The following is a 71,598-nucleotide window of genomic DNA, read 5'->3' as shown; positions in this document are numbered from 1 at the left end:
GATCTAGGGAATGTTTAGGTAGTTTATCTTCTACTGTAATAACCACACACAGACTACACCAAGATGTGACCACCCAACTATTATCCTGCTGGACATGTCTCTGAAGCCTGATGGTGTAGTACAGCCATGTCATTCTCAAAGCAAAAGAACCACCCAATGCTCATGTATACACAGCACAGACTTCTTTATTTATTGAAGAAACTATATACAAGCAGAGCAGGAACTTTTGTTCTTCTTCCCCCACCTAATAGCAAAGACTTCAACCTGAGACAGATCTTTACAGGGTGATTTATGAATGCCAGATTATGGCAAAAGTGGGATATTAAGGAGGCTAAATAGCTTTAGACCCTAGGTAAATGTAAAAAAAATAATAATAATAATAATAATGAAATAAAACAATTGCACCATATATATTTGTCCAATTCAGTAATTAATATAAATATTGTTTTCATTTTGTTGCATGCATTGCAAGAGTCATGGCCGCACCAAATATGTGTGATATGGGACAATCACTTTCTTCACTTCTTCCATTTCTTACAGTCTCCAGTTAGAGGACAAAGAAGTAAAAGTGAGATCAGCAATACAACATGTCATGAAATGTGACCTCGAGAAAGAAAATATGACCGAGCCGATAGTTTTACCTCCGGCCGATTGTATCATCAGTACTTGGCTCATAGAGTTTATCAGCAAGGACCAAGATGACTACATCAGATATCTCAGGAAGTTCTCAGGATTACTGAAACCTGGAGGACACTTCATATTACTTGGGTGTTTGGGTATGACATATTACATGATTGGGAAAGACAAGTTCCATGTGTTTAGCTATGATGAGTAGAGATGAGCGAACAGTGTTCTATCGAACTCATGTTCGATCGGATATTAGGCTGTTCGGCATGTTCGAATCGAATCGAACACCGCGTGGTAAAGTGCGCCATTACTCGATTCCCCTCCCACCTTCCCTGGCGCCTTTTTTGCTCCAATAACAGCGCAGGGTAGGTGGGACAGGAACTACGACACCGGTGACGTTGAGAAAAGTAGGCAAAACCCATTGGCTGCCGAAAACATGTGACCTCTAATTTAAAAGAACAGCGCCGCCCAGGTTCGCGTCATTCTGAGCTTGCAATTCACCGAGGACGGAGGTTTCCGTCCAGCTAGCTAGGGCTTAGATTCTGGGTAGGCAGGGACAGGCTAGGATAGGAAGGAGAAGACAACCAACAGCTCTTGTAAGAGCTAAATTCCAGGGAGAAGCTTGTCAGTGTAACGTGGCACTGACGGGCTCAATCGCCGCAACCCAGCTTTCCCAGGATCCTGAATGGAATACACTGTCAGTGTATTCCCGTATACCCGATATATACCCCCGATACCCGTTCCAACGGTGTGCCCCCCCACCTTCACCCCAGAAATACCCTGCAAGTCCCCTAGCAATAGAATTGGGGCTATATACACCCACTATTTTTGCTACTGCCATATAGTGCCATTGTCTGACTGGGAATTCAAAGAATATATTGGGGTTACGTGCACCCACAATTTTTACTACTAGTATACAGTGCCAGTTTCTGACTGGGAATTCAAAGAATATATTGGGGTTACGTGCACCCACAATTTTCACTACTGGTATACAGTGCCAGTTTCTGACTGGGAATTCAAAGAATATATTGGGGTTATAAATACCCTCATTTCTTGCTACTGCCATATAGTGCCAGTTTCTGACTGGTAATTCAAAGAATATATTGGGGTTACGTGCACCCACAATTTTTACTACTGGTATACAGTGCCATTGTCTGACTGGGAATTCAAAGAATATATTGGGGTTATACATACCCTCATTTCTTGCTACTGCCATATAGTGCCAGTTTCTGACTGGGAATTCAAAGAATATATTGGGGTTACGTGCACCCACAATTTTTACTACTGGTATACAGTGCCAGTTTCTGACTGGGAATTCAAAGAATATATTGGGGTTACGTGCACCCACAATTTTTACTACTGGTATACAGTGCCAGTTTCTGACTGGGAATTCAAAGAATATATTGGGGTTATAAATACCCTCATTTCTTGCTACTGCCATATAGTGCCAGTTTCTGACTGGGAATTCAAAGAATATATTGGGGTTACGTGCACCCACAATTTTTACTACTGGTATACAGTGCCAGTTTCTGACTGGTAATTCAAAGAATATATTGGGGTTACATGCACCCACATTTTTTACTACTGGTATACAGTGCCATTGTCTGACTGGGAATTCAAAGAATATATTGGGGTTATAAATACCCTCATTTCTTGCTACTGCCATATAGTGCCAGTTTCTGACTGGTAATTCAAAGAATATATTGGGGTTATAAATACCCTCATTTCTTGCTACTGGTATATAGTGCCATTGTCTGACTGGGAATTCAAAGAATATATTGGGGTTACGTGCACCCACAATTTTTGCTACTGGTATATAGTGCCAATTTCTAACTGGGAATTCAAAATGCGCAAGGCTCCCGGAAAGGGACATGGACGAGGCCGTGGGCGAGGTCGGGGGAATGGTTCTGGGGAGCAAGGTAGCAGTGAAGCCACAGGGCGTCCCGTGCCTACTCCTGTGGGGCAGCAAGCATTGCGCCACTCCACAGTGCCAGGGTTGCTTGCCACATTAACTAAACTGCAGGGTACAAACCTTAGTAGGCCCGAGAACCAGGAACAGGTCTTGCAATGGCTGTCAGAGAACGCTTACAGCACATTGTCCAGCAGCCAGTCAGACTCTGCCTCCTCTCCTCCTATTACCCAACAGTCTTGTCCTCCTTCCTCCCAAAATTCCCAAGCTTCACAGAACAATAACCCCAACTGTTCCTGCTCCCCAGAGCTGTTCTCCGCTCCTTTCATTGTCCCTCAACCTGCCTCTCCACGTCACGATTCCACGAACCTAACAGAGGAGCATCTGTGTCCAGATGCTCAAACACTAGAGTCTCCTCCATCTCCGTTCGATTTGGTGGTGGATGACCAGCAACCCACCCTCATCGACGATGATGTGACGCAGTTGCCGTCAGGGCATCCAGTTGACCGGCGCATTGTGCGGGAGGAGGAGATGAGACAGGAGTTGGAAGAGGAAGTGGTGGATGATGAGGACACTGACCCGACCTGGACAGGGGGGATGTCAAGCGGGGAAAGTAGTGTGGATGTTGAGGCAAGTGCAGCACCAAAAAGGGTAGCTAGAGGCAGAGGCAGAGGTCAGCAGCTTAGGCGAAGCCAGGCCACACCCGGAATCTCCCAAGATGTTCCAGTTCGTACCCAGCCCCGAAAAACTCCCACCTCGAGGGCACGTTTCTCGAAGGTGTGGAGTTTTTTCAAGGAATGCGCCGAGGACAGATATAGTGTTGTCTGCACAATTTGCCTCTCGAAATTGATTAGGGGCTCTGAGAAGAGCAACCTGTCCACCACTTCAATGCGCCGTCATTTGGAATCCAAGCACTGGAATCAGTGGCAGGCAGCAACGGCAGGACAAAGGCCGCCTGCCGTTCACGCCACTGCCACTGCCTCTGCCACTGCCTCTGCCTCTGCCACTGCCACTGCTGACTGTGCTGGCGATGCACTCCAGAGGACGAGCCAGGACACTACTTCATCTGCCTCCGCCACTTTGTTGACTTCTCCCTCATCCTCCCCTGTTCCTGTCTTATCTCCTTCTCCTGCACCATCAAAGGCACCATCAGGCGCTTCTTTACAACAACCCACCATCTCTCAGACATTGGAGCGGCGGCAGAAATACACTGCTAACCACCCACACACGCAAGCCTTGAACGCCAACATCGCTAAACTGCTGGCACAGGAGATGTTGGCGTTCCGGCTTGTTGAAACTCCCGCCTTCCTGGACCTGATGGCAACTGCGGCACCTCGCTATGCCGTCCCTAGCCGTCACTACTTCTCCCGGTGTGCCGTCCCCGCCTTGCACCAGCACGTGTCACTCAACATCAGGCGGGCCCTTAGTTCCGCGCTTTGCACAAAGGTCCACTTGACCACCGACGCGTGGACAAGTGCATGCGGACAGGGACGCTACATTTCACTGACGGCACACTGGGTGAATGTAGTTGAGGCTGGGACTGCTTCCCAAACTGGCCCGGTGTACCTCGTCTCCCCGCCTAACATTCCTGGCAGGGACACGAGAAGAACACCCCCCTCCTCCTCCTCCTCTACCGCCTCCTCCTCCGCCACCGCCTCCTCCTCCGCCACCGCCTCCTCCTCCGCTGTTAGATTGACCCCAGCTACGAGTTGGAAACGTTGCAGCACTGGCGTTGGTAGACGTCAGCAGGCTGTGCTGAAGCTGATCAGCTTGGGGGACAGACAGCACACTGCCTCCGAGGTGAGGGATGCCCTCCTCGATGAGACGGCAATATGGTTTGAGCCGCTGCACCTGGGCCCAGGCATGGTCGTTTGTGATAACGGCCGGAACCTGGTAGCAGCTCTGGAGCTTGCCGGACTCCAACATGTTCCATGCCTGGCCCACGTCTTCAACCTAGTGGTGCAACGTTTCCTAAAGAGCTACCCCAATGTTCCAGAGCTACTGGTGAAAGTGCGGCGCATGTGCGCCCACTTTCGCAAGTCGACAGTAGCCGCTGCTAGCTTAAAATCTCTCCAGCAACGCCTGCATGTGCCACAACACCGGCTTTTGTGCGACGTCCCCACACGCTGGAACTCAACGTTTCAGATGTTGAATAGAGTGGTTGAGCAGCAGAGACCTTTGATGGAATACCAGCTACAAAACCCTAGGGTGCCACAAAGTCAGCTGCCTCAGTTTCTCATCCATGAGTGGCCACGGATGAGAGACCTTTGTGACATCCTACGGGTGTTTGAGGAGTCCACAAGGAGGGTGAGCTCTGAGGATGCGATGGTGAGCCTTACAATCCCGCTCTTGTGTGTTCTAAGAGAATCCCTGATTGACATCAGGGATAACTCAGATCACACAGAGGAGTTAGGGATAGCATCCGATCCGTCACAGCTGGAGAGTAGGTCCACACATCTGTCCGCTTCACTGCGTTTAATGGAGGAGGAGGAGGAGGAGGAGGAAGAAGAGTTGTCCGATGATGTGATGGTGATACAGGAGGCTTCCGGGCAACTTCGAATCGTCCCATTGTTGCAGCGCGGATGGGTAGACATGGAGGATGAGGAGGAAATGGAGATTGAACTTTCCGGTGGGGCCAGAGGAGTCATGCCAACTAACACTGTGGCAGACATGGCTGAGTTCATGTTGGGGTGCTTTACAACCGACAAGCGTATTGTCAAAATCATGGAGGACAACCAGTACTGGATCTTTGCTATCCTTGACCCCCGGTATAAAAACAACATCTCGTCTTTTATTCCGGTAGAGGGGAGGGCCAATCGCATCAATGCTTGCCACAGGCAATTGGTGCAGAATATGATGGAGATGTTTCCAGCGTGTGACGTTGGCGGCAGGGAGGACAGTTCCTCCAGTAGGCGACCAAGTTCTCACCGGTCCACACAAACGAGGGGCACACTGTCTAAGGTCTGGGACACCTTGATGGCACCCCCTCGCCAAAGTGCCGCCACAGAGGGTCCTAGTGTCACCAGGCGTGAGAAGTATAGGCGCATGTTGCGGGAATACCTTTCCGACCACAGCCCTGTCCTCTCCGACCCCTCTGCGCCCTACACGTATTGGGTGTCGAAGTTGGACCTGTGGCTTGAACTTGCCCTATATGCCTTGGAGGTGCTGTCCTGTCCTGCCGCCAGCGTCCTATCTGAGAGGGTGTTCAGTGCAGCCGGTGGCATCATCACTGACAAGCGCACCCGTCTGTCAGCTGAGAGTGCCGACCGGCTCACTTTGATAAAAATGAACCACCACTGGATAGAGCCTTCATTTTTGTGCCCACCTGTGTAAAGCACCCCAACATGAAACTCCATGTCTGTACTCAACCACTCCAATTCCTCCGCATCCTCATACTCATCCACCATAAGCGTTGCACAATTCTGCTAATACTAGGCTCCCTCCAACATGATTTCCCCCAACTCTGCTGGTTAGAGGCTCCCTCCACCCTGCTTTCCCACAACTCTGCTGGTTAGAGGCTCCCTCCACCATGAATTTGCCCAAACTGGGCTGGTTAGAGGCTCCCTCCACCATGAATTGGTCCAAACTGGGGTTTTTAGAGGCTCCCTCCACCATGAATTTGCCAAAACTGGGCTGTTTAGAGGCTCCCTCCACCATGAATTGGTCCAAATTGGGGTTTTTAGAGGCTCCCTCCACCATGAATTTGCCCAAACTGGGCTGGTTAGAGGCTCCCTCCACCATGAATTGGTCCAAACTGGGCTGGTTAGAGGCTCCCTCCACCATGAATTGGTCCAAATTGGGGTTTTTAGAGGCTCCCTCCACCATGAATTGGTCCAAACTGGGCTGTTTAGAGGCTCCCTCCACCATGAATTGGTCCAAACTGGGGTTTTTAGAGGCTCCCTCCACCATGAATTGGTCCAAACTGGGCTGGTTAGAGGCTCCCTCCACCATGAATTTGCCCAAACTGAGCTGTTTAGAGGCTCCCTCCACCATGAATTGGTCCAAACTGGGTTTTTTAGAGGCTCCCTCCACCATGAATTGGTCCAAACTGGGGTTTTTAGAGGCTCCCTCCACCATGAATTGGTCCAAACTGGGTTTTTTAGAGGCTCCCTCCACCATGAATTGGTCCAAACTGGGGTTTTTAGAGGCTCCCTCCACCATGAATTGGTCCAAACTGGGGTTTTTAGAGGCTCCCTCCACCATGAATTTGCCCAAACTGGGCTGTTTAGAGGCTCCCTCCACCATGAATTGGTCCAAACTGGGTTTTTTAGAGGCTCCCTCCACCATGAATTGGTCCAAACTGGGGTTTTTAGAGGCTCCCTCCACCATGAATTGGTCCAAACTGGGCTGGTTAGAGGCTCCCTCCACCATGAATTGGTCCAAACTGGGCTGGTTAGAGGCTCCCTCCACCATGAATTGGTCCAAATTGGGGTTTTTAGAGGCTCCCTCCACCATGAATTGGTCCAAACTGGGCTGTTTAGAGGCTCCCTCCACCATGAATTGGTCCAAACTGGGGTTTTTAGAGGCTCCCTCCACCATGAATTGGTCCAAACTGGGGTTTTTAGAGGCTCCCTCCACCATGAATTGGTCCAAACTGGGGTTTTTAGAGGCTCCCTCCACCATGAATTGGTCCAAACTGGGGTTTTTAGAGGCTCCCTCCACCATGAATTTGCCCAAACTGGGCTGTTTAGAGGCTCCCTCCACCATGAATTGGTCCAAACTGGGTTTTTTAGAGGCTCCCTCCACCATGAATTGGTCCAAACTGGGGTTTTTAGAGGCTCCCTCCACCATGAATTGGTCCAAACTGGGGTTTTTAGAGGCTCCCTCCACCATGAATTGGTCCAAACTGGGGTTTTTAGAGGCTCCCTCCACCATGAATTGGTCCAAACTGGGGTTTTTAGAGGCTCCCTCCACCATGAATTTGCCCAAACTGGGCTGTTTAGAGGCTCCCTCCAGCATGAATTGGTCCAAACTGGGCTGGTTAGAGGCTCCCTCCACCATGAATTGGTCCAAACTGGGCTGGTTAGAGGCTCCCTCCACCATGAATTGGTCCAAATTGGGGTTTTTAGAGGCTCCCTCCACCATGAATTGGTCCAAACTGGGCTGTTTAGAGGCTCCCTCCACCATGAATTGGTCCAAACTGGGGTTTTTAGAGGCTCCCTCCACCATGAATTGGTCCAAACTGGGGTTTTTAGAGGCTCCCTCCACCATGAATTGGTCCAAACTGGGGTTTTTAGAGGCTCCCTCCACCATGAATTGGTCCAAACTGGGGTTTTTAGAGGCTCCCTCCACCATGAATTTGCCCAAACTGGGCTGTTTAGAGGCTCCCTCCACCATGAATTGGTCCAAACTGGGTTTTTTAGAGGCTCCCTCCACCATGAATTGGTCCAAACTGGGGTTTTTAGAGGCTCCCTCCACCATGAATTGGTCCAAACTGGGGTTTTTAGAGGCTCCCTCCACCATGAATTTGCCCAAACTGGGCTGTTTAGAGGCTCCCTCCAGCATGAATTGGTCCAAACTGGGGTTTTTAGAGGCTCCCTCCACCATGAATTGGTCCAAACTGGGGTTTTTAGAGGCTCCCTCCACCATGAATTGGTCCAAACTGGGGTTTTTAGAGGCTCCCTCCACCATGAATTGGTCCAAACTGGGGTTTTTAGAGGCTCCCTCCACCATGAATTTGCCCAAACTGGGCTGTTTAGAGGCTCCCTCCAGCATGAATTGGTCCAAACTGGGCTGGTTAGAGGCTCCCTCCACCATGAATTGGTCCAAACTGGGCTGGTTAGAGGCTCCCTCCACCATGAATTGGTCCAAATTGGGGTTTTTAGAGGCTCCCTCCACCATGAATTGGTCCAAACTGGGCTGTTTAGAGGCTCCCTCCACCATGAATTGGTCCAAACTGGGGTTTTTAGAGGCTCCCTCCACCATGAATTGGTCCAAACTGGGGTTTTTAGAGGCTCCCTCCACCATGAATTGGTCCAAACTGGGGTTTTTAGAGGCTCCCTCCACCATGAATTGGTCCAAACTGGGGTTTTTAGAGGCTCCCTCCACCATGAATTTGCCCAAACTGGGCTGTTTAGAGGCTCCCTCCACCATGAATTGGTCCAAACTGGGTTTTTTAGAGGCTCCCTCCACCATGAATTGGTCCAAACTGGGGTTTTTAGAGGCTCCCTCCACCATGAATTGGTCCAAACTGGGGTTTTTAGAGGCTCCCTCCACCATGAATTTGCCCAAACTGGGCTGTTTAGAGGCTCCCTCCAGCATGAATTGGTCCAAACTGGGCTGGTTAGAGGCTCCCTCCACCATGAATTGGTCCAAACTGGGCTGGTTAGAGGCTCCCTCCACCATGAATTGGTCCAAATTGGGGTTTTTAGAGGCTCCCTCCACCATGAATTGGTCCAAACTGGGCTGTTTAGAGGCTCCCTCCACCATGAATTGGTCCAAACTGGGGTTTTTAGAGGCTCCCTCCACCATGAATTGGTCCAAACTGGGGTTTTTAGAGGCTCCCTCCACCATGAATTGGTCCAAACTGGGGTTTTTAGAGGCTCCCTCCACCATGAATTGGTCCAAACTGGGGTTTTTAGAGGCTCCCTCCACCATGAATTTGCCCAAACTGGGCTGTTTAGAGGCTCCCTCCACCATGAATTGGTCCAAACTGGGTTTTTTAGAGGCTCCCTCCACCATGAATTGGTCCAAACTGGGGTTTTTAGAGGCTCCCTCCACCATGAATTGGTCCAAACTGGGGTTTTTAGAGGCTCCCTCCACCATGAATTTGCCCAAACTGGGCTGTTTAGAGGCTCCCTCCAGCATGAATTGGTCCAAACTGGGGTTTTTAGAGGCTCCCTCCACCATGAATTGGTCCAAACTGGGGTTTTTAGAGGCTCCCTCCACCATGAATTTGCCCAAACTGGGCTGTTTAGAGGCTCCCTCCACCATGAATTGGTCCAAACTGGGTTTTTTAGAGGCTCCCTCCACCATGAATTGGTCCAAACTGGGGTTTTTAGAGGCTCCCTCCACCATGAATTTGCCCAAACTGGGCTGTTTAGAGGCTCCCTCCACCATGAATTGGTCCAAACTGGGTTTTTTAGAGGCTCCCTCCACCATGAATTGGTCCAAACTGGGGTTTTTAGAGGCTCCCTCCACCATGAATTGGTCCAAACTGGGGTTTTTAGAGGCTCCCTCCACCATGAATTTGCCCAAACTGGGCTTTTTAGAGGCTCCCTCCACCATGAATTGGTCCAAATTGGGGTTTTTAGAGGCTCCCTCCACCATGAATTGGTCCAAACTGGGGTTTTTAGAGGCTCCCTCCACCATGAATTTGCCCAAACTGGGCTGTTTAGAGGCTCCCTCCAGCATGAATTGGTCCAAACTGGGGTTTTTAGAGGCTCCCTCCAGCATGAATTGGTCCAAACTGGGGTTTTTAGAGGCTCCCTCCACCATGAATTGGTCCAAACTGGGTTTTTTAGAGGCTCCCTCCACCATGAATTGGTCCAAACTGGGGTTTTTAGAGGCTCCCTCCACCATGAATTGGTCCAAACTGGGGTTTTTAGAGGCTCCCTCCACCATGAATTTGCCCAAACTGGGCTGTTTAGAGGCTCCCTCCACCATGAATTGGTCCAAATTGGGGTTTTTAGAGGCTCCCTCCACCATGAATTGGTCCAAACTGGGCTGGTCAGAGGCTCCCTCCACCATGAATTGGTCCAAACTGGGCTGGTTAGAGGCTCCCTCCACCATGAATTGGTCCAAATTGGGGTTTTTAGAGGCTCCCTCCACCATGAATTGGTCCAAACTGGGCTGTTTAGAGGCTCCCTCCACCATGAATTGGTCCAAACTGGGGTTTTTAGAGGCTCCCTCCACCATGAATTGGTCCAAACTGGGGTTTTTAGAGGCTCCCTCCACCATGAATTGGTCCAAACTGGGGTTTTTAGAGGCTCCCTCCACCATGAATTTGCCCAAACTGGGCTGTTTAGAGGCTCCCTCCACCATGAATTGGTCCAAATTGGGGTTTTTAGAGGCTCCCTCCACCATGAATTTGCCCAAACTGGGCTGGTTAGAGGCTCCCTCCACCATGAATTGGTCCAAACTGGGCTGGTTAGAGGCTCCCTCCACCATGAATTGGTCCAAACTGGGGTTTTTAGAGGCTCCCTCCACCATGAATTTGCCCAAACTCTGCTGGTTAGAGGCTCAATCCACCCTGATTTTCAAAACAAATGTTGGTGCCAACCTCAACTTACTACAAGGGCCAAATTCACTGCTGGTGACAAGCTCTCCTCACTGCAAGTGCCAAATACACATGTTTCAAGGTGTTTTCCTACTGTCAGAGAGGTGGTATTGAGTGTGTAAAGTGTGTAGTTGTTAGGCTGTGATGTTGGGGTAATAGAGGGTCTTTGGTGTGTTAGATGCCCCCAGACATGCTTCCCCTGCTGTCCCAGTGTCATTCCAGAGGTGTTGGCATCATTTCCTGGGGTGTCATAGTGGACTTGGTGACCCTCCAGACACGGATTTGGGTTTCCCCCTTAACGAGTATCTGTTCCCCATAGACTATAATGGGGTTCGAAACCCGTTCGAACACACGAACATTGAGCGGCTGTTCGATTCGAATTTCGAACCTCGAACATTTTAGTGTTCGCTCATCTCTAATGATGAGGAGTTTGCCAGGAAATCTCTAGAAGGAGCAGGTTTTATAATACATGAATGTAAGATCCATAAGAGAACAGCTACGAGCGACCTTACTGACTATAAGGGTTTCATATTCATTCTGGCTCATAAGGAGAAGGAGCTCTAGGTAGAAATGTAGTGAAGAAACCAGACTATTGTAGGATTATACTTAAGCCTTCCATTGTGGGAATACTTCAAGAGGATTAAGCAATGCATATCTCCAAAGGTTGTGCATTGCAAGAGTCTTTTTTTTAAAGATATCCCTGCATGGAAAGAACAGATAAATATTCTTTGCTAAATGCTAAAAAAAGATGCAAAAACATAGTCCATAGACATAGTAGAAAATAGGGACCTAAAGCTTGGTTCACATCTACACACACATCCACATACATAAGCGTTTACCTTAGGAAACCCGTGAATCCCATAGACTTAAATGGGGTCCGTTTGGTTTCTGCCCGAAAAGGGCGAAATATGCGAAGAGGAAAGTGCTGCTTGCAATGCTTTTCTCTCCACATTTTTCATGCAGAGGCGAACGCAATGCCCATATGGAGACCAGGCACGGATCTGGATCAAGCCTCTAGATTTTATAAGAAAGACATTATATTGGATGTAATAATTAAACCAAACCATCCTTTATATTAATTTTTACCATCAACAATTTACATTCAATTTGTAAATTTACAATCTTAAATCAATAGATTCCAGAATGTGTATTTTCTTAGTGCCTTGCTTTTAAAATGTTCAAACTATACAATGCTATTAACCTTCTAGTGAATGTCCAACCTTGTAAATCTTTTATATAAGTCCAAATTTCTTGAAGTTATAATACTTTATCTATCTTTATAGCTATTAGACTCTCCTTTCCTTATACGGAGCTTTACATCATCTGCTTAGACATTGAATTAAACAATATAATTCTGTCTGACTGCAGGCACCACTAGGGGGAGCTAATAAGTATAATGGAATACAATGAGTTGTATACAAACTCCTAGTGGTGACTGTATGAAGTTAGAATGTTTGTATTTTTCATGTATGGATAAAGTGCAGGTTTATAGTTCTAAAACAGAAGAATTAAGTTTCAACTTCAATAACTTGGGGCATTGGTGAGGATGATTTTTCAGATTTCATTTGTAGCGGGACAAAAGCAGTGTGGCAGGGGATTTTATGGGAACGGTTTTAACAATGAAAACTCCCCCTTATGTATGCCATTGTTATTTCACCATGAATCTCTTTTTAGGCAATTGGTTATATTTTTGTCGCCACTTTGTATTTCCATTGTGTCAGTGTTGTAATAAAGGTGCACGTATCACATTGAACTGTGTTCTTTCCTTATACTTTACCTGCCGGCCCCTTGGCATAAGAGATATTAATCATCATTTATAACCTATAGATTTCTCTTGTATCTGATACGCAAAACTAATATAAACAGACAAAAAGATTGGGAAGTCTCAGCATGAAATTGTTGCTTATGGTTGAACCTCACAGATTACTGTATTATGGCTCCATTTGGCACCTCGGTGAGTCTCTACAGTAATACACAAAGGCTTTAAGGTTCCAGTCTCTGCACCCATACGGCCTCTGTGCACTGCTGTGCAAGTTTGGTGCAGAAGGGATTGAGTTTAGGATCATTTGTCTCTGGTTAATATGTATATATCTATTTCCTCCTCCTGATCTCTAATGAAAACATGAAAAATGATAGAAAGAAAATCCAGCACTCATACTGAATGTGAAAAAAACTCCAATATATATTAGTCTAAAATAGATGGCATTTCAATCAAAACATGACCTTCATCAGATATCAGACCAAATAGAAGTGAGTTACAGGGAGAAAAGCATCAGGATTACGGTTGAGCGATCGTGTTTGGAAAAGATCGGATTCCAATCAGCAATCAAAAAAATTTCACGATCGCGATCGGAATTCTGAACACGATCTTTTTAGGTGGGATCGAGATCGGTACTATTTCCCACAATGCTTTGCTTAGCCTTCAAACTGAGTATACGCTCTTCTCATTGTGAGGGGAGTGTATACTCAGTGTGAAGGCTCCTCTGTGGTTCTATAGGAATGAATGGAAGCAGCCGGCACACAGCGTTAACTCCCTGCTCGCCGGCTGCCTCCATTCATTCTAATGGGAGACTAAACTAACATCTCTAGTAGCTACTTACCACTAGAGATGGCTGCTTCGGTGCCCGGTGTTCTCTTTCTTCACCTCACTGCTGCTCCACGCTGCTCTTCTCGCCTCGCTGATGCTGCCTCCTCCTAGGTTAGTTTTTAAAGCGCTAGGAAGGCGGGGCTTGTGGCTTAGGAGAGTGTGGGCGGGTACAGGGCGAGGAGACGTGATCACCCACACTCTGATAATCTGGGAGGCAGGGGGCAGCAAGGCAAGACGAGCAGCATGGAGCGGCAGCGAGGCGAAGAAGAACACCAGGCACTGGACCAGCCATCTCTGCAGGTAAGTGGACACCAGGGGGGACTAAGTAGCCAGAGGATTAAAAAAAAATCCTCTGGCTACAGAGCGTGGATTCTAACAATTAAAGCGTTCAATTGTTAGACTCCATGCTGTATAGTGAATAGGATTGCTTTTAAAATCCGATCTCCGATTAATTAAAAAATCCCATTGACTTGCATTGTGATCGGAATTGGGATCGAGATCGGGTTCGAATGAAAAATGATTGGAAATCGGATTTTAAAATCGATCCTGAAAAGTCAAGATCAACTCAACCCTAGTGATCAGAGGATAGATGCATTTTTTCACATTAAGTATGAGTGCCGGATTTTCTTTACATGTAATATGTTATTGGGTTGAGCCCATCTCCATGCACCTACGTTTCTACTTCCGCCAGTGCCGATACATTAATATCAACATGAAAAATAAAACTTTTGATCCTTTGATTAATTCTTCAATTAACGCAAATAATGAAGTATGAGGGAAACTAATCCTGACTTATGAAGAAGGTACATTCGCCAGCTTTACTTCTGGAGCTTACTTAAAGGGAGTCTGTCAGCAGGAAAATCAATATCAAAACAATGACAGTACCTTGTAGAGCGAAGATACTTTCCGAAGATGTCATTTTTTATTCTGCATTTCAGCTCCATCTTCATGAAAATCAGTGTTTTATTCTTATTAAAATTAGCTGGAAAGGGCTTTCGTGCTGTGTCTTCTCCTGCATGGACGCTCCAAATAATCGCCAATGTGCTGTCATTAGTTTATAGTAATTTTCCTGCTGACACTCTCCTTTAACAATTCCAATTACGGGGTAAGGATAAAATGAATATAAAACCTACAATAATCCTTGAAAAATGTGATTTTTTTTTTTTTAGGCACAACAGGTAAGTTTGGCCCCCAAATGTTCAAAAATGTCAGTTTCCTTTCTATTACTGTACAATGATACAGATTAATATCAATTAAAGAATAAGCAAAAACACAAAACACATAAGAGGGGATGTGCAGTACAATACAGACAGCCCTAGTAAGTAACACAACTGGGACAGAAAACAGTATATAATATCAGATAATATCAGTTATAATGTATCTGAATGTAAAATATTCACAAGAATCATAAGAATGTAATTGTGTAAATACACTATTATACCAGGGGTGGGCAATTAGTTTTCCCATGGGGCCACATGAGAAATTGTAACGGTTCTAGAGGACCATGCGCACAGCGAGAAATTTAGCTCCACCCACTTATCCGCTGACTCCGCCCATTAGCAATCATTTTTCCATGTGCCCCACAAAGTAAAATCCTCCTACAGTCACCCTAACATTATACAGCCCCACATTATAATGTTTCCCTCCAAATGTCCCAGAGTATTAAGTCCCTCTCCTGGTGCCCCAGTATAAACCAGCAGAAACTAGAGGGGACATTAAACTAGGGCAGCTGGAGGGGGACATTAAACTGGGGCAACTAGAGGCAGACATGTCCCCCTCCAGCTACCCCCCATGGTTTAATATCCTCCTCCAGCTGCCCCAGTTTAATGTCCCCCTCCATGTGCATTCAGTTTACCTGCCCCCCTACAACTTCCCTTGGTTCCCCCCTCTTGCTCACACATGCTGTCTCCTCTCTCTTTATCATCTAGCAGCCCCCATTGCCAGCAGCTTGCATCAAGCACACAGTTCCGTGTGGCTCCGCCCAGGGTCGGACTGGGGTGTCTAGGGCCCACCAGTGGAATTGTTTCTAGGGGCCCACCACCAGGACCCTGCAGATCAGCGATACCGAGACAGGGCAGCTAAAGGTAATACCATCTCGGGAACCATGCTGCTCATCTGCCATACAATGTGCAACAACATACTACCTAATTATTTCTACTGTGCCTGAATCAGGCGAACTGCCATAAACATCTCAAAAATTGTGAAAAAATGTTGTACTTTATTAAATTTAACACATTAAAAATACACAATAATAAATGTACAGGGGATAGTACAAACCATATAATACATGGAGGTTAAGTTGTAATACTGCATCAAAGGCTGTAGGTATAACTCATGTTACATATATATATATATATATATCAGATGTCATGGTATATCTGTGCGTCTGAACAGCACTTCATTAGTTTAAACCTGGTTTACATAGAGTATATACACATAAATAGAATTAAGGTCGTGCAGGGTTACATTTACCTATAAGTAGACCTCCATGTACATGAACGCGCGTTATAGATAATAGAGTCCGATATTAGTGGACCATTACCGCTAGTAGTGGTTGCAGCCAATTCTCCCCCTTTGCGGTCCTCTAAATAAAAGTTACCCCCAGGATTGATGCCAAAATGTTATCAATTTCTCAATCCAAATCAAGGTCAATGTCTGGGTCCTCAGTCCAATCCACTGCATCAATCCAACACAATGAGAGTGATGGTTGTGGAACCACCGTTTTAGGGGATAAGAATTTTAAAGGGGCTAACACTCTGCTGATGCAAGGCTTTACTCACCCAAAGGGCCAAAATCTCTGCAGGTAGAGGCTGAAGTCACCTGAAGGGCCTCAATCTCTGCTGGGAGCTCAGCTTAAGGGCCTGGAACTTAATTTGGAAGGGCTCATGTTAAGGGCCAGAAAAGTGAATTTTGGAAGGTCTTACCACATCACACACACACACACACACACACACACACATCCACAATGACAGGTCAGGGGGGGACTGATGGATTTCCCATTGTCTATTCCATCTGTGATTGTCATGGGCAACGTGATTTAAAGGGGTGGTTGATAATGTTTTTTTTAGCTTAAATTTGGGTTTGTGTCCATCCATTTGGGGAGTAAAGAAGGTTTCCAGGTATTTTCCCACTTTGATAGAGGTTTTTTTGAATGTGGAAAGTGTGTAGTTGTTAGGCTGTGATGTTGGGGTAATACATGGACTTTGATGTGTTAGATGCCCCCAGACATGCTTCCCCTGCTGTCCCAGTTGTATTCCAGAGGTGTTGGCATCATTTCCTGGGGTGTCATAGTGGACTTGGTGACCCTCCTGAGTCAAATGGTGGGATCCCCTGAAACAAAGCATTTTTCCCCATAGACTATAATGGGGTTCGATATTCATATGAATAGTCGAATATTGAGATGCTATTCAAAATGAATAATGAATATCGAATATTTTACTGTTTGCTCATCTCTATTGTTCATGTCTGGTGACTGGGCTGGCCAGTCCTGGAGCACCTTCATCTTCTTTGCCTTGAGGAACTTTAATGTAGAGATGGATGTATGACATGAGCACCATCCTGCGGCAAAATTTGACCCCTTTTATGATTGGGAATGTAAGAGGAAGCTAATACTTCTTGATATTTTAGGCTATTGATATTGCCTTCCACCTTGCGCCATGATCTTACACCCAGAAAACAGTTAAGTTTGGTGGTGGAATCTTGGATCCATACGGGCTCCAGTAGGTCTCCTGCAGTATTTGCGATGGCTGTGGTGTAATTCAACTGAAGATTCATCTGAGAAATCCACCTTCTGCCACTCTTCCATCGTCCATCCGTTTAGCAGGCTGTGGGCCTTTCATTGCCTTTTGTTTAGCGCTGGCTTCTGGGCAATAATTCGACCATGGAGGACATTTTGAGGTAGAATCTTACAAACTGTTCTAGATGACACAGGGATTTGAGGTGACCAGGCCTGTTGGAGCTCTGCTGCAGTGGAAGAGAGGCTAGTTTGGATTTTCTAACCAACAAACGTTCCTCCTGAGCCATTGTCTTGCGGGGTTTGCCGGACCTGGGCTTGTCAAAAACATCTCCAGTCTGTTCAAATCTTTTTTTTTTTTAATTCTTTGTACTTGACACTGAGACACATTAAAGGTACTGGCCACCTCTAGAGTGGATCTGGTCTTCAGCTTCTTAATAATCAAGGCTTTGGTCGCAGGGTTGATTTCTGGCATGTTGTCAGAGGTGAAGTTGCAGTTCAAGTGAAGGTTTGGGGTGCTGGAGTTCTTCTTATACACACCCACTAATTAACCGATCAATTAGTGAGCACCGGCAAGGCTGTACACTAGGATTGGGGGCATCACATGACAAGGCGATAAAACTTTTCTTTTGCCAAAACCTGACCTTTCTGTGTTCATTAAATGATCAATATTTTGCCATTGAAGCCAATTTATTTTCTTAATAAAAAACACATTTGTGAGGGTTTCAGCTTTCATAGGAGACATTTCTTAAACCAATAGATGACTTTAAAGTCAGGTTATAAGCTTTTGATTCCACAACATGGATAAGCGACACAACTTTTGTCAGGGACTGTACAAGGTTTCACAAAAAGGAGACAAAATTTATATTAAAGCGTATTATAGAAATTATTAATGGCAGCAATACAACTAGGAAATCAAAAGTTGTTCAATCTCCATCACTCACAACCAGAGATGAGCGAATAATATCTGAAACTCTAGTTTCGAATCCCTCGCTAACCTGGGAATGAATGGAAGCAGCTAGAGTTTCGAATACTATTTGCTCATCTCCACTCACAACATAAATATATTATGGAAACATAAGAGATTAACAAGAAAAATAATAGCTTAAGTAAAGATCATTTCTTCTCCATGTGGTTTTCTCTCCCCATGACTGGCTCATGAATATAATAACACATGATGTGATAAGTAAATGTAACTATCCTACTAATGTACAGAGATCCCAAGTACTTCTATACAGACCTTGTGCACCAGTCTAGAAAGAATCCCATCATCTGCACCATAAGACTACACGATGGATCCCTGTACATATAAGCGCTATCATAAACATGACCAGGATTCCAGACAATATCTAGACCATTATTTTTCTGATAAATCTCAGATGGTCTTTGGAGAGGACGCCTTGATATTTCCCATTAAAAGCCTTACAAATGCTTTTGCAGCAGGTATTTGGCATGTCTGTGCACTATTTGCACTGTCTGTGGATAATTTATTTAACCCTAAGCCTTCTATGATTCATAAATTCTTTGTTTTTATGTTGACTTATCCCTATGAGGGCTTATATCTTGCATATCTTATAGGAAATACCAAGTTGATATTGGTTTTATTATGATTTGCCACTTTTGCCACAACCAACACAGTTGTCTTGACTGCTATTGATCACAGCATCTGGGAAGGGAGGGGAAGTGGCAGGGGTCATGACATTTTCTGACTCCTTTAGATACTACCAGGTCCCAGCTGGAACCCGAATCCATTTAGCATGCACAGCTCCGGTGCTCTGTGTCAGCAATAACTATATGCTAAGTGGAACTTAATAGTAGAGCTCAGAAAGTTAATAAATTGTGAATGGCTGCATAAAAATTGTGCAAACTTAATTTTTTGAGCTATAGAAGATCAGAAGAAGCAACCAAACTGTACAGGTATTTATTTATTTATTTTTCCCTATCGCGTTCATCGTAATGGGGGCTTATTTGCATGTGGAAATACGTGACATGGTTTGTTTGTTTGTTGTTTTTTTTTTTTTGGGGGGGGGGTTGTTTACATGATATGTTTTTATATGCTACTGTGTTTTTTAAAAAACTTTTTATTGTTTTTTTTATTGTTTGTTTTTATGTTTTTCTGCAGGCCATATTAAAGGAGACATCTTACTTGACATCAGCCATGGTTCCCTGGTTCATCATCTGTATTCAGCCTGTGAGTTTTTCAAACACATGATAGTACTGAAGATCAAAGACAGATGTATCCTGGAGCTGAAAAGATGGACGGACAAACGTACCGGAGCCTTTCATTGGGGACATGCCGCAAAACATCATGCAGACATAGAAGGAAAAAGGTGAAGTATTTGTACAACTATTAAGGAGAATCCATTGTCATTGTATAACCACACACACAGACTACACCAAGCTGTGAACACCCAACTCATGCCAAGTGTTCTATCCTGCTGGATGTACTCTGTGCAGAATGGTAGTGTCATGGTCAAAGAACAAACTCATGTTCATATATACCATAACTAGAGATGGGCAAATATGTTCGAAACAAACCATTTTCGACCCGAGTATTCCAAATTGTTTGGTTTTCAATAAAATGTCTAGATGAAACTAAAATGACTCCCCCAGGCAGGCACCTGCTCTTTATTTAGCAGTGCTGTGGGTGAGGGGGAGGTAAATACTATTGATTAATAGAGATGAGTGAGTAGTACTCGATCGAGTAGGTATTGGATTGAATACTACAGTATTCGAAATACTCGTACTCGATCGAGTACCACTCGCTATTCGAATGGAAAAGTTCGATGCAGAACCAGCATTGATTGGCCGAATGCTATACAGTCGGCCAATCAACGCTGGTTCTTCTCCTACCATTAGAAGTCTTCTCTTTGCAGCGTCCCCACGGCGTCTTCCGGCTCTTTATTCACTCTGCCAGGCATCGGGCCTGGGCAGAGCCGACTGCACATGTCCGCTTGTAGTGCGGGCACGCGCAGTCGGCTCTGCCCAGTCCCAATGCCTGGCAGAGTGAATTCAGAGTCGGAAGACGCTGCGGTAGAGATGAGCGAACACTAAAATGTTCGAGGTTCGAAATTCGATTCGAACAGCCGCTCACTGTTCGAGTGTTCGAATGGGTTTTGAACCCCATTATAGTCTATGGGGAACATATACTCGTTAAGGGGGAAACCCAAATCCGTGTCTGGAGGGTCACCAAGTCCACTATGACACCCCAGGAAATGATACCAACACCCTGGAATGACACTGGGACAGCAGGGGAAGCATGTCTGGGGGCATAAAAGTCACTTTATTTCATGGAAATCCCTGTCAGTTTGCGATTTTCGCAAGCTAACTTTTCCCCATAGAAATGCATTGGCCAGTGCTGATTGGCCAGAGTACGGAACTCAACCAATCAGCGCTGGCTCTGCTGGAGGAGGCGGAGTCTAAGATCGCTCCACACCAGTCTCCATTCAGGTCCGACCTTAGACTCCGCCTCCTCCGGCAGAGCCAGCGCTGATTGGCCGAAGGCTGGCCAATGCATTCCTATGCGAATGCAGAGACTTAGCAGTGCTGAGCCAGTTCTGCTCAACTACACATCTGATGCACACTCGGCACTGCTACATCAGATGTAGCAATCTGATGTAGCAGAGCCGAGGGTGCACTAGAACCCCTGTGCAAACTCAGTTCACGCTAATAGAATGCATTGGCCAGCGCTGATTGGCCAATGCATTCTATTAGCCCGATGAAGTAGAGCTAAATGTGTGTGCTAAGCACACACATTCAGCTCTACTTCATCGGGCTAATAGAATGCATTGGCCAGTGCTGATTGAAGCAGAGCTGAATCTGTGTGCTTAGCTCAACTACTCCACCGGCGTAGTTGAGCTAAACACACACATTCAGCACTGCTTCATCACGCCAATAGAATGCACTGGCCAGCGCTGATTGGCCAGAGTACGGAATTCGGCCAATCAGCGCTGGCTCTGCTGGAGGAGGCGGAGTCTAAGATTGCTCCACACCAGTCTCCATTCTGGTCCGACCTTAGACTCCGCCTCCTCCAGCCGAGCCAGCGCTGATTGGCCGAATTCCGTACTCTGGCCAATCAGCACTGGCTAATGCATTGTATTGGCGTGATGAAGCAGTGCTGAATGTGTGTGTTTAGCTCAACTACACCGGTGGAGTAGTTGAGCTAAGCACACAGATTCAGCTCTGCTTCAATCAGCGCTGGCCAATGCATTCTATTAGCTTGATGAAGCAGAGTGTGCACAAGGGTTCAAGCGCACCCTCAGCTCTGATGTAGCAGAGCCGAGGCTGCACAAGGGTTCAAGCGCACCCTCGGCTCTGATGTAGCAGAGCCGAGGGTGTGCTTGAACCCTTGTGCAGCCTCGGCTCTGCTACAACAGAGCCGAGGGTGCGCTTGAACCCTTGTGCACACTCTGCTTCATCAAGTTAATAGAATGCATTGGCCAGCGCTGATTGAAGCAGAGCTGAATGTGTGTGCTTAGCTCAACTACTCCACCGGTGTAGTTGAGCTAAACACACACATTCAGTACTGCTTCATCACGTCAATACAATGCATTAGCCAGTGCTGATTGGCCAGAGTACGGAATTCGGCCAATCAGCGCTGGCTCGGCTGGAGGAGGCGGAGTCTAAGGTCGGACCAGAATGGAGACTGGTGTGGAGCAATCTTAGACTCCGCCTCCTCCAGCAGAGCCAGCGCTGATTGGCCGAATTCCGTACTCTGGCCAATCAGCGCTGGCCAGTGCATTCTATTGGCGTGATGAAGCAGTGCTGAATGTGTGTGTTTAGCTCAACTACGCCGGTGGAGTAGTTGAGCTAAGCACACAGATTCAGCTCTGCTTCAATCAGCACTGGCCAATGCATTCTATTGGCGTGATGAAGCAGTGCTGAATGTGTGTGTTTAGCTCAACTACTCCACCGGCGTATACCACCCAGTTCTGAGTTGGTATTGTTGTCTCACCATTCATTTTGCCATATACATTTTCACTTTGACTTGGTTGCGTTTGCTTTAGAGAGCTAGAAATAAAATACTGTACATAGTCCTAGGAGCTCTGACAGTGTTCGACATTATGTTTTATAGAAAGGTTCCTAGGAGCCCTAAGAGTATTCTACACTATGTTTTATAGATAGGTTCCTAGGAGCCCTAAGAGTATTCTACACTATGTATTATAGATAGGTCCCTAGGAGCCCTAAGAGTATTCTACACTATGTTTTATAGATAGGTTCCTAGGAGCCCTAAGAGTATTCTACACTATGTTTTAAAGATAGGTCCCTAGGAGCCCTAAGAGTGTTCTACACTATGTATTATAGATGGGTTCCTAGGAGCCCTAAGAGTATTCTACACTATGTTTTATAGATAGGTTCCTAGGAGCCCTAAGAGTATTCTACACTATGTATTATAGATAGGTTCCTAGGAGTCCTAAGAGTATTCTACACTATGTTTTATAGATAGGTTCCTAGGAGCCCTAAGAGTGTTCTACACTATGTATTATAGATGGGTTCCTAGGAGCCCTAAGAGTATTCTACACTATGTTTTATAGATAGGTTCCTAGGAGCCCTAAGAGTATTCTACACTATGTATTATAGATAGGTCCCTAGGAGCCCTAAGAGTATTCTACACTATGTTTTATAGAGAGGTTCCTAGGAGTCCTAAGAGTATTCTACACTATGTTTTATAGAGAGGTTCCTAGGAGCCATAAGAGTATTCTACACTATGTTTTATAGATAGGTTCCTAGGAGCCCATATTTGATATGTTTGGTTCCCTGTACTGATTTATTTATTACAATGAGATCTAGTATTCTTTTCAGGTTGAATTGAGCTTTTATTTTATCCTATTGATGATGACTGAGGAACAATCACTTTCTTCCCTTTCCCAATTTCTTACAGTCACCAGTTAGAAGACAAAGAAGTGAAAGTGAGATCAGCAATGCAACATGTTGTGAAATGTGACCTCGAGAAAGAAAACATGACAAAGCCGATAGTTTTACCTCCGGCCGATTGTATCATCAGTACTTTGCTACTCGAGGCTATCAGCAAAGACCAAGATGACTACATCAGATATCTCAGGAAGTTCTCAAGATTGCTAAAACCTGGAGGACACTTCATGTTACTTGGGTGTTTAGGAGAGACATATTACACAGTTGGGAGAGACAAGTTCCATGCTTTCAGCTATAGTGATGATTTTGTCAGGAAAGCTCTAGAAGGAGAAGGTTTCATAATAGATCATTGTAAGCTTCAGAAGAGAACAGCTGTGAGTGACCTTACTGACTATAAGGCTGTCATATTCATTGCAGCTCACAATAAGAAGTAGATCTAGGTAGAAATGTCGTGTATGAATTAGACTCTAGGCAGATTATATTCAAGGCTTCCATTGTACGTATATAGTATATAGAATATAGTAATAGTAGCACAGACAACTTTGCTCTTATAAAAAATGCATTGGAATGAACATAAACTTAAGTCTGCATGTCTGTAATTTGTATGTAAATCCTTAATGGAATAAAGTAAACCAGGGCTTCCTGTATGATGATATTTAGCAACAATTTATATAGAATTGTCTTCATTTTCTTAATAGGATATTAGTTGTAAAAACTGTTTCATACTATAGTACTGTATTGTATCGATATTTTGCATTCAGAATTTTTCAAATGATACAATACTACTCCTTTATAGTGAATATCCCCGCTTGTCAATTTAAGAAAGTCCAACATTTTTGAGTTATGATTTCTTAATTTATATTTATATCCATTAGGCCTTCCGTTTCTTATACAGAGGTGTAAATAATCTGCATAGACATTAAAATTAAATAGTGAAATCCCGTCTTGGCCATTGTGAAGCCTGGAACATTTTTTGCTCTGTCGCTTTGTCCTGTTTTGCATTGCACCACCTCACTTTGTAATGCTTTAAATAATGCTTAAATTCCATTGAGGGGGCGCTGCAGGAAAATTCTGCTATCTGAGGACACTATGTGATTGTGTTATTGCCAAGGGAACCTTCTAACAAGTCAGAAGTGTCCAAAGTAATGGACACCTTTAATTTATTTTATAGATTACATATATAAAAACTAGCAGGAGGACCCGGCTTCGCACAGGTATATTACATTTTTTGTTTGTGTAGTGGCCCTGAATTGCCCTTGTTTATTTTGTATGTCATTTGTGTGTGTGTCCATAAGTGTCATGTGATCATGTGTATCTAATTTTGGATATCAGTGAAAATCCTGTGATTGGTTGTTATGGAGACCTGGAGTAAAGCTGTGTGTATGTGACCTTGTGTAACAGTGTCATCCACAGTGCTCTGCCCCTTTAAAGTTGACTTACAGCAGTGAAAAAAATGGCTGGGTTGCTATGGAAATGTGGAGTAAAACTCTCATGTGTGGTAATGTGTGGTGAGACACCTATATAATCCTCCGGCGTCTAGTACTATGTGCAGATGTGCGTATCTAATAATCTGGTGTGTAGTGCTGAGGCGCATATCTAATCCTCCAATGTGTGGTATTGTGTGCACAGGAACATATATAATCCTCCGGCGTGTGGTAAAGTGTGCGTAGGCGCGTATTTAATCCTCCAGTGTCGTACTGTGTACAGACGCGCATATCTAATCCTCCAGTGTGCGGTACTGTGTGTGCAGGCGCATCTCTAATACTCTGGCGTGTAGTACTGTGTACATGTATCTAATCAGAAACTGTCCAATTCTTATGGGTTCACTACACAAACAAAAAAATCTAATATTCTCATGCTAGCATTAAATTCATTTTAAGCAATTGTTTATTGTGATATGACACATTACCTTTAAATAATGTTATGTTGTTCATCTGCAAAAAGTGTGATTCTCTTTCTGACAAAAACTACATCCCTGTATACTAATTCTGATCTTATACTGACACAGTATTGCAGTATATGGGCACTATATGGCAGAATGGGCATTGTCTTGCTTTATAGATAGATCGTCATTATTCACGATTCCCCTATAAATACACAATGTATGGCCAGATGAATTATTTTAGTAGTAAATATTGAACACTGGTAGAGGTGACATCATGTTATAATCTGGTCCCTTATGATTTCTATGTCAATAAGAACTAAGAATGTTTTTGTGTGTAGAAGTCATTTAGAACCCATGACTGTACATGAGAATAAGAGGCATCAACCACCGACAGCAAAGTCTACTAATAATATACTGTGATACAAAGATACAGAACAAGCTGCAGTTATTAAACCACTTAAAGGGGTTATCGGGTCACAGAAAATTACCCCCTAACCACAGGGGCTATAAGGAACTGTTTAGGGGTCATAAAAGTCCTGCCCCAGAATTTATACCAGAATTGTGTTCATTGACCTGTATCCTGTGCAGTCCTAGCGGATACAACAGCTGAAGACTGAGCTCCTGAGGCTTGTGGACACCATGGAGCTTAATGATAATTGCATTATCAAGAAAATGGTCACTACCGTGTTTTCCCGAAAATAAGACAGTGTCTTATATTAAATTGTCACTCTAAATATAGGACCTGTCTTATTTCGGGGGGTGTCTTATTACAACCGGCAGTCATGCCAGCACTTCCTTAGTGGAGCGTCAGCATGACTGCCGGTTGTAGGTAGTGTAGTGTAGGGGAGGGGGGAAGGTATCATACTTACCTTTCCCTTCTTCCTAGCAGCACTGGTGCTGCTGTTCGTCCCGGAAGTGGTGGGCGTGGCTTATCAGAGCTTTCGTGGGCGGGGCTTAGCGAGCTCCACTTCACTGACACAGTAGCCATGCTCTGTGCTCCGTGTGCACAGGAAAGCCGGCTGCTGCCTCTTCTGTATGGCAGCTGCTGTCTCTGCCTCTGGGATGAGCTGGGAGAGCTCATCCTACAACAGCAGAGGCAGCAGCCGGCTTTGCTGTGCACATGGAGCACAGAGCATGGCTACTGTGTCAGTGAAGTGGAGCTCGCTAAGCCCCACCCACAAAAGCTCCACTAAGCCACACCCCCCAAAACCCCGCACACCACTGCCAGGCATGCCTTATTTTCGGGGATGCCTTATATTAGGCAATTTAACAGACACCCCCGCATGCCTTACTTTCAGGGGGTGTTCTAATTTCGGGGAAACACGGTATGTATTATTTGTCCACTAGATGGAAGTATTACTGTGTGCGTCTCTATTTCTACATTCCCTATCAGAACGTCTTTGAAATCTGGGAGGAAATACCTAAAGAAAGCCACCAAACATGAGGAGAACATACAAACTCTTTCCAGATATAGTCTTTGGATCCAATTTGAAGCTAGGACTCTAAGCACTACTACTCCTTGACCTGAATACCCCTTTCAGACTAAAACCCTACTTTCTAGAGGACTTTCTATACACCTGTATGGAAACTTCTGGCACTGCCATAGGTAGAATTGATATGCTGCAACTAGGATTGAGCGATCGGGATCAGAAAAGATTGGATCCCGATAGGCGATCGAGTCAATTTAATTTAATTTTTTTTTCATACAAGATTTTTATTAGTTTTACAAGTGAAAAGTTACAGAGCGACAAGTAACAAGAAAAATAAAACATAAAAATTCAATACAGATATCCAACAGTGTAGTAAATGACTGACGTCCTGGTTGTATGCATATAAATATGCGGTATGTAAGAAAGCATAAACATGTCATGTCAACTTACTCAGAAAACCATGTGTTAATTCACACAATGAGCTTAAGAATAATAACTTTTCATAGTGCAGTAAGACAAAAGAAAAAGGGGTAGGGGGAGGGGGGGATGGGGGAGAGACAAGACAAAGGTAGTTCACTTTCCAAAGGAAAAAGAAAGTCTGATAAAGAGAGCGGTAAGGTGAAGGGTTAGGGCAGTTTTAGATCAGCAAACTAAGGAGGAGCCATCAGGTGTCACTAGTAGAAGAGGATTTCTGCTCCAAATAGTCTATCCAGGGAGACCAAATGTTCACAAATTGAGTATGGGTTCGTGATGCCCAACTAAGTAGTTCCTCGAAACGCATGATTTGAGTCACTTGAGTTAGCTTCCCATTCCTGCACAGATGGTGAGGTCATCTGCATCCAGTATTTTGGGATTAACAGTTTAGCAGCAGCAAGCAGATGGTTAAGTAGGATGTCTTTTTTAGGTACATAGTGGGGCATAGATTTCTTCAGGAATATAATGATAGGAGAAAGTTCAAAGTCTTGGGACTTCAGCTGTTTAATTGCGTCCTCTATGTTAGACCAGAATGGGATAATGTGTGGACATGATCGAATAAATTTCACGATCGCGATCAGGTTCCTATCTAAAAAAAAGATTGGGAACTGAATTCAAATCCCGGTCGCTCAACTTACCTGCACAGATCTGCTGCCGCTACCCGTTCTTCTTGCTCCTCTTCTCTCTCATGCACATGCCTTCAGAGCGCCGTACGCACCCCCGCCTCCCTAGGCTAGTGTTACAGATGCTGGGAGAAGGTGGGGCTTGTGGCTTAGGAGAGTGTGGGCGGGTCCTGGGAAGTGATATGTAAGTGATGCACTCACATCTCCCCGTCCTGTACCCACCCACACTCTCCTAAGCCACAACAAGCCCCGCCTACTCCCAGCATCAGTAACACTAGCCTAGGGAGGTGGGGGTGCACACAGCACTATGAAGGCATGTACAGTAATTGAGAGAGGAACGGGGAGTGACAGTGGCAGCGGATCTGTGCAGGTAGCCGGACAGTAGGGGAGACTAAGTAGCAGGTGGATTTTTTAATCACTACACAGCGTGGAGTCCAAAAATTGAAGCTTTCAATTTTTGGACTCCATGCTATGTAGTGAATAGGATCATTTTTAAAATCCGATCTTTGATAATTAAAAAATCCCACTGACTTGCATTAGGATCAAAATTGGGATCGGGGTGGGGTTCAGATGGAAAATGATCAGAAATCGGATTTTAAAAATGATGCTGAAATCCCAAGATCGGCTCACCTACCTAATCGTAGAGAATCTATTTAGAATATTGGGTGCTGGAGATAACAGAAGTGATTGCTTAGGAATGGTAAGAGCAAGAGAAAAATTTCCAACTGCATGAATCTGAAGATGTGTGACAAAGGCGTAGTCACTGGCCCTGCCACACTCATCGTCATATAAGCCAATTTTGTGGCATCTGATTGATAACTAGTATGCCATGAACTGGAGCAGAATTCAGTACAGGTGCAGGGACACCCCGAGGATGTGTCTGATGTATGATGAGACCAGCGACTTCTCAGACATGAGTAGAATCCTCCTCTGGAGCAGAATATACGTAAACTGTTGTTAGCAATGCTGTTCTTCAGAAATCTCCTGCAGCACTTGGTTTTAATGTCATAATTTTTTTAATTATTTTTCCATTCACATTGCTATATGAGGGCTTATTTCTTACCAGACAGGTTTTACTTCATAGTGGTACATTTAGTATTCCATATAATGTGCTGGGAAAATGCAAAAAATAAATAAATATCATGAAAATTAGAAAAAAAATTGCATTTGTGCCATGTTCTTCTGGGTTTTGTTTTTATGGCATTCACTGTGCAGACATATGGATATGAGACAAGATGTATTAATGACAAATACTGCCAGAAAATCAAGTTGTCCTGAAATTTAGTTATGCTTTAAATGAGCTGAATCCGTTTAGTCTGGAGAAGAGGCGTTTTAGGGGGTGAAATGATAAACCTATATGGCCCATATTAGAAATATGGGGAAAAGCTGTTCCATGTAAAATCCTCTAAAATGACGCACTTCCTCCATCTGGAGGAAAAAAGGTTTAAAATCCACGGGTAACAAGGCTTCTTCACTGTAAGGACTGCAAATCTGTGTAATAGCCTACCCAGGAACTGATTCTATACTGTAAGGAATATTAAGGGGCTACTCGAAACGAATATCGAATATCGAGTATTTAACTACTCGCTCATCTCTAATAAACATATGATGGGATGGTAAGAAAAAAAAATAAACAAAAAAAAGATTGTTTTAAGTAAATATATCATCTCCATGTGACTTTCTCTCCCCATGACTGGCTCATGAATATAATAACACATGATGTGATAAGTAAATGTAACTATCCTACTAATGTACAGAGATCCCAAGCACTTCTATACAGACCTTGTGCACCAGTCTAGAAGGAATTATCTGTACCACAAGACTACACGATGGATTCCAGTACTTACAAGCGCTATCATATACATGGCTATGATACCAGACAATTACTGGACCAATATTTATCAGATGAACCTGAAATGGTCTTTGGAGAGGACGCCTTGATATTTCCCATGAAAAGCCTTACAAAAGCTTTCTCAGCAGGTCTGTATCTGGACTGTCTCTGGTTAATTTATTTCCATACTAAATGGGCAAATTGATTTACTTTGAGATATGGAAGATCAGAAGGGACAACCAGACTGCTCAGGTATAACAAGTAAAGGGATCAGAGTAAATCCTTGGTCTTGGAGTATAATGTAAAATATAGAACATCAGGGTTTAGTAGAATCATTTCTCCCTATGGAGTCTCCAGAAACCAGGAAAACTTATTGATAATGTCAAAAGGCAACTCAAAAATGTAACTTGTAAATCTGCTGTCATCTGGCAGTTTGGGGTCCACCAGTTGGTGCGAATGTCACTTCCTGATCTCTCACCAATGATAACCTGACAATGTGTAGAATCTCCTGTACAATGAAAGATATCAGATCTTACAAAGAGAATGCACCAACAATCATTATATGATCAGGGTGTCACTAATGGCAGAAATAGGAATAAGTGTAAAGCTAACAATGTACACATGTTATTATCTACAACATATATTATGGTTTAATGTGTTGGTTGTTTCAATATTTGGATTTTTCTTAAAGGTCATATTAAAGGAGACATCTTACTGGACCTCAGCATTGGTTCCCTGGTTCATCATCTGTATTCGGCCTGTGAGTTTTTCAAAGACATCATAGTGCTGAAGATACAAGACAGATGTATCCTGGAGCTGAAAAGATGGACGGACAAACGTACAGGAGCCTTCCATTGGGGTCATGTTGGAAAAATTCATGTAGACATAGAAGGAAAAAGGTGAAGTATTTGTCCAACTATTAAGGAAAACTCACTGTCATTGTCATAGAGAACATATGGAGACAGATCTAGGGAATGTTTAGGCAGGATATCTTCTTCCTGTAATAACCACACACAGACTACACCAAACTGTGACCACCCAACTCACCCCAACTATTACCCTGCTGTAGCGTAGTCATCTCATGCTCAAAGAACCACCCAATGCTGATATATACCAGGACTAAGATTTAACTTGGTTTGTTGTAGAGATTTTATGCAATTATGAATTTTTGTGCCTCTCCCTACACCTAGCATCATCAATCTGGGGCAGGTCTTTGCAGGGTGATTTGTGAATGGCGGGTTGTGGCAAAAACGGGAGGGACTGTTGAAGGGGCTCAATAGCTTCAGATCCCTTATAAGAATACCGGATCTCAGATTGTTACTAAGTAAATGTATATTTGTCCAATTCGGTAATTATTATAAATACTGTTTTAATTTTATCGTATGGACTGTAAGGGTTATGGCCACACCAAATATGTTTGTTATTTATGATAAGGGACAATCACTCTCTTCTCTTCTCTCTTCCCATTTCTTTAAGTCACCGGGTTGAGGACAAAGAAGTAAAAGTGAGATCAGCAATGCAACATGTTGTGAAATGTGACATCGAGAAAGAAAACATGACCGAGCCGATAGTTTTACCTCCGGCCGATTGTATCATCAGTGCTTGGCTACTAGATGCTATCTGCAAAGACCAAGATGACTACATCAGATATCTCAGGAAGTTCTCAAGATTGCTGAAACCTGGAGGACACATCATATTAATTGGGTGTTTAGGAGTAACATATTACACAGTTGGGAAAGACAAGTTCCATGCATTCACATATGATGAAGATTTTGTCAGGAAAGTTCTAGAAGAAGAAGATTTTATAATAGATGAGTGTAAGGTCCATAAGAGAACATCTGTCAGTGATCTTATTGATTATAAGGCTATTATATTCATTGTAGCTCACAAGAAGTAGCTCTAGGTAGAAATGTAGTGACTTGATGAGACTCTTGTCAAGTTATATTCAAGCCTTCCATTGCGTGTATACATCAGGAGGATTAGCCATTGTACATCTCCAATAGAAGGTTGTGCATTGCAGGTGTCTTTCTTAAGGAAAGCTGTATGGAAAGCACAGACAACTATTCTTTGCTGTACACTAAAAAAATAAATAAATAAAAAAAAATCATTGAAAAGAACAGAGAGCTAAGCCTGTATGTCTAGAACTTACAAGTAAACCATTAAATGGGATGTAATAATCAAAGCAAACCTATATAATATTATTCACTGTCAACAATTTACAGAGAATTTTGTAATTTTGCTTAAGTAAGATCTTGGCTGCAAAAAGTATTTCACTCTATAGATCCCAGAAGGTGCATGTTAATAGTTTTTTTTGCTTTTAAACGTTTCAAGTCACACAATATTATTATTATTATTATTATTATTATTATTATTATTATTATTATTATTATTATTATATAGTGAATGTTTGACTTTCTTAATCATTTATATTAGTCCTAAATCCTTTGAATTACAATTTCTTTATGTATCTTTATGGTTTTAAATCATCTACATAAACATTAAGTTTAATGATAACATTCTGACTGCAGGCACCACTAGAGGGAGCTCATCAATACAATGGAATACAATTAGAGCTGTATACAGGCTCCTAGTGGTGACTGTATGATGTTAGGATTTTCATATTTTTAATTTATGGATAAAGTGTGGGTTTAAAGTTCTAAGACGTCAACCTCTATAAGGATATAATGTAGAATAATGGCATAATAATGGACTGGCTTAGATAGGAGAAAGCAAAGTGGTGGAGGGTGCAGAGCACTGCTCTATAGTAACATATACATTTTTTGAAGGCCGCTTGCGTAGTACGCTCCTGTTCTCCATAGCACTACAGCTGTTTGAGCGCTGGGGCCCGCCCCCAGTGCTGGGAGATAACTCATTTGCATACAAACAAAAAACAGATTTTTGACCAAACGGCGGGGCGAAGGCGACTTATAAAGGTAGGAAACAAATAGCCTTTCTTAAGGATATTCCGATGTGTTAACTAGAAGAAAAAATATTTTAATGGTAGAATCCCTTTAAAGGAGAAAATTCATCTCACAGTTTGTTATACAATTTCTCCCGATCCCAGTAATACCCCACACGTGAGTGTAAACTGATGTAGCTATTTAAAAATGTAATGTGCAACGTCAAAATTGAAATTTTTAAAGAAATATGCCAATTTGCACAATAAGTTGTACTCACTTTGAGTCATCAGAGACATACTCATAAAACTATATAGGTGGGTTATCCTGAGTACATATAAAGTTATGGATGTGGCTGCTTGGGCGCACAACAGGACTCAGAAGAGAGGGAACCCTGCACTTTTTAGCTTTTGGAGTAAAGATTTAGAGAGACACCATGTTGTTGTTTTTGGCGATCCCTAGAGGTGCCAGTAAATTGGAATTCCCCAAGAAGTGACCCAATTTGTAGGGGCAATTTTAGAGTCTCTGCAAATATGACATGGCGTCCAAAATCTGACAAGCTAAATCTACGATACAAAAGCCACACAGCGCTCCTTCACATCTGCACCCTGCTCTGTGCTCAAACGGCAGTTTATGTCCACATGTATGACACTGTTGTACCCAGGATAACAGAAGTGAGGAGCGCTATTTTAGTTTTTGGATGTCATGCCACTTTTGCAGAGCCACTGAATTGCAAGTAAAGTGGAATTCCACAGACTTGTGACCCCAGTTTGGAACCAACACCCCCGAGGGGATTTATCAAGTGGTGTAGCGCACATTTTTAACCCTTAAGTATTGCATTGACTTACTTTCAATAAGTAGGTGTATAATGGAAACAATTATACCAGGACTTGTATTATAACCAGGACTTGTATTAAAAGATAGACTTTTATTCAAAGAACGTCCATAAAAACATCTACATCAGTGGGAGAGAGGAAGATGCCATAAAGACAAGGCAACACATTGTTTCATGCACACACATTTTTTCAAGCCTCAGGTTGCCACCATTACATTTGGAACAACAAACATTATATATCAACCCTTTCGCTGCCGAGCACGTAGCTATACGTGCTTCCAAGGTGGGACTTCAGTAGCGGAGGACATAGCTACTACGTCCTCCCTACTAATGCCGATATCTCATGACTGCATGCAGATATCTGGATGGTTTAAGATTCATTTTAAAGATGAGAATCTTATCTTTAAAATGATACCTAGCACTTGCTGATAGAAGTTATAGTTTTGGACCGATTCACTGTTGAATACACTATTTGGCATTGAAATCCAACTGCAGATATCAATTCCCGACTGCATTTCAACAGTGATTCGCTCCAAAACTATAAGTTTTATCATCAAATGCTAGATATCATTTTAAAGATGACATTCTCATCTTTAAAATGCATCTTTAAAATTTCCAGATACCCTTGGCAGCGAAAAGGTTAACCTGCCTCCAAAAACTATGGCCAATTACATTCTGTAGGGGAAGGGTGAAAGCGACCAATCAAATATTGGAGCACACTCCCCCCAAACAGCAAAAGCCATGCCTCCCAGAAACATTGGACCAGAAAGTGAACCTATATTAGGCTCACAAGGTATGGTCCATTCATTGTCCATTAGGGATATAGTAGAAAAAAATCAGACCAGAATGCAGAGTAAGCCTTGACTCATATGAAAATAAATGAGCACGGGGCAAAAAAGCTTCAAGAGGACCAGAAAGTAAACTAACTAGTAAGTATGGAAAAGTAAAAGAGTCGCGCACATGCACAGTTAAACTCTTTTTGCCGGGTATTACGGCTTTCAAACATGCGGACCTGAAGGAAAACAGGCTACATCACTAAATGTAACAGCATACAGCACATTTAGGGTCCATTCACAGGAGGAAAATGGCGCTCTATTTGGCTGAAAAAAAAAAGCCCCCCATTGATTTCAATGGGTTCTGCTAGCTTTTTTTTTCCACTAGTGCAAAATTCCGCTAGTGAACTGTAAATCTGTGGAATAGCCTATCCCAGGATCTGGTTCTATACTGTAAGGACTGTGAATCTCTGGAATAGCCTACCCTAGGAGCTGAAGTATGAAATAATAACGGTACTGCACTCTCTCATGCAAAACAGTGTTGCAGGCAAAAAAATGGGTTCTCCAACCCTAGAGGCAGACAAAAGTCATTCTGACTCGCACATTTTTTATGCAGTGGAGAAAAAAAAATATTGATAACACAATGAAAAGAGTTGATGTGCCATGGACAAAAGAATGTATGAAAAAATTGGATAGGAGATCAATTGATGTAACAGTTTCGGTCGCCCGTTATGTTGCTTATGTGGATCTTACATGAGGAAGGTCTTGCGACCGAAATGTCCATAACATCAATTGATCTCTATCCAATTTGTGCATACATTCTTTTGTCCTTGGTGCATCAACTCTTGTCTTCGTGTTACCAATAAAACAAAATTTTCTTCACTGCATAAAAAGTGTGTGCAGCAGAATTACTTTTGTCTACCACAGGAGCCGGTCACAGCTGACAGCTTCCAAAAAGGATTAGATATAAGGTTGAGCGATAGGGATTGGAAAAGATCGGATTCCGATCATTGATTGAGTAAATTTAACGATCACGATTGGAATTCCGATCCGATCTTTTCTAGCAGGATCAGGGTCGGAGATTATTTCAAGATCGGCTCAACCCTCAAGTGACTTTTCCCATAGAGAAGCATTGACTAGGGTTGAGGATCAGGATAGGAAAATGTCGGATACCTATCGGCGATCGAGCAAATTTCACGATTGGGATCGGCTGGAAACTGATCGGAAATCGGATTTTGAAATCGATCCTGAAATCTCAAGATCGGCTCAACCCTAATTAGATGCCTTTTTTAGAGCAAAGTAGTATTGATGTTATGGAAATGTATAGAAGACTTATTTCCTTCTCTCATCCCATCAGACATGACATTTTCATTCCTTGATTGTACTTGATGGACTTGATGTATCTTTTTCATCATGTAATAAATCTATGCAATGTTCACCACGAGTTCACTCTATAAATTAAACAAAAAGTCTATGAAATGATAAAAAAAATTATAGGGGATAAAAAGGACAACCCTGTTAAGGGTCAAAACTGGCTTTAATCAGTAAGCGGATTAAAGTTTCCGGATCCAAGATATCTTTGGTGGGGCCGTTACTGCAGAAGTCTGTCCATGTACAACTGCTGGCCTTCTGCTGCTGAACCTGTGGATACAGTGACATTGTCCTGACAATATCCATGATATGTAGATCTGTCGATCTGCACAAGCTGCCTTTATCTCATGACAGATAAATCTATAATATAGAGAAAAGAAAAACCTTATTTGGGGGCGTGGCCTAGGTGTTTGCTCTGTACAGAATTACCAATTCAGAGCTCCTGGTCCCTGGCGGTGTTTAACCCGATCTTCGCCAGTCAAGGCTCCCTCTTCTCTCTGGCTCCGACATGGTCCATTGCCTGGGCCGCAAATCTGCTTCTTCAGCCCGGGTAGAACCGCCGCTGGCGAGGTTTCTTCTTGCCGCAGACTCTCCTGCATGTCTGGCCAGCGGCTCCAAAATGGCGCCGCGCGCACTCTCCTGAGCAACGAGCGGGTCCCTCCGTGGCAGCAGACAACTCCGGCAAGGCCGCTCTCCCCTCCGCTGGCTGCAGCTGCTCCTCTGACCCTGGCTTCTTCTTCCTCCGGCATGGGGACTCCATGGCCGGCTACTGACAGAATGGTGCAGACCCCTCCAGGACATCAGAATGATGGCGGTGCCGGCTCCGTGGTGCCCCCCCCACTCCTCCATGATGGGCTCTGCTCCTGGGACTGCCACAATGGACATCAATCCTCTTGCTTCCTGGCAAGGTAAGAGGTGCTCCATAGCTGCCTACCCTTCCCTCCTGGATCCTGCTGCTACTGGCCCTCCAGCAGCATCCCTGCTTCCCCTCCAGCAGGCTACAGGCCCCTTGCCAGAGTGCTCCTTGCACAAGCATGCAGAGCCTCCTCCCATGGACTCTGCCTGCCCTCCTTTAGGGGCCCTTCCTTGCTACTGACCTCTACTCCCTGGATACCAAGGTATCGGCCCAGCAGCAACGCATGGACTCTATTGACCAGCGTCTTGGGTCCCTGCGGCAAACTCTCTCTACTTAACGCATGTTTAACTGGCATTTGTTGCTGCAAGTTGACGACCAGGAAAATCGAGGCCGTCGGAATAATATCAAGCTCCGTGCAATCCCAGATGCTGTCCCGACTGGGGAACTTTGCTCCGTTGCCATATCTGTCTTTAATACCGTTCTCTCCAGGCCAACGGACATGGAAATTAATATCAATAGGATTCATCGAGTGCTGGGACCCAGGAAGGTGTCCTCCACCAACCCTAGAGATGTCCTTTTCCGGGTCCACTTTTATAAGGAGAAGGAGGACATTTTACAAGCTGCTTGGTGTCACGGTCCAGTCCTCTTCCTGGATGGCTCGATCTACCTCCTCCCAGATGTGTCTCGTCGCACCCTGGCCATGCAGCGTCTCCTCAAGCCCATCTCCTTTTCCGTGGCTTTGTCTCGTGCCACTCACCAGAGGTGAGTCTCACCCCCCCTCCTCCGGGGAGGGTCGGCACCCCCATGGTTCGCTCCTCTCTGCCTCCCGCTGTCGTGCCCTTTTATTTCGGGGCGCCTCAGTCAGGTATGCAGACAGGTGGTCTGCTTCTGTTTGAGTTAGCTGCGGTATGCCCTGAACTTTCCCGGGTGTGGGTGTCTATGATTTCGAAAGTACCTCTGGCCTTCATACTTGTTTCGGGCCTCGACCCCTCACGCTCTATTTCCTTTTATCCTTTTTTGGGGGGGTTTGCTGCTCTGGGACTGGGTAGCTCTGGCTTTTCTTGACTACCTCGTCCCCAATTGGTTAGATAGATTTGGCAGCTCTCCGAGTGTATACTGTGGTGTGCCTCTGAGACCTGCATTAGTGGGCTTTCCCACTGTTTGCTGTTTCCCGTGCCCGGACTAGCTGGGCCTGATTTTAATGGGTTACCCATTGTGGGGCTAGCCTGGTTCTGGATAATTAAGATTGCTTTCTTTCTTTGATTTTGGGTTCTTCTCTCTCCCCTCCACCACTCCCTCTTTTTGCATTCCCTACATCTTTCCCTTCACCCTCTGGGTTCCGGTCTCCCACCTTGGACTCCCGCGTCTTTTTCTCTGCCTAAGTCACCGGCCCTAACACTTCTGGATAGTGCTCCTCTTGATCTGCTTACTCTGGGGTCCTCTACCACATACTGTGGTAGTTACTTGAAGTCCCATCTAGACCTCCCTCGTCGCACCTACCATATTTCCTCTTTTCCGCATCTGTTTAATGCGGCCAGGGCCTGTATTCCTTCTCCGGGGTGTTCTACTAATTCTCCCTCCTTTAGTCGACAGGTCAGTTATGTGGAGGACTTTGGAGATTAGGGGATCTCGTTGCCTCTCTTTTTCTTAGAATCGCTTCTGCGGCCTCCGCAGATGCCTTGTTGCCCTGGCTTCTCACTCAGGTTGCCCAGACACACTGTGTCACGGGATGGTTAGAGTCTATACTATAGGCAATGTGTAATATATATTTCATGTGGAATGTATTCTCTAACCTGTTGTAAACATCAGTGTGTAGTTGGCTGATTCGGGTCTAGTGTGTTAGCACATTGTATGCAAATACCTCTAACTAGTGAGGACAATGGGTGGAGATAATCTGATCAGTGTCTCCAAGAAGATGTTGGACTGTGCATTGTCCATAGTAGACAGGGAGTCTGCTCTCCTTGGTATAGGTGAGGGGGGAAGGATCTGTGACTCAGCCCTTCCCACCCCCAGATATAGGAAGTAACAGTTTAGTATATAGATATAGCTAGCAGTTAGTATGTGTTAGCCGGCCTGTGCACAGCTCTGTAGAGAGCCAGGATTTAGTTACAGGACCAAGGAACCAAAGTTATCATTGGATTGTGACTTCTGTGGACTTATTGTTGTTACGGTTGATGTGACCGCCGCCGGCTACTAACTTTGTGGATTACAATAAATTGCTGTTGTCTCCCGACCTCTTGCGTCCCTGTTGATTCAAAAGACCATCCGGAGGAAGACGTATACCTTCGCTCCGTGACAACTGGTGGCAGCAGTGGGATCAACAGCGGACAGCGAGATGGACTACAGCAGCCCAGCGATTAATGGAGCCACAACCTCAGAATACAGGAACTGGACTATGGCAAGTCTACAAGTAAGGGCCCAGGAACTAAACCTGCGTTACCAGGGAAGAACGAAAGATCAACTGATCGAGGCACTGGAGGAGATGACCCTGCAAAGCGACCATGAGGAGGGCTGCCCCCAGGAGACAGTAGAGATACAGGAGTGGCAGGTACAGACCCAAAAGAGCAGATGGGTTGTTTTGTATGAGGAGGAATTGGCAGTGCTGGGGCTAGAAGCAACTGCAGAGCAAAGGAGTAGAGCATTACAGAGGGCTCAGGAAACGGAGAAGGAGGAACAGAGAATGGCGCATGAAAAGGAAAGAATGGCGCATGAAATGCGAATGGCTGAGATAACTACGCGGAATTATAATCAAACGTCGACCCCCAGCCCAACAGTGAGAGAACCACCATATGTCTCCCATAAACACTTCAAGACCTTTGAGGAAGCGGCTGGGGATGTTGATGGATATTTTCAGGACTTCGAACACCAGTGCCGCCTGATGGAAGTCCCAGAGAAGGATTGGGTCCGGTATCTGGTGGGGCACCTACGAGATGGGGCTGCGGAAGCTCTCAGAGCCATGGACCCTAGTGATCAGCGGGACTATGAGGCCATTAAAAGAGCGGTGCAGAAGTATTATGCAGTCACTCCAGAGACCTACCGAGTTCAGTTCCGCTCTTTGTCTTACAATGGGGGAAGCTCCTTTCACATGTTCGCCCACAAGTTGAAGCAAGCATGCAAGCGCTGGCTAGAAGGAGAGGAGGCTGTCACAGTCGATAAGATCCTCCAAGTCATACTTAAGGAACAGTTCTTTTCCCAGTGCCCCGCTGAGATCCGTGAGTGGGTGCTGGAAAGGAACCCAGCCACAGTTGAGCAAGCTGCTTCCCTTGCAGATGAGGGCCTGACCATCAAGCCGCAGTGGAAGAGGTTGTTTGCAGAGGAGCGGAAAACTACCACAGTCCACCAGACACCCTTCAGCCAGCCACCCACCTTTCGTGCCCGGCCTCAGGATTACAATTCCCCCTCTACCCCTGCCCCAGCCCATCGGCCTCCAGCTATGAACAACCCTGTCCCTAGACAACGACCTACTGGAAGAATGCTAGAGCGCAGATGTTTTGGGTGCGGGCGGCCTGGACATTTGCAAGCTAGTTGCCCTGCTAACATGGGGGCACGGGCCACCGTGGCATCCCGGCCTATTCACTACCTGGGAACCACCCCTAGGACAGAAAGTTTGGCCCCATTTCCAGATGACTCCATGAATGACCCATCTGTTCCACCTCCAGGGGTCTATGGGATTCAGCCTTCCACCACACATCCCGCAAACCTTCAGCGGAAGCACTTGCAGGAGGTCCTACTGGATGGCCGAACAGTTGTTGGATTCCGGGACTCGGGAGCTTTCCTAACGGTAGCGGACCCCCGAGTTGTGCGACCCGAGGCCCTAGAGGAGGGCCCTGGCATTTCTATCAAGTTGGCAGGGGGTACTCAAAGACGTATTCCTAAAGCTACCGTGGAACTCGACTATGGTTATGGACCAAAACGATGCACAATTGGTGTGATGAGCGGGCTGCCGGCCGATGTTCTGTTAGGCAACGATGTTGGAAATCTACAGTGCCACTTTGTGGGAGCAGTGACCCGAAGCCAAGCTCAGAGAGATGCCAACATGGATCCACCGGATTTTCTGACAGATGCCAGCCCTTCAACCCTACAACTTTACCATTCAGCACCGCCGAGGGAACCAACACCAGAACACAGATGGGTTATCCCGGCAGGAGGACATATGAGCTATAGAGACTGATGTGCATTCCCCAATTCACCTGTGTAGGCCAATTGCATCATGCACATGTTTTGAGAGGGGGAGGGGTTGTCACGGGATGGTTAGAGTCTATACTATAGGCAATGTGTAATATATATTTCATGTGGAATGTATTCTCTAACCTGTTGTAAACATCAGTGTGTAGTTGGCTGATTCGGGTCTAGTGTGTTAGCACATTGTATGCAAATACCTCTAACTAGTGAGGACAATGGGTGGAGATAATCTGATCAGTGTCTCCAAGAAGATGTTGGACTGTGCATTGTCCATAGTAGACAGGGAGTCTGCTCTCCTTGGTATAGGTGAGGGGGGAAGGATCTGTGACTCAGCCCTTCCCACCCCCAGATATAGGAAGTAACAGTTTAGTATATAGATATAGCTAGCAGTTAGTATGTGTTAGCCGGCCTGTGCACAGCTCTGTAGAGAGCCAGGATTTAGTTACAGGACCAAGGAACCAAAGTTATCATTGGATTGTGACTTCTGTGGACTTATTGTTGTTACGGTTGATGTGACCGCCGCCGGCTACTAACTTTGTGTATTACAATAAATTGCTGTTGTCTCCCGACCTCTTGCGTCCCTGTTGATTCAAAAGACCATCCGGAGGAAGACGTATACCTTCGCTCCGTGACACACTGTAACCTGTTTGGCCGAGGCCCGCATCTAGTCGAGGGGTCTAGTGTGGGTGCTGGTGTTCTGGTCCCCCCCCCCCCCCCCCTTTTTTTTTTTTCTCTTAATTTTCTCTTCTCCTCATCTCCCCCTCTTTCTTCACTCCCCCCCTCCCCTTTCTTGTCTTTCCGTACACCCATTTTGAATGTTATTGCCTCAATTTTGTATCTCTGTCTGTAATTTATTGTTTCGTCCATGTGGACATTTTATTATTACATTTGGGGGCTCACTGGGCCGTGTTCTGTGGTCCTGCCTTGCTTCCCCTTTGTTTCTCGTTGTTTCTCGTTTTTGTATAAAGAATTAAAAAAACAAAACAAACAAACCTTATTTATTCAAGTAAAGACAATTATTTTTTCATGTGACTTTCTCTCCCCATGACTGGCTCATGAATATAATAACACATGATGTGATAAGTAAATCTAACTACATACACAGAGATCCCAAGTACTTCTATACAGACTTTGTGCACCAGTCTAGGAGGAATCCCATCATCTGTACCACAAGACTACATGATGGATCCCAGTACTTATAAGCGCTATCATCTACACGGCCATGATACCAGACAATTTCTGGACCAATATTTGTCAGATAAAGCTGCAATGATCTTTGGAGAGGACATCCTGATATTTCCCATGAAAAGCCTCACAAAAGCTTTCTCAGCAGGTCTGTATCTGGATTATCTATGTTTAATTTATTTCCATACTAATTGGTGAAATGTATTTATTTATTTTGAGATATAGAAGATCAGGTGGGACAACCAGACTGCTCAATTTTACCAAGTAAAGGGATCAGAGTAAAGCCTTGGTCATTGAGTATAATGTAAAATCTAGGACATCAGGGTTTAGTAGAATCATTTCCCCCTATGTAGTCTTCAGACACCAGGAAAACTTATTGATAATGTCAAAAGGCAACTCAAAAATGTAACTTGTAAATCTGCTGTTCTCTGGCAGTTTGGAGTCCACCAGTTGGTGCGAATGTCACTTCTGGATCTCTTATCAATGATAACCTGACCATGTGTAGAATCTCCAGTACAATGAAAGATATCAGTTCGTACATAGTTTGGGGTCTACCAGTTGGTGTTACTGTCACTTCCTGGTCTTAAAGAGTAACTAAACTATTGAACAGCTTTTGATTTTATAATTTTTTGTATTAATGATCCAAATACATTTTGTAGTATATTTTATTATCACATTTTGTCTCCTTTCTGTGAAATCCTGTATTTCTCTATTCTTCCCCTTGCTTCTCTATTGAGATCTGTCCCTGCTTGTTACAATGTATAGTGTACGGGCTTGAGTGTAAAGAAGAGAAGATAATGGGGGTGGTGGGGTGGTGGAGTGGTGGGGTCAATTCAAACACTTTCAGCTCAGATATTGTAGAAACTTGATCCTTGTGCTGAATGACAGAGAAGATTCTTATCTTTTTTAAACAATAAGATTGCAGTTCGATATGAGAACTTTTAATTGTTGTATGGGCTAGTAGACTAATGGAAGCAAATCTTATCCTATAAACTATTTCATGATTATTTTTGTTTAATTCTTATGCATTAGATAAGTAACATTTCCATATTTCCTGGAGATGATATAGACTTATGTTATCTACAATGTATATTATACTTTAATGTGTTGGTTGTTTCATTATTTGGATTCTCCTACAGGTCATATTAATGGAGACATCTTACTGGACCTCAGCTTTGGTTCCATGGTTCATCATCTGTATTCCGCCTGTGAGTGTTTCAAACACATCGTAGTGCTGAAGGTCAATGACAGATGTATCCTGGAGCTGAAAAGATGGGTGGACAAACGTACCGGAGCCTTTCATTGGGGCCATACCGCAAAGCTTCATGTAGACATAGAAGGAAAAAGGTGAAGTATTTGTCCAACTATTACGGAAAACCCACTGTGTTTGTCCTACAATGACAGTGGGTTTATTGCAGAGGGGTTAAACAGGAATTTGTGCGGCCGTCCCCTAAACTAAAAGCATCAATCGGAGAGATCATTATAGGGTGCTTTGTGAATGGCAGGTTGTGAAAAAAGTGGGAATGGCCTTTTGAAGGGATTAAATAGCTTCAGGCCCTGTATAAGGCCAGGTTCACATGGGATTTTTTTGGTCCGGAACCTGAGGCGGAGGCCGCCTAACGTTCTGGACCAAAAATGGGTAGCCACGACTGAATGCCGGTGCACTGCACTCCACATTAAGCCCAAAGAATGAAACTAGTCGGGAGGAGGGAGTGTCTTCAGGCCGAATCACGAGGCGAATCGGCCTGAAGAATGTGCATATTGCTTCTTTTTTTCCGGTAGCCAGAAGAAACGGCTCCCGGAAAAAAGAACTGACTGGCTCCCATTGAAATCAATGGGAGCCATCTTTTTGGTCAGGATTTTGAGGCGGATACGGCCTCAAAATCTTGCAAAAAAAAAACCCATGTGAACTTACCCTAATAATACCAGAAAATAAAAAAAATAAAATAAAACTATTGCACCAGATATATTCATCCTATTCAGTAATCTATATAAATATTGTTTTAGTTTGTTGTATGGGCTGGTCTTACACGACCGTAATGCTTTTACGGTCCGCAAGTTGCTGATCAGCAAAATAGTTGATGATCACCAACTTACACTCCGCAGATGTCCGTGACCTGCCGCACTTGCCCATAAAGTTCTATGGCCGAGTCCGTGCAGGTGCCGTGAATTGCGGCCATTACGGACATGTTCTAAAAATTTTTGGTTGTGGCCCGGCACACCATGGATAAAATATCCGGTGGTGTAAGAGGCCACATTGAGTATAATGTGTCCGCAAATGGTCCGCAAGTGAAAACCCTCAATTGTGGACTTAAACTAAGGTCGTGTAAGACCAGCCTAAGGGTTAAGGCCACACAAAATATCTCTGTTATTTATGATAAGGGACAATCAGTTTCTTCAATTTCTCCATCTCTTTCAGTCACCAGTTGGAGGACAAAGAAGTAAAAGTGAGATCATCAATGCAACACGTTGTGAAATGTGACCTCGAGAAAGAAAATATGACCGAGCCGATAGTTTTACCTCCGGCCGATTGTATCATCAGTGCTTGGCTACTAGATGCTATCTGCAAAGACCAAGATGACTACATCAGATATCTCAGGAAGTTCTCAAGATTGCTGAAACCTGGAGGACACTTCTTATTATTTGGGTGTTTAGGTATGACATATTACACAGTTGGGAAAGACAAGTTCCATGCTGTCAGCTGTGATGAGGATTTTGTCAGGAAAGCTCTAGAAGGAGAAGGTTTTATAATAGATGAGTGTAAGATCCATAAGAGAACATCTGTGAGTGACCTTACTGACTATAAGGCAATAATATACATTGTAGCTCACAAGAAGTAGCTCAAGGTAGAAATGTAGTGACCTGATAAAACTCTTGTCAGATTATATTCAAGCCTTCCATTGTGTGCATACATCAGGAGTAGAGCTGAGCGAGTAGTGTTCGATCGAGTAGGTGTTCGATCGAATACTACGGTATTCGAAATACTCGTACTTGAACACTACTAGCTGTTCGAAGTTTAAGGTTCGATGCAGAACCAGCGTTGATTGGCAGAATGCTATACATTACCAATCAACGCTGGTTCTTCTCTTACCTTTCCAAAGTCTTCTCTGCACTGCATCCCCGCGTCTTCTTCCAGGTGGAATTCACTCTGCCTAGGCATCCGGCCTAGGAAGAGCCGACTGCGCATGCGCGGGCATGCCCTCGCATGCGCAGTCGGCTCTGCTCAGGCGTCGGGCCGGGCAGAGCCGACTGCGCATGCGCAGTCGGCTCTGCCTAGGCCCCGATGCCTAGGCAGAGTGAATTCCAGCCGGAAGACGCTGCGGGGGCGCTGCACCGGGAGAAGACTTCAAGGGGAATCCAGCCCGACCGTCACTCATGGACTTGGTAAGTATAATTGTATTGAATGTTGCCTACCCCTGAAACGAGCATTTCCCCCCATAGACTATAATGGGGTTTGAAATCCGTTCGAACAGCCGAACACTGTGCGGCTGTTCGAATCAGATTTCGAACCTCGGACATTTTAGTGTTCGCTCATCTCTAATCAGGAGGATTATCCAGTGTACATCCCCAATATAAGTGTGTGCATTGTACGTATCTTTCTTAAGGATGCCTTGGCATGGAAAACACAGACAGCTATTATTTACTTTACAAAGATATACAATAAAAAATATATGAATAGAAAAAGGCACCAGATACAAAATAAAGAAAAAAAGGATCTTCAAACTTTCAATGACATGATGGAGAGACGTGCACAGGACGAGACACAAAGGGAAAAAGCACTGACGCGTTTCAAAGCTACTGCTTCTAAGTCATGGTGTCCAGTTAGAGTCATTACCCCCCTTCCCTCACAGATTGTAAGCCCTCGCGGGCTGGGCCCTCTACCCCACTGTTCCAGTCGGTCATTGTTAGTATTATATCTACCTGTATAATTTGTGTATTGTATGTAACCCCCAAATGTAAAGCACCATGGGATTAATCTAATAATGTACAGCACTATGGGAGTAATATAATAATGTACAACACCATGGGATTAATATAATAATGTACAGCACCATGGGATTAATATAATAATGTACAGCACCATGGGATTAATATAATAATGTACAGCACCATGGGATTAATATAATAATGTACAGAGCACCATGGGATTAATATAATAATGTACAGCAACATGGGATTAATATAATAATGTACAGCACCATGGGATTAATATAATAATGTACAGCAACATGGGATTAATATAATAATGTACAGAGCACCATGGGATTAATATAATAATGTACAGCAACATGGGATTAATATAATAATGTACAGCACCATGGGATTAATATAATAATGTACAGCAACATGGGATTAATATAATAATGTACAGCACCATGGGATTAATATAATAATGTACAGCAACATGGGATTAATATAATAATGTACAGCACCATGGGATTAATATAATAATGTACAGCACCATGGAATTAATATAATAATGTACAGCACCATGGGATTAATATAATAATGTACAGCACCATGGGATTAATATAATAATGTACAGAGCACCATGGGATTAATATAATAATGTACAGAGCACCATGGGATTAATATAATAATGTCCAGCACCATGGAATTAATATAATAATGTCGGGCACCATGGGATTAATATAATAATGTACAGAGCACCATGGGATTAATATAATAATGTACAGAGCACCATGGGATTAATATAATAATGTACAGAGCACCATGGGATTAATATAATAATGTACAGCACCATGGAATTAATATAATAATTAGAGATGAGCGAACACTAAAATGTTCGAGGTTCGAAATTCGATTCGAACAGCCGCTCAATGTTCGTGTGTTCGAACGGGTTTCCAACCCCATTATAGTCTATGGGGAACAGATACTCGTTAAGGGGGAAACCCAAATCCGTGTCTGGAGGGTCACCAAGTCCACTATGACACCCCAGGAAATGATGCCAACACCTCTGGAATGACACTGGGACAGCAGGGGAAGCATGTCTGGGGGCATCTAACACACCAAAGACCCTCTATTACCCCAACATCACAGCCTAACAACTACACACTTTCCACATTCAAAAAAACCTCTATCAAAGTGGGAAAATACCTGGAAACCTTCTTTACTCCCCAAATGGATGGACACAAACCCCAATTTAAGCTCAACAAACAGTAACAACCACCCCTTTAAATCACGTTCCCCATGACAACCACAAATGGAATAGGCAATGGGAATTCCAAAAGCCCTCACCCTTAACTGTCATTTTGAGTGTGTGTGTGTGTGTGTGTGTGTGTGTGTGTGTGTGTGTGTGTGATATGTGGTAAGACCTTCCAAAATTCACTTTTCTAGCCCTTAACATGAGCCCTTCCAAACAAAGTTACATGACCTTAAGCTGAGCTACCAGCAGAGATTGAGGCCCTTGGCATGAGTAGAGCCTTGCACCAGCAGTGTTTTTGGCACTTAGGGTGAGTTGAGCCTTGTACCAGCGTGTGTCCCTTAACATCAGGCGGGCCCTAAGTTCTGCGCTTTGCACAAAAGTTCCACATTAACTAGGCTGAATGGTACAAAGATTAGTAGGCCCGAGAACCAGGAACAGGTCTTGCAATGGCTGTCGGATAACGCTTAAAGCACATTGTCCACCAGCCAGGCAGCCTCTACCTCCTCTTACCCAACAGTCTTGTCCTCCTTCCACCCAAAATTCCCAATCTTCCCAGAACAATAACCCCAACTGTCCCTGCTCCCCAGAGCTGTTCTCCCTTCCTTTGACTGTACCGCAACCTGCCCCTCCATTTCGCGATTCCACGGACCTAACAGACGAGTATCTGTGTCCAGATGCTCAAACACTAGAGTCTCCTCCATTCCATCTCCGGTCGATTTGGTGGCGGATGACCAGCAACCCACCCTCATCGACGACGATGAGACGCAGTTGCTGTCAGGGCAGCCAGTTGACATGCGCATTGTGCAGGAGGAGGAGGCGAGACAGGAGTTGGAAGAGGAGGTGGTGGACGACGAGGACACCGACCCCACCTGGACAAGGCAGATGTCAAGCTGGGAAAGTAGTGTGGATGTTGAGGCAGGTGCAGCACCAAAAAGGGTAGCTAGAGGCAGAGACATGTCCAGAGGCAGAGGTCAGCTGCTTTGCCGAAGCCAGGCCAGACCCGGAATGTCCGAAGAAGTTCCCTTTTGTACCCAGCCCAGAAAAACTCCCCCATCGAGGGCACGTTTCTTGAACGTGTAGAGTTTTTTCAAGGAATGCGCCGAGGACAGATATAGTGTCGTCTACACAATTTGCCTCTCGAAATCGAGTAGGGGCCCTGAGAAGAGCAACCTGTCCACCACTTCAATGCACCGTCATTTGGAATCCAAGCAATGGAATCAGTGGCAGGCAGCAACGGCAGGACAAACGTCGCCCGCCGTTCATGCCACTGCCTCTGCTCACAGTGCTGGCGATGCACTCCAGAGGACGAGCCAGGACATCACTTCATCTGCCTCCGCCACTTTGTTGACTTCTCCCTCATCCTCCCCTGTTTCTGTCTTATCTCCTTCTCCTGCACCATCAAAGGCACCATCAGGCGCTTCTTTACAACAACCCACCATCTCTCAGACATTGGAGCGCCGGCAGAAATACACCGCTAACCACCCACCCACGCAAGCCTAGAACGCCAACATCGCTAAACTGCTGGCCCAGGAGAGGTTGGCGTTCCGGCTTGTTGAAACTCCCGCCTTCCCGGACCTGATGGCAACTGTGGCACCTCACTATGCCGTCCCTAGCCGTCTCAACTTCTCCCGGTGTGGCGTCCCCGCCTTGCACCAGCACGTGTCACTCAACATCAGGTGGGCCCTTAGTTCCGCGCTTTGCTGCAAGGTCCACTTGACCACCGACACTTGGACAAGCGGCTGTGGTCAGGGATGCTGCAGTGCTTATCTTTAATGACAGGCAGGGTGAATGTGGTGGAGTCTGTTCCCCGGGTGCAAACTGGGGTGGCCTATCTCCTCTCCCAGGCCAAAATTCATGGCAGGAGTAGACTGAAACCCTACGACGCTGCAACCTCCACCACAGCTACTAGCGGCAAACGCTAAAACACTGGTGTGGGGAGACGTCAGCAGGCGGTGCTGAAGCTCATCAGCTTGGGGGACAGACAGCACAGTGCCTCCGAGGTCAGGGATGCCATCCTGGCTGAGATGGCATTTTTTTTTCCCTGCTACACCTGGGGCCTGGCATTTTTACGCCTGTGATAATGGCTGGAACCTGGTAGCGGCTCTGGAGCTTGCCAGCCTCCAACACGTTCCATGTTTGGCCCACGTCTAACCTAGTGGTGCAAAGTTTTTTAAAAACATACCCAAATGTACCGAAGCTACTGTTGAAAATGCGGCGCTTGTGCGCCCACTTTTGCAAGTGCACAGGAGTCGCTGCTAGCCTAAAAACACTCTAGCAAGGCCTACATCTGTCCAAACACAGGCTGTTGTCCGTCATTCACACACGCTGAAACCCTACAATACCATATCTTGAGCAGGGTGTGTGAGCTGCACAGACCTTTGATGGAGTTCCATCTACAAAACCCAAGGGTTCCTCAAAGTCAGCAACCAAAGTTTCTGCACCATGAGTTTCCAGGGGTGGCAGAGTTATGGCTAGGGGAAGAGGCATGGATAGGGATGATGTCTAGGTGCAAAAGCAGTGTGGATGTGGAGGCAAGCTAAGCAGGAAAAACTGGGGGTACAAGCTAAGGCATGGACTGGGGTGATGTCTAGGGGCAAAAGCAGTGTGGATGTGGAGGCAAGCTAAGCAGGAAAAACTGGGGGTACAAGCTAAGGCATGGACTGGGGTGATGTCTAGGGGCAAAAGCAGTGTGGATGTGGAGGCAAGCTAAGCAGGAAAAACTGGGGGTACAAGCTAAGGCATGGACTGGGGTGATGTCTAGGGGCAAAAGCAGTGTGGATGTGGAGGCAAGCAAAGCAGGGAAAATGGTGGCTAGAGGCAAAGGGATGTCCATAGGCAGCAAGGGCAAAGATGCAAAACTCTCCCGTTTCAAGAATTTTCCTGACTTGTTTCCCCACAAAACATTCCTGGGAGGAGGGCTGAAACACCACCCTCCTCCTCCTCCGCTGTTAGATTGACCCCAGCTACGAGCTGAAAACGCTGCAACACTGGTGTGGGGAGACGTCAGCAGGCTGGGCTGAAGCTCATCAGCTTGGGAGACGGACAGCACACTGCCTCTGAGGTCAGGGATGCCATCCTGGATGAGATGGCAATTTGTTTATCCCCGCTGCCCCTGGGGCCAGGTTTTTTAGCTTGTTGGAGGGCTCTGGAGCTTGCCAGCCTCCAACACGTTCCATGCCTGGCCCACATGTTCAATGTAGTGGTGCAATGATTTTTAAAAACATACCCCAAATTAGCTGAGCTAAGGGTGAAAGTGCGGCACTTGGACACCCACTTTCCCAAGTCTACAGTACCTGGAGCTAGCCGCAATACACTCCAGCAAGGCCTACATCTGCCTGAAGCACCTACTGTTGTGCGAGGTCACCACACGCTCTAACCCTAGATACCGTATGTTCAGCAGGGTGTGTGAGCAGCAGAGACCTTTGATGGAGTACCAGCTACAAAACCCAAGGGTTCCTCAGAGTCAGCTCCCTCACTTTCTGCACCATGAGTTTCCATGGGTGGCAGACTTATGGCTAGAGGCACAGGCATGGATAGGGGTGATGTGTAGGGGCAAAAGCAGTGTGGATGTGGAGGCAAGCTAAGCAGCAAAAACTGGGGGTACAAGCAGCCGGTGACATCATCACTGACAAGCACAGCTGTCTGTCAGCTGACAGGCTGACTTTCACCAAAATGAACAGACAATGGATAGACTCATCATATACATGTCAGTTACATGACAAATTTAGTGCAATTTGCAAGTCCAAGATGGTTTGGAGATCTGCGGAGAGGAATCTCACCACCTCTTGCGGGTGCCATCATTTGGAAGGCAAGCCCTGGGCTCAGTGGGTGAGAGCAAGCGCAGGATAATCGTCGTTTGGCCTGGCGGCCACTGCCTCTTCCACTGTTGACAGGGCTGGCGCTGCAGTCCAGACCAGGAGCCAGGACATCTCCACATCTGCCTCTGACACTTTGGGGAGTTCACCCTTATCCTCACCTTTTCCTGCCATTTCTCCTTTTGCCCGCGCCATCATGCGCCTCTTCCCAGCAACTCCCCATCTCCCAAGCCTTTCATTTCATGCTAAAGTACAGCGCAACCCACCCACATGCCCAAGGCTTCAACGGCCTCATCTCAAGAAATCTGGCCCAGGAGATGTTGGAATCCCGGCTGGGGGACACTCTGCCCTTTTTGGGCAGAGTGTCTACTGCGCCACCGCACTGTGCCGTCCACACCAGCACTTTCCCCCAAACATGAGGCGGTCCCTAAATTCAGCGCTTAGCCCTAAAGTTCCATGTGACCAGTTACGAATGGACAAGTGCATGCGGACAGGGACGCTACCTTTCAATTTGGGCACAGTGGTTGAATGTAGTTGAGGCGTGGACCGGGTCGCAAAATGTGGTGGCCTGACTTGTCTCCCCACACAACATTCCTGGGAGGAGGGCTGAAACACCACCCTCCTCCGCTGTTAAATTGACCCCAGCTACGAGCTGGAAACGCTGCAACACTGGTGTGGGGAGACGTCAGCGGGCCGTGCTGAAGCTCATCAGCTTGGGGGCCAGACAGCACACTGCCTACAAAGTGAGTCATGCCATCCTCGATGAGACGGCAATGTGGTTTTTGCCACTGCACCTGGGCCCAGGCATGTTGTCATGTGTGATAATGGCCGTAACCTGGGATTGGCTCTGTAGCTTGGCAGCCTGCAACATATTCCATGCCTGGGCCACGTTTTTAACTCATTGCTGCTAATCTTTTGAAAAAGGTACCCCAATGTTCCTGAGCTACTGGTGAAAGTGTGGCGCTTGTGCGGATAGTTTTTAAAGTGTATAGTTGCCGCTGCTAGCCTCTATGCACTCCTACAACGCCTGTACCTGCTGGAACAATGGCTGTTGTGCGACGTCTCCACACTGCTGGCACTAAACATATCATGTGTTGAGCAGAGTGTGTGAGCAGCACAGACCTTTGATGTAGTTCCAACTCCAAAACCCTCGGGTTCGTCAAAGTCAACTCCCTCAGTTGCTCAACCATGAGTGGCCATGGGTGGCAGACTTATGTGAAATCCCATCCCATCCATTGCACTGGACACGAAACATTAGCATGCGCTCAGCACAACTTCGGATATGGCAGATGCGTTAAGCAGGGTGCAGGGTACAACACAGACCAGGCCCGAGCACCAGGAACAGGTGTTAGAAATACTGCAGCATCTGCCATTTCCTTCCAATTTTGGGGTTTTGGACCCGCCACCGACTTGTCTGGACCTAAGTGGGGATCATGAGACACAGTTGCCATCAAGGCAAGCTGTGGTCATGTGCGGTTTGCAGTAAGGGGGCAGTGCGCAATTGGAAGAGGAGTTGGTGGATGACGAGGCCACCGACCCCACATGGACAGGGGTGATGTCTAGGGGCTAAAGCAGTGTAGATGTAGAGGGAAGCTAAATCAACAAAAAACCTGGGTAGAAGCAAAGGCATAAACTGGGGTGATGTTTAGGGGTGAAAGCAGAGTAGATGTGGAGGGAAGCTAAGCAGCTAAAACAGTGGGTAGAAGCAAAGGCATGCAAAACTCTACCCTGTTGGAAGACTTATTCCTAGGTCTGGAACACGTTTATGGCCCCCCTGGACAAATTACTGCTACTCAGGGGCCTAGTGTCACCAGGAGGGACAAGTATAGGCGCATGTTGTGGGAATACCTGGCCGACACCAGCTCTGTCCTCTCCGATCCCTCTGTGCTCTACAGCCTAAACTTATTTTCTCATCTTTGTTTCTGAACTGCACATCTCTTGCCTGCTTCCTTTGGGATCTTAGAAATGGTGGTCCACTTCCACAGATGGTAACTTCAATAGACAGTGTAACGGGAGTAGCTGAGGGATCGCTGTCTTAACCACTTTTTGGCACAAAATTAACTTCCAAAGCCAAATATGGTGCAAGTATATGATGGAAGGACACCTACACACCTATCTCTGACACATTGGGGAGTTCACCCTCATGCGCCCTTTCGGCCTGCACCATCATGCGCCTCTTCCCAGCCACTCCACATTTCCCAAGCTTTTCATTGCAGGCAGAAGTACAATACAACCCACCCCCATGCCCAAGCCTGTAACAGCCTCATCGATAAACTGCTGGCCCTGGAGATGTTGGTGTTTGTTTATGCTTCTGGAGACCCAGGCCTTCCGTCAGCAGATGGCAGCTGGGGCACCTCCCTATGCTGGGCCTAGCCGTTACTACTTCTCTTGGTGTGCTGTCTCTGCCTTGCGCCTGCATGTGTCCCATAACATCAGTCGGGCCCAGAGCTCTGCGCTTTGCTGCAAGGTCCACTTGACCACCGACACATGGACAAGCGCCTGTGGTCAGGGATGCTGCAGTGCTTATCTTTAATGACAGGCAGGGTGAATGTGGTGGAGTCTGTTCCCCGGGTGCAAACTGGGTTGGCCTATCTCCTCTCCCAGGCCAAAATTCATGGCAGGAGTAGACTGAAACCCTACGAAGCTGCAACCTCCACCCCAGCTACTAGCGGAAAACACTGTAACACTGGCATGGGGAGATGTCAGCAGGCCGTGCTGAAACTGATCAGCTTGGGGGACAGACAGCACAGTGCCTCCGAGGTCAGGGATGCCATCCTGGCTGAGATGGCATTTTTTTTCCCTGCTACACCTGGGGCCTGGCATTTTTGCGCCTGTGATAATGGCTGGAACCTGGTAGCAGATCTGGAGCTTGCCAGACTCAAACACGGTCCACGCATGGCCCACGTTTTCCAACTTGTTGGTGCCATGTTTCTTTGAAACCTACACCATTGTGCCTGATATACAGGTCAAAGTGGGGCCATTTTCGTAAGTGAGAACTAGCCTCTGCTAGGCAGAAAACATTCAGAGCACACTCCTCTCATCTTCGCACCATTGGCTGGCGGAGGAAGACGAGGGGGTTGGAGTGGCATCTGATGTCCCTATCCCACACGAGGCTAGAGGGTGCACTTCAGTGCATCCCATTGCTTCACCACAAATGGTGTGAAGGGGAGTGGAAAATGGAGGAAATGGAGAGTGACCCTTACAGTTGGGGCCAGCAAAGGCATGCCAAGTAACACACTGGCACACATGGCTGACTTCATCTTGGGTTGCTTTTCAACACATATTTCACATCATGAAGAACAAATAATACTGGATTTTTTCAAGCCTCGAACCCCGGTCTAGGTCTAATGTCTGTTCCTTTCTTATATTAGGGGAGAGGGAAAAAAAATTACTTCAGTGATACGTTTAGCGTACATAGACTGACTATTAATGTGTATCCCACTTACTGTTGTTAGGGTTACACACCGTCACAACCTGGCTAAAGCTTCTATAGCTGTTAATAAAGTCAACATAACTTTACGGTATCCAAAAAGACAGCTGGTACCGACAGAGAGCAAGACAAATGTCACCCAAAGCTGTGAGCTCTGAACACCCACAGTGACTTTGGCGTCATCATCATTATAAGGGAGTGGGTGGTAATAAATAACTTGGCAGTGCCTAAAACCCAAAAAGCTTATACAACTATATTTACATTAAGATACACAAATGAAACTTTTCAGTAGCATGTCATGAGACAAGCTGATAAGCTCTTCCTTTGTGCAGTGCTATTTGAAAGTTAAACGCTGCCTTTATTTTAATTCTGGAGAAGGTGCAGACATTAGATTTAGAACATGTTGTCTTCATTGTCCAAATCCTCTATATAGGTAACGTGTTTTTCGGGCCGAGCTGTCTGGGAACAAGCTGGTGCAGCACTGACAACCTGGGTGAATATGGCAAGAGCCTGAGATGTAGGGTGAATGAATCCCCAAATTATTTGTGGAATTCCCAGTGAGACAATGGCACTGTATACCAGTATTAAAAATTGTGGGTGCACATAACCCCCATATATTCTTTGAATTCCCAGTCAGACAATGGCACTGTATACCAGTAGTAAAAATTGTGGGTGCACATAACCCCCATATATTCTTTGAATTCCCAGTCAGACAATGGCACTGTATACCAGTAGTAAAAATTGTGGGTGCACATAACCCCAATATATTCTTTGAATTCCCAGTCAGACAATGGCACTGTATACCAGTAGTAAAAATTGTGGGTGCACATAACCCCAATATATTCTTTGAATTCCCAGTCAGACAATGGCACTATATACCAGTAGTAAAAATTGTGGGTGCACATAACCCCAATATATTCTTTGAATTCCCAGTGAGACAATGGCACTGTATACCAGTAGTAAAAATTGTGGGTGCACATAACCCCAATATATTCTTTGAATTCCCAGTCAGACAATGGCACTGTATACCAGTAGTAAAAATTGTGGGTGCACATAACCCCAATATATTCTTTGAATTCCCAGTCAGACAATGGCACTGTATAGCAGTAGCAAAAATTGTGGGTGCACGTAACCCCCATATATTCTTTGAATTCCCAGTCAGACAATGGCACTGTATACCAGTAGTAAAAATTGTGGGTGCACATAACCCCAATATATTCTTTGAATTCCCAGTCAGACAATGGCACTGTATACCAGTATTAAAAATTGTGGGTGCACATAACCCCCATATATTCTTTGAATTCCCAGTCAGACAATGGCACTGTATACCAGTAGTAAAAATTGTGGGTGCACATAACCCCAATATATTCTTTGAATTCCCAGACAATGGCACTGTATACCAGTAGTAAAAATTGTGGGTGCACATAACCCCAATATATTCTTTGAATTCCCAGTGAGACAATGGAACTGTATAGCAGTAGCAAAAATTGTGGGTGTATATAGCCCCAATTCTATTGCTAGGGGACTTGCAGGGTATTTCTGAGGTGAAGGTGGGGGGGCACACCGTTGGAACGGGGATTTGGGGTGTATATATGGGGTATACGGAAATACACTGTCAGTGTGTTCCATTCAGGATCCTGGGAAAGCTGGGTTGCGGCGATTGAGCCCGTCAGTGCCATGTTACACTGACAAGCTTCTCCCTGGAATTTAGCTCTTATAAGAGCTGTTGGTTGTCTTCTCCTTCCTATCCTAGCCTGTCCCTGCCTACCCAGAATCTAAGCCCTAGCTAACTGGACGGAAACCTCCGTCCCCGGTGAATTGCAAGCTCAGAATGACGCGAAGCTGGGCGGCGCTGTTCTTTTAAATTAGAGGTCACATGTTTTCGGCAGCCAATGGGTTTTGCCTACTTTTTTCAACGTCACCGGTGTCGTAGTTCCTGTCCCACCTACCCTGCGCTGTTATTGGAGCAAAAAAGGCGCCAGGGAAGGTGGGAGGGGAATCGAGTAATGGCGCACTTTACCACGCGGTGTTCGATTCGATTCGAACATGCCGAACAGCCTAATATCCGATCGAACATGAGTTCGATAGAACACTGTTCGCTCATCTCTAATAATAATGTACAGAGCACCATGGAATTAATGGTGTAATAATAATAATAATAATAATAATAATAATAATAATAATAGTGGTAAACTACTAAAGCCCCAGCCTACACTATATACCCAAAAGGTCAGGGTTAATAGGCACCAGATGAATGTATATTGGGAATCCGTCTGAAGAATGAGCATGTTGCTTTTTTTTTTTCCCGGAAAAAAGAACTGACCAGCTCCAATTGATTTCAATGGGAGCCATCTTTTTGGTCAGGATTTCGAGGTGAACTCAGCCTTAGGTTCTGTTCTCAGGAGCCATATTGCCACTGTGCACTGCTGTGCACGTTTGGTGCAGAAGGGCTTGAGGTTTAGGAGGATTTGTCCCTGGTTTACATGTAGTGTTTCCTCTCCTGACTGTGAATAACATTAATAATGCCTTTGGTTAATCTTTTGTTCAACACAACTACTGAAGTATGGAGGAATCCATTTCTGATAAATTTGTACAAGTGAATAAGATACATTCACCAGCAAAACTTTGTGTCCTGCTTTAGTTCAGGAGCTTACTTATAGGGAGTCTGTCAGCAGGAAAATCACCATCAAAGTCATGAAAGTAACTTATAGAGCGGCTTCTACACTCACCAAATTTGTATTTTTTATTCTGTATTGCAACTTCATCTTCATGAAAATTTGAGTTTTATTCTTATGAAAATTTATCTGAAAAGGGCTTTTGTGCTGAGTATTCTCCTGCATAGTCGTCAGTCTGTGTTCTAGATAATCACCAAGGTATTGTCATTAGTTTGATACAGATTTTCATTCCGACAGACTCCCTTTAATAATTTCAATTTCTGGGTAAAAAAAAAAAAAAAAAATACCGTATATACTCAAGTATAAGCCAACTTTTTCAGCACAGTTTTTATGCTTATACGCAAGTCAGAGTCCATGGAGCACGGAGACGTACAAGGACCTACATAATTTAAACAAAGGGGGAGGTCCTTTAGTGCTTCTGCTCTGTGATTGGCTTGTCATGTAGGTCACGTGACTGTGATGTCATCAAAGGTCCTGTAGCCACTAGAATGTAACATCTGCAGATAAGGAAAAAATATCTTTTTACCGGGTTAGACTTCTAAAAAAAAAAAAAATTATTTCATATCTGCAGATAAGTCAGTGGCCCTTATGTGCAGGATTCATTGTGTCTTATGGAAGATCAAGGAGAGGAAGCTACAGTAAAGTGAAAGTAAAATACACATGTACCTGCTGGGGTTACTATTCCTATTAATGTCAGGCATTTGGAGTTATGAATTTAGTTTCAGTAATTCCATGTGCATCACATTAATACTGTTAACCCCATCATGTCCCTCATATTAACCCCTGTGTGCCTGACATAAGGGTTACTAATATGTGAGACACATGGGGGTACTAATAAAGGACCTTAATTATGAAGATTCCTAATTATTACCTTCATATGTCCCACATATCAGTAACTCTTATGTGAGGCACACAGGGGGTTAATGTGAGGGACATGATGGGGTTAACTGCTATTACTATGAGGCATATGGAGTTACTAAGCTGTAATGCACATGACCAGACTTTTTATCTGCAATGGTGGATCCCTCCCCCCAGGCTTTATACTCGAGTCAATAAGTTTTCCCACTTTTTTGTGGTAAAATTAGGGGCCTCGGCTTATTTTCGGGTCGCCTTATACTCGAGTATATACGGTAAATGTAAAACTTGAAAAAAATCTTTGAAAAATCACATAAAACAATTTACAAAAGGCACAGAAGGTGATTACGGCCCCTTAATGGATAAATATTTCAGTTTCCTTTCTATTATTGTACAAGGATACAGTATAGAGATTAAACACTTCTGGACTATATACGTCCGGGAAGTGGTTGCCTAGTTCTGCCAGGATGTACCGGTACGTCCAGTCAGAACACAGCAACTGCACAGAGATTGTGTAGCTGCTTTCACTAGGAGCCGGCTGTAACTTCAGCCGGAGCTCCTAGAGAGAAGACAGGGCAGATTTATTACCTCCCCTGCCTTCTCGATCGCTGTGTATACAGCGCTCAATGAGCGCTGTATACACGGCTATGGACGCAGCCATAAATCAGCTGCCCTCTGACCCGGCAGACATGTGATCCGCCGGGAGCAGTGTCCTGCCAGAGCTGCTGGGTCCTACAGGACTCAGATCAGCTCAGTAAGCTGTATATACAGCGTGCAGGATGCTGTATTCCTCCTGTATCTGGGGTTAAATGTATTAGTCCCAGTTATAGGAGAAATCAGCCTCAAGTACAAAAAGATAAGTGATCAGATGTCCCCAAAGGTCTCTTATCACCTTATGGGGACACAATCTGGAAAAAAAAAAAAATTAAAATATAATAAAAAAGTTTAATAATAAAAAAATACGCTAATAAAACGCCGTTATTAAAGGTTATAGCCCCTCCCCCGACGACACCATACAAAATAAAAATTACCGTAACGGAGAGGAAAAACTATTTTATAAAGTTTTTCAGTGACACTTTGTGTTATTAAATTTTTAAAAAATTATAAATTGAAAAACAGACACAATTTCCCTCCTATTTTGTTTATATTTTCCTGGATATAAAAAAAAATTAAACACATTTGAAAATAAAAATAACATAAAAATAAAGCCCTATGTGTCCCCGAAAAAAGACGCAAAAATTAGTTGACTAAGACATACGAGAAATTTTTTACAGACCTCAAAACCGCACATACATAATAAACCTAAAATGTGTCTGTTCCTGGACCACAAATTGGCCTGGTACTGAAGTGGTTAAAGGAAAAAAACAACAACAACAAAAAAAAAACAACTGAAGGTTATAATGAAGAAGGAAGTAATGTGCACATATGTATGAATAAATGTATAATTCACCTTGTAGTTAAAGTTCCCAAAACTCCATAAAGGGTACGTCAGCAGATACACGGCCAGACACAGAAGGTAATAGGATTAGTCATTCATCCTAATTATCTTACACAACGATGTTATAGGCAGAGATTAATCACACACAAAGCAGAAGAAGGTCCCGTCTGGGTACATTTCTAAAATCTGGGACTTGCTGTATAGGTCATTTTTTTACCCAGGAAATCTCCAAGCAGCATAGTGGGGGCGCAGAGGTCATTCAGCTCCCAGTCCTAACAGCAGCAGCCTGGTATTTATCAGTTTATCCTATGGACTTGAGAAAGGGTCTAATCCCAAAAAGGATAGTGTTTGTTATCAGAATAAAATGTATTCTTGCTTCTACAGTACAGATCCTGACGTATTACATTTAAGGCCTCATTCACATCTGCATTGGTATTCCGTCCGGGAGAGTCTGCATATGGACCCTCCATGAATGGAATACCGAACGCAACTGCAAGAAATGTGCCAGTGAAAGCATACAGATGCCATAGACTATAATAGGGTCTGTGTGCTTGCTGCCAGATCTCCGCAGTGGTCATGCGGACAGGAAAGTAGTTCACAATCTACTTTCCTACCCGCATGATTTGTGAGGGCAGCAAGCACACAGACCCCATTATAATCCATGGGGTCGCTGTGCCTCTATTGCTGTTACAGTTCTGTGTATATATTTAAAAATAATATTTTTAAAAGACAGACCCGCTAGTCTGCAAAGCACTGCAGCGAGGTCCACAGGCCCAGATGGATGGCTGTAAGGTCTGAACAGTGTGCTACCAGTTAAACTGCACTAGCAGTCATGTGGCACAATGTGAACAAGCTGCAACAACACCCTGCCAGTTAACCTCACTGGACAGGTGCACAGTACAGCTGAAACAGCAAGGCTGCCAAGGGTTAACCTTCACCCCAGGTCAGCAACAAAACATGCTCCTGCAATAGCTAGGAGCTACTAAGTGAGGAGACAGTTAAATGGCTACTGATTCCCACTGGCAGAGCCAAGGAATCCTACTGAGATCCTAGAGACTGCTCCTACCATTAACTGGAACCTGGCCCTAACCTCCTGTCTTAAGGTGCTTAGTCAAAGTGTGAGCACCAGGTGGGCATCAGCTCACACCATATAAAGGCTAGTCCTCGCCCAACAGGGTGGTGGCCATGATGTCACTGATCATGCTCAGTATGGGCAAAATGGGACTTAGCCTCTGAGCAGCTCCAAAATGTCTGAGCATGTTCAGTAGGCCGAAAGCTGGACTTACACTCCAGACACCTCACTACCCGAGGCCGCGGGCAAGAGTTAGATTGACCCGCAGGTGGCGCTGTGCGTGGAGAGAGAACCCTGCGGGACCCGATCCTAACAATTGCACAGTACTTGCATTTGCGTTTGGTATTCCGTTCGGGGGGATCCCCATGTGGACTCCCTCCGACAGAATACCAATGCAGATGTGAACGAGGGGTGCACTTATTATCCCATCCTTCTCTATGGGTTTTTGACCTTGATGTACCTTACTGTCTGACGTCATCTCCTTTTGACGTGGGGATAAAGAATTTGCCTCCTGAATCGACTTTTATGATTTAAGGCCACTTGGTTGTTGTGACATTTCACAACACCCTAAGGTAAGAGGCCATCTAAGCATTCTTACATCACTCCTTTCCACGCCCAGGCTGTATTACACTATTTTGCCGCTTGGCATCTCGCCCCCTCTTTTTCTGTGAGTACCGTTTTCTGATGGCTTTTGTTTTATGGCTTCCATTGTGCTGTAGAAATTATGTTACTTTAAATCAATACGATCATGAGAATATCAAATTTAGGCCAAGGCCCCTCGTGGTGTCATCCAATCCACACAGTATACTTTTGTTAGATTAAGGTCACACATCGTTGAATAAAATATCTGATTCTGGGAAAGCTGAGTGAGAATGGGAGTAACCAGGTGTTCTCAGCCCCAGGATATACCTTCATTATGACTGTATAGTCAGTTTTGCATCTCCCAGAGAGTGTTTATTTTTCATTTATAATAAAAGTTATGTTTTAGTCATTCCTTGTTTGAATTTTCTTCCATCTGAGTGTTTATCCCACGGTGATATTATCATGTACAGTCACGGGTTGTTGTAAATGACTTCTACAAACAAAAACATTCTTAGTTCTTATTCACAGAGAAGTCATAAGGAACCAGATGATAAGATGATGTCACCTCCATCAGTGCTCAGGTATAACCCGTACAGACTCAAGAAAAGATCCAACAAAATGTAATACAATGAGTCAATCTCGAAAATATACCAAACTATAACAGATAATAGTAGTCATACATCATAACACTAACGGTAAATAAATGGTTAACATAGCCAATATAAGGCAAGAACAGGTAATATCCCTTACCAAACAAAAATAATATGGTCAGTCCTGGGATGGTACCAGCCCCAATGTGTTTCAGCACACCTGTCTTCTGGAGGTTGATGCCATTTTAGTAGGAGTAGTCCTATATAGTGACCCCATCACCAATAACAAACATATCACACATGTGGGGGAAATCACCTATTACATATATCTAATGCTGTCCCATAAAGAAGTCCAGATTATAAGTTGAGTTGGCTGAGGCTGAGTTCACACAGAGGTTTTTGGTCAGGATTTTGAGGTCGAAGTTGCCTCAAAATCCTGACCAAAAAGACGGCCCCCATTGATGTCAATGGGAGACGGTCGTTTCTTTTTTTCCAGGAGCCGTTTGTTCCGAGTCCCCAAAAAAAGAATGAACGTGCTCATTCTTTAGCGGATTGCGCCTCGCAAATCTGCCTGAAGACACTCCCGAGTAGGCCCATTCATTTGGGCCTTATCCAGATCGCAGTGCCGTGACTGGATGCCGGTGCACAGGCGGACACCTGAAGTATCTGTTTGCCAAATTTGGTGAAGATCAGTCCAGTCGTTTGGTCGCACATAGAGAACAGACAGACAGAAATTCATTTTTATAAGATAGAGAGATATACATATATATATATATATATATATATATATATATATATATATATATATATAGTGAGAAAGTGACAGGTAAAGTCCTGGAGGGGCGCTATATATCCCCACGATTCCTCACATACGTGTGGTGAGAGGGGGCATTACCGGCTGTAGTAAGACCTCACCTGTGTATTTGTTTTAACCCCTTGTTATCCTACAGCAGGAAGGAGCTCTCAGGCACAGGTGGGAGCTAGGCCTCATTACAGGCCTATAAAGCCTGACAAGACCTCAGTCCTGGGCAGTTACTGGGGGAGTGAGGATGTGCTGGGCCCTATCCTTCCCTGAGAAGACTGGTGAGACTCCAGTGTGAACTGTTGCCTAAGTTCTGTCCATGTGGCTGGAGTCATCCACACATATAGCTAGGAATTTCCCTGTGTAGTTAGCTGCTCAGCCAAGTAAGGTGATTGTTTTGATACCGTTTTGCCCAACGTTACGGCTTGTTTATCTTCCTGACAGTTTTTCTAAATAAATGTAAAGGGTAAAGCCCTGTTTACACCACACCTGAATTTTTTTTTATTTTTTATTTTTTGAATCAACGTTTATTTGGTTTTTACATAACATTTGTAAAAGAACATATCAGAGATGATTAGGAGCCGTAAATAGTGCAAAAAATTGCGGGGAGGCAGTCATGTGCACGAGTCAAAATTAAACACATCAGATATTGTAAGGCTTCCTGTCAGTTGTGGATAACGGTACAATGAAATAACAGTTATTAAACATAATCTGTTAGCGATTGAAACCATAAAGTGGCAGTAGTCGAACAGTGACTTCAATATCCTAGCATGCAATAGAAAAGTATGGTACATTACCAGGGCGAAGAGACATAGGGAAAAATAGTAGTTGAGTAGCAGAAGAAAGGAAAGAGAGGCCAAGGGATAAGGAAGGCGTTCAAAGAGCTTGAGAATAGGTTGCAGGAACAAAGGCGGAGAAGGGTCTAGACTTGCATAGGAGAGAGGTAGAGGGGAAGAAAAGGGGGAGGGAGAAGGCGGAGAAAAGGGAAGAAAAAGGGCGAGGACACACCCAGAAACATGGAGGAAGAAGTAGGTGAGGAACAAAAATGACAAACAACAGTCTTAGCCTAACTAATGTTTATGCAGGATCCAGGGAGTCCAAGTCTTCACATATCGATCATGTGAGCGAGCAGACCAACACATCAGTTCGTCGAAGCGCGCCACCTGGTTGACCCTGTCTATCCATAGTGAGATAGGGGGTGCAACAGGGTTTAGCCAGTACAAGGGGATGAGCGACTTCGCTATCGATAGCAGGTGGGTAATCAATCTGTCCTTGCCGGGTTTATAGTCTCCAGACGGCAAAAAATAAATATTGTCTCCAGCGTGAGCTGAAAATATGGGTAGCTCACAGCCCGGATAACGTCTTGTATCTTATCCCAAAAATCGCGAATAAGCGGGCAGGTCCACCATATATGCAGGTACGAGCCCTCACCTGACTGACACCTCCAGCAGCGATCAGAGTCCTGCAGTCCTTTGCTGTGCCCACACCTGCATTTTTGAGTCTGTCTCTGTCTGGTTCCACTGCTGCTACCACTGAGCCAATCATCCCACTATATATATATATATATATATATATATATATATATATATGAGAGAGAGAGATATATAGTTAGGATTGTGCAGTAACTGCGGCCATGATATGGGCGTCACTGTCTGTTCCTCTGCACAATCCAGGGTTGCAGGGGTTAATCTGCCTTGCAACAGCCGGGCGTGGTCGGCTGGTTGATCGACATGTGTGTCGACCAATGGACGCTCGGATTGGGCAGCTGGGCTATTTGCTGGTGACCGCCCCTTGCCTATATAAGGGGGCTGGTCTGGACGCCCGGTGCTCTAAGATCAAATTCAAATCCTAATCTGAATGGATGTGTGTGTGGTGCTTGGGTTCCAGCCTGTCAACACTTAGTGGCCCTAGTTAGAATAATCTTCAGAGACAGCAATGCCATTTGTAGTTGGGCAGCATGCTGCCTTGAGTGTGTCAGTCAGTATTCACACTGACCAGTTGTTAGACTGTAGCTGCATTGGGGGTTGGGTTGTTCTTTGGACAGATTCTCCCACCTGAGCTGTGAATTTCTGCAGCTCCTCCAGAGTGGCCATTGGCCTCTTGGCTGCTTCTCTGACCTGAGCTCTCTTTGCTCGATCTATAATTTTAGGTCAGCCATGTTTTAGTAGGTTTGCAGTTGTAAAATATATTTCCTATTTTTGAATGATAGAAAGGGCTCCTTGGGATGCTCAAAGCTTGGAATATGTTTTCATAGCCTACCCCTGCTTTAAACTTCTCCACAATTTTATTTCTGACCTGTCTGGTGAGTTCCTTGGTCTTTATGATGCTGTTTGTTCACTAGTGTTCTCTAACAAACCACTGAGGCCTTCACAGAACAGGTGTATTTATACTAAGACTTAGGTACACACAGCCGGACTCCATTGACTCATTAACTTCTGAAGGCAACTGTATGCACTGGAATTAATTTTATGGGTATCAGAGCACAGGGGCTGATTACTTTTGAACCTCATACCTTTCAGATTTTTATTCGATTACAATTTTGAAAACCGTGCATCATTGTTGTTCCACTTCACAATTGTTAGGTTTTTTTGGTTTATCACTTAAAATCTCAAAATACATTTGTTTGTGGTTTTAAGGTGATGAAATGTTAAAAAGTTCAAGGGGTGTGAATATTTTTGCATTGTACATTGAAACTTGTTCTGCAAAAACAAGTCCTCATACAGTTACACTAGAAAGTCCCCATAAAGCCTCTTTGTGAATGGAGCAGCAGTGCCTTTGTGTGACCAGCGTGTAACAGCTGGCCTTTTCATGCCGATTGTGCGGATATATCAGCAGTGACCACACAACCTCTATCATATGTACATCTGTCAATGAGCAAAACTGCCCCTCACTCATGGCAGATAAACACAGTATGGAAAAATAAGGGGTTAACAAAAAAGATTTACTTAAGTAAAGATCATTTCTTTTTCCACATGACTTTCTCTCCCCATGACTGGCTCATGCATATAACAACTCATGATGTGACACGTAATGCCAACTACCAAACTAATGTACAGAGATCCCAAGTACTTCTCTACAGACCTTGTGCACCAGACTAGAAGGAATCCCATCATCTGTACCACAAGACTACACGATGGATCCCTGTACCTATAAGCGCTATCATCTACATGACCAGGATTCCAGAAAATTTCTAGACCATTATTTTTCAGATAAAGCTGAGATGATATTTGGAGAGGATGGCTTGAAATTTCCTATTAAAAACCTTACAAGAACTTTTGCAGCAGGTATGTAACTGTATTGTCTAGGTTTAAATAACTTGCATACAAATTGAGAAACTTATTTATTTTGAGATATGGAAGATGAGAAGGGACAACCAGACGGCTCAGGTATAACAAGTAAGAGATCAGAGTAAAGCCTTGGTCATTGAGTATAATGGAGAATATAGGACATCAGGGTTTAGTAGAAGCGTTTTCCCCTATGTAGTCTCCAGAAACCAGGAAAACCTGTTGATAATGTCAAAGGGCAACTCAAAAATGTAAGGGTGCAATACCTTGTAAATCTGCTGTCATCTGGCAGTTTGGGGTCTACCACTTGGTGTTAATGTCACTTCCAGATCTCTCACCAATGATAACCTGACAATGTGTAGAATCTCCAGTGCAATGAAAGATATCGGATCTTATGAAGAACATGGACCGACAATTACTACAGTTACTATTAACAGAAATAGGAATATGTTTAAGCTTTCTCTGTATATTATTCATATCTAGAGAACTTGCCAAATTGCTGTGTTGTGTGGGAGGTTCGTTCTCTTTTTAAGAACTGAAAATGTAACAGGACTATTGAACAACTTTTGATTTTCCGTCATTAATAGAGATGAGCGAGTAGGTATTCGATCGAATACTACGGTATTCAAAATACTCGATCGAGTACCACTCCGCTATTGAAATGGAAAAATTTGATGCAGAATCAGCGTTGATTGGACGAATGCTATACAGTCGGCCAATCAACAGTGGTTCTTCTCCTACATTTAGAAGTCTTCTCCGTGCAGCTTCCCCGCGGCGTCTTCCGGCTCTGAATTCACTCTGCCAGGCATCGGGCCTGGGCAGAGCCAACTACGCATGCCCGCACTACAAGAAAATGGCCGCTTTGACTGTAAGCGACCATTTTCTTGTAGTGCGGGCATGCGCAGTCGGCTCTGCCCAGGCCCGATGTCTGGCAGAGTGAATTCAGAGCCGGAAGACGACGTGGGGAAGCTGCACGGAGAAGACTTCTCGGAGGATCCAGCCCGACCCTCACTCATGGACATGGTAAGTGTTATTTGATCGAATGTTGCCTACCCCTGAAACGAACATTTTCCCCCCATAGAGTATAATAGTGTTCGATGTTCAATTCTAATTAGGAATTGTAGGTAATAAAACAAACGTGTAGGGAAAAAAAATGTAAAGAGGGCAGACAATAGGTACAGAATTAGACCCAGCAAAGGGAATAAAAATCAAAAGTCGTAGGAGTTCCAAGTCCAACGATATTTACAGATCTCATATACCCCAGTAATTTAGGGGACGTATTCTCTTGGTGATAGGTAGACTAGATACAAAGAATATCTCTTACTATGTCATATTGTAATATTTATCAGGTTCTGCATTGCATCAACCACTCATTGACTCAAATGGCCACTGTGTAATGCTTGATTTCCACTGCGGGGGCGCTGCAGGAAAATTCATTTAACTGATCACTGTTGATCCTAGCATTGGGGCATTTTGTGATTGTTATTTTCAGGGGAACCATCTAAAAAGTCATGACTGTCGAAAGTGGAGAAAAGATTTAAGATAAGATAAGAGAGTCCTTTAATAGTCCCACAGTGGGGAAATTTCAGAAATTTATATTACATTGTAGGATTTTTAATTTTTTTGTTCTTGATTATTTGCAAAGTCATATTCCCATATTTCCTGGAGATGATTTAGACATTTTATTATCTACAACATATATTATGGTTTAATGTGTTGGTTCTTACAATATTTGGATTCTCCTACAGGCCATATTAAAGGAGACATCTTGCTCGACCTCAGCAATAGTTCCCTGGTTCATCATCTGTATTCAGCCTGCGAGTTTTTCAAAGACATCATAGTGCTGAAGGTCAAAGACAGATGTATCCTGGAGCTGAAAAGATGGGTGGACAAACGTACCGGAGCCTTTCATTGGGGACATGCTGCAAAACATCACGTGGACATAGAAGGAAAAAGGTGAAGTATTTGTCCAACTATTAAGTTATTATTCAGTTAGCTGTATGTATCGTAAGGGTTATGGCCATATCGGTTATTTACTATGTGTGACAATCACTTTCTTCACTTTCCCCATCTCTTACAGTCACCAGTTAGAAGACAAAGACATAAAAGTGAGATCATCAATGCAACATGTTGTGAAATGTGACCTCGAGAAAGAAAATATGACCGAGCCGATAGTTTTACCTCCAGCCGATTGTATCATCAGTGCTTGGCTGTTAGATATTATCAGCAAAGACCAAGATGACTACATCAGATATCTCAGGAAGTTCTCAGGATTGCTGAAACCTAGAGGACATTTTATACTAATTGGGAATTTAGGGATGACATATTACTTGGTTGGGAAAGAAACGTTCCATGGTTTCAGCTGTGATGAGGAGTTTGTCAGGAAAGCTCTAGAAGGAGAAGATTTTATAATAGACGACTGTAAGATCCATAAGAGAACAGCTGTGAGTGACCTTACTGACTATAAGGCTGTCATATTCATTGTAGCTCACAAGAAGAAGTAGCTCTAGGTAGAACTATATTGTACAAAGTAGACTCTTCTCGGATATTATTCGTCTTCCATTGTGTGTATACATCAGGAGGATTAGCCAATGTATATCTCCAATAGAAGGTTGTGCATTGCATTTGCTTTTTTGAAAACACAGATCTGCTTTGCTATACAATAGCGAGGAAAAGGACATGGATGTGACTAAAGGCTTAAAAAATCATGTTAAAATGTTATTTGTAAAGCCTTTCTCGGAATAAAATGATCCAGCCACAACTCCAGCTATGATATTATTTACTGTACCTTGGCATATCTGTAGAGAATTTTGCTTAAGTAGTTTCTTGATTTTAAAAAGTGTTTTATATAGAGGTGAGCGAGTAGTATTCAATCCATTACTACGCTATTCAAAATACTCGTACTCGATAGAGTACCACTCACTATTCGAATGGAAAAATTTGATGCAGAACCAGCGTTGATTGGCCGAATGCTATACAGTCGGCCAATCAACGCTGGTTCTTCTACCTTTAGAAGTCTTCTCCGCGCAGCGTTCCCGCGGCATCTTCTGGCTCTGAATTCACTCTGCCAGGCATCGGGCCTGGGCAGAGCTGACTGCGCATGCCTGTGCTACAAGAAAATGGCCGCTTTGACTGTAAGAGGACATTTTCTTGTAATGCGGGCATGTGCAGTCGTCTGATGCCTGGCAAAGTGAATTCAGAGCCGGAAGATGCCGCGGGGACGCTGCACAGAGAAGACTTCTCGGAGGATCCAGCCCGATCCTCACTCGTGGACTTGGTAAGTTCAGTTTGATCGAACGTTGCCTACCCCTGAAACGAGCATTTTCCCCCCATAGACTATAATAGGATTAGATATTCGATTTGAGTAGTCGAATATTGAGGGGCTACTCAAAATGAATATCGAGTATTTAACTATTCGCTCATCTCTATAGTAATATACACAGCCTGCACATAATGAAAGACTAGAATAAACTAAGAAGTACAATAGGCTTTGTTATTATTGAAGAATATGATTCTATAGGGTACGCATAGAAGTTTCCTCGGAAGACACTAGCCCACCTCCATTGCCCTAGATGTGTGAACTCTATGGCAGAGCAGATATCCTCATTCTTTGCCCGACATTAGAATTTATCACCTGGGACATCAGGAAGGGAAGTAGAGGAGGATCTGAGAAATACTGATCTTCCTCTGCTATCCTGTCCCAATATCTCAACTAGGAGTTGAACAAGAACTATAATGTGGTGCTGTTACTAGGACCTGGTTACCTGTTGCACCGCTAACCCCAGCAACCTTGTTTAAACTTCTTGATATGGCGGAAACTTTTCCCTGATCTTGCTGTACTCTCAGGCTTCAGTTGGGACATTGATGCTGAAGATTTATCATGTTCTCAGTGCAGCAAAAAAAAGAAAAAAGAAAAGAATGTTTACCATGTTGCCAGCCCACTGTGTGTGTCCCTGTAATTTTATTGCAAATTCATTAACAAAAAGGCTAATTTGTTATCTTTGGGATTCAAAGTTTTTTGTTGTTTTTTTATTGACTGATAATAATGCTGGGATCTCTGAGCACATTGGCCAAGGCTTAGGACCTTTTAAGATAAGATAAGATAATCCTTTAATAGTCCCACAGTGGGGAAATTTCAGCGTGTTACAGCAGCATACTAATACAGATACAGGATAATACACAGTAATATAATACAGACGTAGGCACACATATGCTGAGAAGAGAAGATATACTAGGAGTCCATAGCAGCTAAGGAACAGAAGAGAAAGAAGGAAGACTTCATAATCATAATCATTAGTTCTCTGTGCGGAGTGTCTTCACTTGGTCTGATGTAGATTATACAGCCTGGTCGCGGTTGGAAGGAAGGACCTGTGATAGCTCCTTCTCACACTTGGGGTGGAGCAGATGGTCACTTACAGGTCTGCCAAGTCCCATCAGGGTCCCATACATGGGGTGGGATTTATTCTCCCACATGGAGGTCACCAGAGACAGTGTCCTTCTGTCACCCCCCACCTGTACTGGGTCCAAGGGGCTCCCCAGGACAGAGCTGGCCCTCCTGATCAGCCTGTCAAGTCTATTTCTGTCCCTGGTTGATATACTGCTCCCCCAGCAGGCCACACCGAAAAAGATGGCAGAAGCAACCACAGAGTTGAAGAAGGCCCTAAGAAGTGTCCCCCGGACTCCGAAGGCCCTCAGCTTCCTGAGCAGGTAGAGTCTGCTGTGGCCCTTTCTGTGCAGCGCCTCCAGGTGATCAGCCCAGTCTAGTTTATTATTGAGGATCACGCCCAGGTACTTATAGGTCCTGACTATCTCAATACATGTCCCTTGGATCTCCACTGGGGTTGGAGCACTTCTCCATTTGCTAAAGTCCACCTCCATCTCCTTGGTCTTCCCAGCATTAATCCTGAGCTGGTTCCGCTGACACCATTCAACAAAATCCCAGTATAAGTCTCTGTATTCCCTATTGTCACCATCAGTGATAAGGCCGACTATAGCAGAGTCATCGAAGGACTTCTGTAAGTAACAGCTGGAGGAGTTGTGCCTAAAATCAGCAGTGTACAGTGTGAAGAGAAATGGGGCAAGAACTTTTCCATTGTATCAATGTTACAATAAAAGCACACATACGACATTGAACTGTGTTCATTCTTTTTTAGCTTATCAGTGTTACTTGCATCAAGGATTCTGTATGGCCGCACATGGAGGTGGTAAGAGTCCAATGTCAGGAATTATACAACCTCAGTGCACTGCTGTCTATGTTTGGTGCACAGTGAAGAAGGGCATGAACTTTGACTTACTATCATCACATGATGCACCACATGAGGAACAATAAACTACCACATGTATTAAGCAGGGAAAACACAGAAGAGACGCCTCTTGTGATTCACTGTGACATTCTAGCACCACCTGACATTAGCTAACAGTCTCTCAGCCAATAGCCAGTCGTAGGTCCACACCTTACAATGTTGCTGTCACTTTCACTCTATAAGGTGCTGTATATTGTGAAAGATCTGAGATTCATGCATCATATATCACACCGAGAACTCAATTGTGAAAACCTTGCAATTGCAATTAATGAAGTTAGAGAATGTTAAGAATCGGAACCTGTACTCGGGTTTAAAGAGGTTGTCCGAAATATTTAACTTATTGCTCATCCTCCAATCTAAGTTTTATGGCCTGAGAATAGGCCATAAAAACATAAACATTAACAATCTTTTTAATCAGTTACACTGCCAAGAGAACACTAAACATGGGGATAAAACTAAACAATGCTGCATTATGAAAGGTCTGTCCACCATTACCTTTCCTCATATCCTCTAATGCCAAGTTGTCAGGACCTCGGTCGTTTGTGGTTTTTGTGTGTTTTCTTATGGTACTTGGTTGGGGATTCGAGCCGGTGTCCTGTGACCCTTTGGTGTTTTTTTTTGCTACTGTGCTATTTACTTGGGTGCTAGCTATATGCCTTTGGTCTCTTGACGTGAGCCTCAGGTGTTCAACATTTGAACCAGCCTATCAGATATTTCCGGGTCCTATATATGGCAGGGGGCTGGCTTCGGTCTTTGCCGGTTTTGTTGTTTCAAACCAGAATCCTTGGCTCAGCTAGGAGGAGTTATTTGGAAGTGGTGTGAGTTTATCTTGTGAGAGTCTGTTTTTCCTCTACATTGCTACTCAAACCCTGTCCTACATTTTCAGGTTTCCTGACACTGTCTGGGTATTAGTGAGGTTTTGTTTAGGCTTTCAGGTTTACTTTGCCCCTGTCCTGTATAACCCTTTCCTCACTATTCCACTGTTCCTCTCCTCATTCTCCTGTTGTGTAAAGCACCATGGAATTAATGGTGCTATATAAATAAATAAATAATAATAATAATAATAATAATATATGTTGTGCTGCGTGTTTGTTTTCCAGCACGTCCCATCCTGTTTGTTTCAGTTTGCAGCTGCACTTGTTTTTTTTAAGGGGTGACCACCTTTAGCATTCCAATCCCTAGCCTCTTGCAGCTCTCTCCCTACCTATCCATTAGGTCTTCTTGTTTAGAAGTTGTCGGGGCCAGGACTAACTTGGGAACAGCCGATCATCACCCTCAGGCAGGGCCTATTCATGTGC

At 44.5% G+C, this 71,598-nt stretch overlaps 4 protein-coding genes and 1 pseudogene across 4 annotated transcripts; all 5 read left to right on the top strand.

Moving 5' to 3' along the window:
* Positions 1-11,318, top strand: part of LOC142209869 (nicotinamide N-methyltransferase-like) — a 13,078-nt pseudogene extending 1,760 nt beyond the window's left edge.
* A 7,019-nt stretch (positions 11,319-18,337) lies between these two features.
* On the top strand, positions 18,338-23,379 carry LOC142209868 (nicotinamide N-methyltransferase-like). Its single transcript, XM_075278907.1, has 3 exons — positions 18,338-18,517; positions 19,197-19,404; positions 22,956-23,379. Exons 1-3 carry the CDS (start codon positions 18,367-18,369, stop codon positions 23,377-23,379), a joined length of 783 nt encoding a protein of 260 aa, XP_075135008.1. The 5' UTR covers positions 18,338-18,366.
* Positions 23,380-29,171: 5,792 nt separating this feature from the next.
* On the top strand, positions 29,172-31,085 carry LOC142209866 (nicotinamide N-methyltransferase-like). Its single transcript, XM_075278906.1, has 3 exons — positions 29,172-29,337; positions 29,880-30,087; positions 30,665-31,085. The coding sequence occupies exons 1-3, from the start codon at positions 29,187-29,189 to the stop codon at positions 31,083-31,085; spliced, it is 780 nt and encodes a 259-aa protein (XP_075135007.1). The 5' UTR covers positions 29,172-29,186.
* Positions 31,086-41,269: 10,184 nt separating this feature from the next.
* Positions 41,270-44,127, top strand: LOC142209865 (nicotinamide N-methyltransferase-like). Its single transcript, XM_075278905.1, has 3 exons — positions 41,270-41,435; positions 42,427-42,634; positions 43,707-44,127. The coding sequence occupies exons 1-3, from the start codon at positions 41,282-41,284 to the stop codon at positions 44,125-44,127; spliced, it is 783 nt and encodes a 260-aa protein (XP_075135006.1). The 5' UTR covers positions 41,270-41,281.
* Positions 44,128-64,816: 20,689 nt separating this feature from the next.
* Positions 64,817-67,501, top strand: LOC142209864 (nicotinamide N-methyltransferase-like). The gene is made up of 3 exons (XM_075278904.1): positions 64,817-64,997; positions 66,746-66,953; positions 67,078-67,501. Exons 1-3 carry the CDS (start codon positions 64,847-64,849, stop codon positions 67,499-67,501), a joined length of 783 nt encoding a protein of 260 aa, XP_075135005.1. The 5' UTR covers positions 64,817-64,846.
* Positions 67,502-71,598: the final 4,097 nt, after the last annotated feature.

Source organism: Leptodactylus fuscus, chromosome 6 (genome assembly GCF_031893055.1).
Source record: "Leptodactylus fuscus isolate aLepFus1 chromosome 6, aLepFus1.hap2, whole genome shotgun sequence".
NCBI classification, from domain to species: Eukaryota; Metazoa; Chordata; class Amphibia; order Anura; family Leptodactylidae; genus Leptodactylus; species Leptodactylus fuscus.
This window is presented reverse-complemented; position numbering and strand designations above follow the sequence as displayed.

What these genes read in the sequence shown, in the direction of transcription:
- LOC142209868 (XM_075278907.1), top strand. Translation starts at nt 18,367, where the DNA reads ATGGATCCCTGTACATATAAGCGCTATCATAAACATGACCAGGATTCC. An exon ending in TACAAATGCTTTTGCAGCAG is followed by an intron (nt 18,518 to 19,196) that starts GTATTTGGCATG and finishes GTTTTTCTGCAG; the next exon opens with GCCATATTAAAGGAGACATC. An exon ending in GCAGACATAGAAGGAAAAAG is followed by an intron (nt 19,405 to 22,955) that starts GTGAAGTATTTG and finishes AATTTCTTACAG; the next exon opens with TCACCAGTTAGAAGACAAAG.
- LOC142209866 (XM_075278906.1), top strand. Translation starts at nt 29,187, where the DNA reads ATGGATTCCAGTACTTACAAGCGCTATCATATACATGGCTATGATACC. An exon ending in TACAAAAGCTTTCTCAGCAG is followed by an intron (nt 29,338 to 29,879) that starts GTCTGTATCTGG and finishes TTTTTCTTAAAG; the next exon opens with GTCATATTAAAGGAGACATC. An exon ending in GTAGACATAGAAGGAAAAAG is followed by an intron (nt 30,088 to 30,664) that starts GTGAAGTATTTG and finishes CATTTCTTTAAG; the next exon opens with TCACCGGGTTGAGGACAAAG.
- LOC142209865 (XM_075278905.1), top strand. Translation starts at nt 41,282, where the DNA reads ATGATGGATCCCAGTACTTATAAGCGCTATCATCTACACGGCCATGAT. An exon ending in CACAAAAGCTTTCTCAGCAG is followed by an intron (nt 41,436 to 42,426) that starts GTCTGTATCTGG and finishes ATTCTCCTACAG; the next exon opens with GTCATATTAATGGAGACATC. An exon ending in GTAGACATAGAAGGAAAAAG is followed by an intron (nt 42,635 to 43,706) that starts GTGAAGTATTTG and finishes CATCTCTTTCAG; the next exon opens with TCACCAGTTGGAGGACAAAG.
- LOC142209864 (XM_075278904.1), top strand. Translation starts at nt 64,847, where the DNA reads ATGGATCCCTGTACCTATAAGCGCTATCATCTACATGACCAGGATTCC. An exon ending in TACAAGAACTTTTGCAGCAG is followed by an intron (nt 64,998 to 66,745) that starts GTATGTAACTGT and finishes ATTCTCCTACAG; the next exon opens with GCCATATTAAAGGAGACATC. An exon ending in GTGGACATAGAAGGAAAAAG is followed by an intron (nt 66,954 to 67,077) that starts GTGAAGTATTTG and finishes CATCTCTTACAG; the next exon opens with TCACCAGTTAGAAGACAAAG.